Source organism: Pipistrellus hanaki, assembly GCF_964339955.1.
Source record: "Pipistrellus hanaki genome assembly, chromosome: 3".
In the NCBI taxonomy this organism is placed as follows: domain Eukaryota; kingdom Metazoa; phylum Chordata; class Mammalia; order Chiroptera; family Vespertilionidae; genus Pipistrellus; species Pipistrellus hanaki.
This window is the reverse complement of record NC_140505.1, coordinates 173,870,778-173,942,866: the sequence shown is the minus strand read 5'-3', so window position 1 is coordinate 173,942,866 and position 72,089 is coordinate 173,870,778.

Genomic DNA, 72,089 nt, shown 5'->3' with positions numbered 1-72,089 from the left:
AGCCTTGGATTCAGGGGTTCTTGAGGTGACTAATATAAAGAGGGTAAATCTCATGCTGAGCTAATGACAGGGAAGACAGGGGCTGTAAGACCATGAATGCTGAGTAGGGGAGAGGGAAGTGTAGTTAGAGCACACAGAGTCCTGTGGCCCCTGTTTACTCCTGCCAATAGTGGTGTGCGGTGGGGACAGGAGCAGAGTCATCGGGAGCATATAGAGCTTCCTCCTGACTCCAGCTGCTCCAGGTAGTGGGGGTAGAGGAGGGCAGACATTCTTGGCTATTAGGGACACAGAAGTGTCATGAGTCAGTTTCTACAAACTTCCTTTCAACATAATATTCCAGGAACCCTTTATCTTTTCTTCTTTACCCTTCATCCATCCTTGTGGAACAGAGATCTGATGGCAGGATTTCTGGCAGCCACCTTCTATCATGAGGACAGAACCATCCTCTAAGGAGTGGCAGCAACTTGATTCCTGAGGACTTTAAAGAGTAGAGTCACCGTGCTGGCCCTGGATGACTCACTTCATTTACTTGAGAAAGGCACAAGTTCTCCTCTTGTTTTGGAGTTTATATTACTTTTTAGCTACTTTCAAATTATAGTATGGAGGTACAAGACCTACCCTTTTTCCTGGAATGTTTTATTTGGTTTGATGATATAGTAAGTTGGACACTCCATTCGGAATCTCATTTTCCTTATTTATAAAATGAGGATAATCCGACTCAATATTTCTGGTAGAGAAAAGAGCACACACAAACATGCAGAGATGAGAGTGAGCATGTCCAGTTTGCAAAGTTGGAAGTTGCTCACTATATCTGCAGCGTAGCCACTCAAACAGTCAACCAGTATTTATTGAGTTGATGCCCCACTAGTGTGCCAGGGCATCCTAGCTAAGAACTACTGACCCACAGCTCAGCTCCATGGCATGGCACATGACTTCTCCAGGTTCTGGAGGCCAACACCTGTTTCCAGCCTTGTCTTTCACTGCTCTTCTTCACTCCCATTACCCCCCAGACAAACCGAGCTGCTTGCTGTTGTTTTATACTCATTCATTATGTCTTTATACTTTAATTCGTGCTAGTCCCTCTGCCCAGAATGACAACCCACAGTCCAAATTTGCCTATATAACTCCTATATTATCCACACATCTTTTCAAATTCAATTCGAGTGTTGCCTCCTCTAAGTAGGTGTTTTTTTTTTTGTTTTTTTTTTTGTTTTTTTTTTTTGTTTTTTTTTTTTGTTTTTATAACACCCATAGTATTGACCTGTAGTACCTGTAGAGGGTTGAATAATGCCCCCCATCCTGGAACTTGTGAATGTGACCTTATTTGAAAAAAGGCTATTTGCAGAGAATCTTGAGATAAGATCATCCTGGTGTACCTGCATGGTCACTAAATTTCAGGACAAGTGTCCCTAGAAGAGATGCACAGAGGAGAGACAGATGGAGAAGAGGAGAAGATGGCATGAAGATGGGGGCAGAGATTAGTGCTCTGCAGCCACCAGCCAAGGAATGTGCTGAGCTCCCAGACACAGGAAGAGGCAAGGAGGCAGTCTCCCTTAGAGACTTTGGAAGAAGCGTGTCCCTGCTGACACCTTGATTTCCAACTTCTAACCTCCAGAACCAGAACTGTGAGAAAATAAAATTTCTGTTGTTTTAAAACAGCAGGTGTGTGGTGATTTGTTACAGCAGCCGTAGGAAATGCGGCCTTTAGAATTACATATAAAAATTGTCTTTCGATTCAATTATTTGTCCGTGGCTGTCTCTCCATGTAATACAGAGTCAAGCTCCTTGGGAAGAGGCAGCGTGTCTTCGTCACCTGTTTCATCCTGTACCTGGCCCAGCCAAGACACATGGTTTTCATTTGTTAAGTAAATGAAAAAAATGGATAAATAAATAAGAACTCAATGTTTCCATGTCTTGACCAAAAAGTGTTGAAAAACAAAATGTGTTTGTCTGAAAGATGCTTGTTTATAAACGCTAGGTTCTCCTGCCCTCACTGTGCATGTGGTCCCGAGCGCTCTGGGTGTCTTGCTGGGTTTTATTTAGCATCAGACCCAATCAAAGGAAATTAGATGCTCATACTTTTCCTTGCTTCCTGGAGTTTCACCTTCCTTTTGTATAAATCCCTCCCACTCTCACAGCAAGGCAGTGCCTGCATGTGCCCTGAAAGTGTTGAATTCAGCACCATGCGGGAGCCAGGTCCAGACAGCTATTCTGTACCTTCTTTCTTTCTTGAATGCTAATGTTTAGCTCTGGCATGGACTCGATGTGGAGATGGATGCATACGCACTCGAATGTGTTTTTCCAAATGTGTGACATTTTCACTGCATGATAAAAGAGACCTCGAACCACACCCTGAGTGCCCCCAGCCAGGGTTCATAATTAGGTTTCTCACCTGTCGACTCTAATTGGCTCAGGCTGACTCACTCACTATGGTATCAGCTTGAGTTTGATGTTTTCTGGAACTTCATTTTCATCGATTTGAAGAGTCAGACTGAAAGACTAGGGGACAACTGGACACAACTCATATGTAAAGGAAATATACTCAGTGTTCACCAGAGGGGCAGCAGCTTACAGGCAGGGGTGGTGAAGAGAGCATAGCATTCTCATTTAGCTGTGCCTGTGGTTTCCATTTCACTGGGGCTATGTTTATATCGCCTCTCTGTTTTCTAGATTATCTCTGCAACTCAGACACTCAGCTATTTATTGAGCATCTACTACATAACCAGGCCCTAGCCCAGGTGCTGGGGACACAGCCATGCATGAAATGAGAAATAATTCCTGCTCTTATGGAGTTTACATTCTAGTGCACTTCGTAAATTGTAAAAATATAAAAGTACAAATAAATTTAGTTCAGGTATGGCTCACCCACTAAGGCTTTCTTGTTAATATTAAAACGGATTCACCAGTGATTCATAAGAAGCCCTAAGGGACAGAAGGAGAGACACTAAAATCAAGTATGTATCTGATTGTCTCCTTTAATGATTTCATTTGGGCTTGCTGGACATGTTGTTTCTAACAGCAAGCTGTGTTTGGCATCTGTGGTTTCTTTCCATGGTTGAGTGCCTGTAAGAAGGACTGTCATTGACTCCTGTTTTGTCAGAGCATAATACATTTGAAAGTCAGCATTGGAAGAGTCATTGGGAGGTTTTTGTTGTTGATCTTGTTGTTGTTGTTTTTTCACTCCCTACTGTGGTCAACTTAGTTAAAATTAGTAGGCATTAATTTTTGAAAGCTTCTTTTTTATTGATGATAAGAAAAAAATGGGGATAAAGAACATAGGTTCAATTCTCCCATCTCACACATTAAAGGAAAATGATTTTGACTAAAAGATTAATTTGGGGATTAATATTTGAGGGAATACTGGCCAGACATGCGACAGGACCAGAAACATCAAGGAAAGCAAAGTGGTAGGTACAATTCATAAATCAAAAACAAAACAAACAGCCCCAACCCCAAACTGAAAAAAAAATGCATGTAAGTTCATGGTAATTTGTATCATATATATCATATAAAAGGAGGCAGCATGATGGACTAGAAATAGTTGGCCTGTGGAATCAGATAAAGGTTAGCATTGTAATTTCCTCATCTGAAAAATAAAATAGTAATTACCACACGTGACACTTTTCTCAGATTTCACACTCATTCTCTTGGTTTAAACTCACATCCCTACATAAGGAACTTACAATGCAGAAGATTAATTTTATGTTTAAATAAAAAATGTACAGAAAGCTTCCTTGAAAACACATAATGAGTTTTGTTAAAATATTACCATTGTTTTTTATACAATTCTGGTTAAACCTAAGCTTGCCACTTCTCTGCTATGTGAATTTTTGGACCCAAACCTAATCTTTGTAGGCTTTAATTATATCTCTATCATAGGATTTTCAACATACTGAATAATTTAACACATGTAAAGAACCTAGAATTATTTCTGGGGCATAGAAGATGATTAATAGAAGTTATTTCCCCAATAGCAATCTAAGCATGGTGGGCTAGAATGCATTTATTTATCCATACTCCCAAGATTGATCTACAGCAATGCTATCCAATCCTATATAATAAAAGGCCAATATGCAAATTGACTGAATGGCAGAACAACTGGTGGCTATGATGCACACTGACCACCAGGGGGCAGACACTCAACGCAGGAGCTGCCCCCTGGTGGTCAGTGTGCTCCCACAAGGGGAGCACTGCTCAGCCAGAAGCTGGGCTCATCGCTGGTGAGTGCAGTGGTGGTGGTGGGAGTCTCTCTAGCCTCTGCAGCAGCACTAAGGATTTCCATCAGTCATACATCCCCTAAGGGCTCCCGGACTGCAAGAGGCTGCAGGTCAGACTGAGGGCCCCCTCCACTCCTGAGTGCATGAATTTTATGCACTGGGCCTCTAGTAGAAATATAATATGAGACACAAATGTGATTTTCAAATTTTAGTGGTCAAATTAAAAAAGTGAAATTAATTTGAATAAGATATTTTATTTAACCTAATTTATTCAAAATGTTATTTCAAAATATTATTTCAAAATATGATTTCATGAAATCAAAATGAAATATTAATCAGATATTATTTATTTTTCATTATTAAATTCTTGAAATCTGGAATATATTCTACCCTTACAGCATATCTCAATTTAGACACTAAATTTTTATTGAAAATACTTGGTCTTATTTAGATTCCATGAAATTAGTAGACAATGTTTAATCACATACCCACATTATTCCTTAAAAGGTTTCCAGTAAGTGAATCGAGTATCAGTTTCTAAATTTAACTGATTTGATTTTTAAATTAAATGTGTTGGGGTGACATTGATGAATAAAATTATATAGGTTTCCAGTGTAAATTTCTGTGATATATCATCTTTACATTGCATTGTGCGCCCACCACCCAAAGTCAAATCTCCTTCAAGTTAAAATTAAAATTTCAGTTCCCCTGTCACACAAGGCGTATTTCAAGTGCTTGATAACCACATGTGACCAGTGGTAACTCCATTAGGAAGGGTGGATCTACATCTTTCTACATAATCAAACGAGAGTGGAAATGCAATAAGAACTTGAACCTTTGGATTAGGCCTCTCAGTGTGGGTGAAGAGCTTAGGTGTCACTGGAACTCCTATGTACAATGAAACATAAAATGATGCCCATTTTTGTGAGGTTTTGAGGTTAGGGCTGATGTTGGGAGCAGTCCTGGATCCTACTGGTCAGTGCTGGAAAGAATGCTCCAGCCAGGCTAGATGAGGCCTGACTAAAATTTAAGAGAACCAGATGGACTCAGGTACTCATATGTAGAAGGCTGAAGTGCATTTGGAAGGCTGTTTCCCAAACATTTAGTTGGTAAGAAATAAGGAAATGGCTAAAATGGATAATAAAAAAGGAGAAATAAACTGTAAGGTTTTTCTTTTTTAGGTTTTATTATCATAGAGAAAAAAAAAAATCCTAGAAAACTTTGGAGGCATCTGGGTAAGCAGTGAATTTGGGAAAAGCAGATTCATTCTTTGGGACAGTGGTGAGATGTTACTTGATATACTACACTGTCTTTAGCCCTTCTTACACTAATTGGTGGTGGAATTCAAAGATAAAGATAGTTAAGTGTAAGAATTTTCAACTTGGGGTAAAGAAAAAGACTTGCAGGATGGAATAAAAGAGCCTGAAGAGGTCATAGTAGTCCAGGGCAAGCATGCCATGGGTGTAATCATACAGCATCAATGCAAATAGTTGATATCAAAGAGGAATCATGATTTAGAGTAATAATAACATTACTGCTTTTGTTGACTCAAAAATGGCCTAATATTAATATAACTTTACAGTAAGTAATGAGACTTAGTGGACAAAGGGAGCAATGGTAGTTTCATGGTATGGTAACTTTAAAATGAAAAAGGACAGGTAGATAGATACCTACTCTACTTGTAATAGAATAGAGTCACAGTCCACTGCACATAGATACCACCAGGGGGTTCAAATTAGAATTTTTCCAATTTTTAAAAATGGGTTGTTAAAATGTGTATCAATATTTTTTTCTAAAAATAGGGTCAAATCCAAAATTACAATCAGAACAGACTTGAAAATTTTCCAGTGTTTACAGAAAATTTATTATAAATGCATACTCCCAAGTTATTTTGAATATATATACTAGAAACATGATTGAAATTTAAAAGTCCTCATTTATTACCATTAATACATAATAACTTTATAATCTTTTTAATTAGAGCAGCATGGTGTAGTAAAAAGAGATAGAACTCTGCCAGTTATTAATTGGGCAATCTCTCTGAAACTTTCTCACATTTCAATTTTTAATTAATTCATGCACACCATTAACAGATATTTACTGAACCCAAACTCTGCCCTGTCTTTGTGGTAGATATAAGATGTATAAAGTTGAAGTCAGAGTTGCTCCCCTTATAAAGCTCATTATCCTGAGAAAATCCAGACATATGAACCAACATCTCCAGGCCAATGCTATAATAACTATTATGAGAAAATACCAAAGATCATGGAAATGAAGGAAGGAGATTAAGACACTGTGGCCAAAACAGATGATACTTGGTTGGGGAGGCATGTCCCAGGAGAGAAATGCTAAGCTGAAATTTGAAGTTAGAGTAAGAGTTTGGTGTATGACTAGGAGGGACATTCTTACAGAAAGAGCAGCAAGCACAAAACACAGAGCCATGAGACATCAAGGAATATTAGGAAATTATGACATTTGGTTAGGGGGAGTTGTGAAGTTCAAGGTGAAAAGTGGCAGGAGATAAGGCTGGACAGATGGAAGTGAGATAATGAGGAATCTCATATTTATACTGAAAAGTTTATATTTTATCTTGAAGGCAATAAACAATCATTGTAGGATTCTTAGTAGAGGAGGTTAGTTTTGTATATTCTGAAGTATTAGGGGTCTGAATTTCCAACAAGCCTTTTGGGAGGGACACAATTCAATCCTTAATAGGTGGTTCCAAAGATAGAGAATGCAGAGAGGGAGTTGATTGGTTAAGCCTGGTGGTAGGGAAAAGAAGGACGTGTTTGCTTTTAAACATATTAAAAGTAAGTTGCCTGTGGAGTACATAGGAAACATTGTTATCACATACTTGGTTAAATGAAAATGGAGTTCAGGAGTGGGCCTGAATTGCAGACAAATATGTGGGCGTTATGAGCATCGAGGTAGTAATTGACAATGTGAACGTTGATTTGGAAGATAATGTAAGGAAGAAAATGGAAGGGGCAAGAACAGAGTGAGAGATACTTAATGTTTAAGGGAGAATAGAAAAAAGGGAGAACAGAAAAGTCTTGAGGAGAAACCAGAGATGGAAAAAATGTCAGGAAACTTTTTCTGATGGAAGTGACTCAAAAGTTGCTCTAGTTGGTTTAAGCAACTAAAAGGAATATTCTAGAAGATTACACAATCCAAAAGTCCAGAGGTAGAATTCAGCCTAGGCTAAATTCAGACATAACTAATCACAATATAGTCTTTCTTCTTTCATTTCTTCTTCCTCCTCTGCTTTGGCTTTGTTTAGAGATTCTAGACAGTTTCAAAATGCTGTCAACTTCTATGACTTTTGGATCTCTCAGGTGTCCCAATAGAATTCATGGGAGTGCATGCCATTTGTTCTGATTGGACAATTTGTCCCTGGACCAATCACTGTGGCCAAGACACATAATATCTGATTGGTTAGGCCTAAGTTGCATACCTAGTTCAGTCACTGGAGGTACATTCAGTAACACTGAAGGTGAAGAAGAGAGGAGTATCTCTCTAAGAGCAAAGCCAAGTGCCATTACCAGAATACAGTTCTGGGTGACAAAACAACAACTTTGTCCATTACAAAATGCAAGGGAAGAGGGAGTTAGAAGAATAAAAGATTCATCAACAGTGTGGAATACTCCTGAGAAGTCCAGTAAGGATAGGATTTTGACAATGGGGATGTCATTGTTGATTTTTGCAAAAACTATGGTAGAAGGGTGGCTACAGGTAGCAACAGGTTAAGATTTTAAGATTTGAAAAATAAAGATGTCTTTTTTCCCAAAAAATTTTTAAAACACTAAGTTTGTAATAATTTATTATAGCAGCCATAGGAAACTATTACAGCCGTAGAAGTGAATCTCTTGTGTTTCACTAAGAGATTTGAACATTTTGTTCTTCCTAATTTCACAAATTTAAATAAAATTCCAGTACTCTGCTAGAACACTGTAGAAATGAGCAGACATGTCTTTTTATGCCAGGACCCTGTAAGAATAGTTCAACATTTTTGAAGTCAAATTTAAAATCAACCTGGTGAGGTAAGCATGACTCCCATATTTAAAACTCTGTATAAGATCACCAAGGTTCAGGAAAAGCTGATTGATTTGATCTTATTACTGGTACCCATGGAGGTACTTCTATTATGAGAACATCCTTTTATGTAACAGAAACAAGATTGTCCTGTTGCCTCTTTTAATCTCAGAGCTTAGATAGCCCTGTATCATTTTCTTGTTTTGAGGGTCACTTTTCAAGACAAGAGCACAGCTGTATGAGAGGCTTCCTTCTTTGGAAACATAAAAATAGCACAACTTTTTATGATATCTCAGTTTCATTACAGGGCAATTTTAGGTTGACCCAGGCTGTGTGATTGAGTAATGTCTAATCATCATGTGCAGAGCTAAGAGCCTGACTCTCCTTCAACTGGAAAATTTGCAGACAAATATTTATTTTATGAGGATGCTTCCTCTTCCCCATTGAGCTAATAGCATATAGCGAATGCCAGCTAAATTGCAGTACCAAAGGCAATATCCAGGAACCACTTACATTTCCTGATTTTTATTATTTACTGTGGATACTTGCATTGCCTTATTTACTTGCACCCACATTTCATAGATAATTGCCCAACTGTAAATTCCTAAGCCACCAAATAGCTGTACATCTAAACTGTGCAACCCTCCTTCCTGAAGAAAATGTTGTGGAAGTGTTCACCTTTAGAGACAGCAGGCTTAAAAATAGCCTGGAAAGACTCTCTGACAAGTGTCATCTTCAATCCATATGAGGAACTGCTACATTACCATTATTGCACCTATAATACACATGTCCTGCTATTGGGGCTTTATGTGCTTACTGCCTAGCTTTACAGTTTTTGTTTAGGACTCATACTCCCTCTAAACTCATAATCTAAATCTTCTTCTACACCTACCCCCCAATAATAATGACTGGCATTGTCTCCAATTCATAATAATCCATGGCTTCCGTGTTTTGAATGCTTCTTTGTGTTAAGATCTGTTCACAGGTTATCTCTTTGTTAGCCTCATCACAGTATGAGGTGGATATTAGCAAACCCATTTTACAGGTAATTAAATGGAGGCTCATAGAAGGGCAATATTTTGCAGATGTTCATAAAACTAATAAGGCACTAAGACATTATCAGTCAGAACTCTTCACCTTGACTCTACATCACCTTCCTCAGTATTAGTAGCATAGAATAAATAAGGAATGGATGGCTAAGTTCTTAAAATCCACAGATACAACATTTAAAATAGAAATATATGTTGCATTTAAAATATAAAAGAATGACTTCATGTTAGAGAGTTGAGTCCATTAGCATTTTCCTAACATGCAATAATATAGATAGTCCAGAGTTAAGGGTTGTCTTGTTGAAGGCCCAATTCAATTTTTGCCAAATTTCCACAGCAATCTAATGCAGTGTCTTTTCTGGAGAAGAAGGTTGAGGAAAGCTGGCAGGAGCTGGCAGAAGGGCTCTAGATTTGCAACTCTGGATTTGATTTTTACTAACCTTCTTAAAATGGAGACTCATAGGCCTTTCCCTCCAACGAGCAATTGAGATGAAAGGATGGCAGGACTTGCCTCATTGGTGTGTGACCAGTACAGTGGCATAGGCCCCCACACTCAGATGGGAGCTACACTCTTGGCATTTAATGCCCTGGTGGTTACCATCTTAAAATTCTTAATAATTTTATTTTTTAATTTGTGTTTTATAAGTGGAGTTTGGTAACAATGAAGCAGGAGCTGGGGATTGGAGTCCTGGCTCACAAACAGGCTTATTTACCCTAGGTCTTGACTGCTGATGCTTCCTCGCCTGGGGTGAGGTTGGTGGGCTTCAGTGCAGATAGAAGAGTCAGGGTCCAGAGTGGACCACATGTGCTGAATTATGGGTGGCCGTGGGTGCTGGTGAATACCCTTGCATGTGAGTATCTCCATGACAGAGACTGAGAGGTTAAATAACAAATTAAGAAAATACTGTGATAGCTCGAGAGAGACTACAGAAGGATGGCAAAAGCTTTTTACCTGGTTTTGATTGAATGGGCCTTACATTTTCTTTTCTTACTGCAACTGACAAATTATGTAGCTATCTATCTCTGAAGGAGCATTCAGATCTTTTGAAGGGAAAATATAGCTGCCAAAGCTTACTGAATGGTATGTACTTTAACTTGTCAGTCCTTTTTTTGGTAGAGATTGTCTAGATGACTATCAATCCCCCTTTCTTTACTGGACACTTTTTACAGGAAGTTATTGTATTTCCTGGCCTCTTTTCTAGTTAGTTCTGGCACATGAACTGTGGAGTGAGGTGTGGCCTGGCCATGAGAAGTCCCACATGATCCTTCTCATCTTCTCTTTTCATTCAATGACTGGCTGGTTGCAAAGGGCCCAGCAAGGGAGTCCAAGGATCCTTAGAAGATGTATTGCCACAGATGAAAGGAGATAGGATCCTGATATAACCACTGGCAGGCTGTGTGTTAGAAATACAAGCTGATTGTATAAGCCATTGAGAATTTGGGGTTGTCAGTTAAGGAAACAGCGTAATGTACCAATTAATATTTTTAGCAGAAGGCATATATATAGCTTACAAGATATAGCCCTTAAGCCAAATTGGGCCACCCCTTTTTTTGTAAATAAAGTTTTATTAGAAACACAGCCCTGTCCATTTGCTTATTAATATTGTCTATGGCTATTTTTACTTTATAGTGGTGGTGTTGAGTAGTGTGACAAAAACAGTATGTCCTATAAATCCTAAGATATTTACTACCTGGCCCTTTAAAAAACAAAACAAAACACAACCTTTGCAAACTGCTGGCCCTCTGGGGTGGCTGTACTGACTTTCTCTCTATGATGACTTGACTGAGGCATTTTTAGATAAATAATGATATGTTCTGGGAAATATGATTTTGGTTCTTTCTGTTTCTCATTTCTACCAACTCAAGTAAGTTGTTTTGAAAAGAGTTGTGAGACTAAATCTAAGAAAATTCTTGCTATTGTGCAGTTGATCATGATAGTGATAAGAATAATGCTAATAGTTAAAATTACAACTGCTAAAACATTCATTGAGCTATATAGCCAATGTGTTAAATGTCATATGTGTGTTATTTGATTTAATTCTCACAACACCCTGTGAGATAGGAATGATAATTTTATTGAAAAAGAAAATGAAGCTCAGAAAGGTTAATGACTTACCCAATTATCATTCTTAAATCTACCTTTCCATCTAGAACAGCCTCTGGCACAGAGTAGAAGCCCAGTAGATATATGTTGAATGGATAAGTGACTGATTAAATGTAATTGTTTTATAAACTCTGAAGTGCAAAAAACTTAGGTGTTGGATATATAGTCATTAAAAAGATAATAACTTAGATTTGTATTTATTAATAGAACCAGTTTGGGTTATAGAATAGCATGTAGTGTATGATTTCTAACATTTCTTTTTAATTTGTAGAAATTATTACAATGTTCAAAATTATACTTGAAATGCTGGGGGGAAAATCTAGGGGCTTATGGAATATTTATTAGTAAAACTATAATCTTACAAAAATGGAAATTTTGTGCACATTTAAAATCAAGTTTTCTGCTGAACTGTGTAACCATACAAATGGAAATGTTATGTTTTCTTCTAAAATGACTCACCCACAAAAATAGTGGTATGGTGAGATATGAAATAATTTTATGGGTAGCAGTAAATCTCTGTGGAATCAGATCCTAATCTTTTTATGAAAACATGGGACATGCGTCTAGATGCTGATTAGGTATATGCAGAAACTACAGAGAATAGTAAGTATTTTAGTCATCTGTTCTAATTAAAATTTAAATTGAAATCTGGGTTCTAATGAAGAGAAGCTTAGTGCTGGTCCTTTGGGATCTCTTCAGAGGGTAAGAGGAAAAATGCGCAAAGGCAAATAAAGATTTCACGCAGACATTTTCTCCTCCTGTGTTTTATTTGAACATAAAATTTCTATTTTATATAGGAAGATGTTTTTCCTTGATGGAAGCCAAACACTGTTCTTTTGACATGGACATTCTTAAAGTTATGTCATATCCCAATAGCACAGACCCAACTGTGTCATTGTGGACACTTTGGCATTATCCCTCTGACACCATGTCTCAGGGAAATTAGGTGACAGTTCAGTTCTACCCGAGGATTGAATTCATAACTACCAATTTGGGGCATGTGATTTGGCTCAGACAAGTCTCAATGTCAAAGGTTACTGCTGTGTTGAAGGAAAAGAAATGTTGATTTGCTAAAGGTATAACAAAGAAAGAATAAAACTTAAAACTGCATACAAATTTTATTAGGCAACTTTAAAAGTTAATTCTGCATGTCCAATTATTTTGCAATGTCTCTTTAAGAGGTCTATGTTCACCACCACACACAAGCATACACCCAGAGAATGCATTCAACGAGGTAATTTATTCAAAACATTGATAAGAAATAAAATGAACAAAATAAAGACATTTCAAAGGAAAGGTGCAAAAATGATTTCTAACTAAATGTGCTATTGTCATAAACACAACATAAATGTAGGAAATTGAGAAATTGAAAAATCAATTTTAGTGTTTTAAAAGAGTCATATTCATGTCGCTTCAAAAACAAGGCATTTGAATCAAATTCCACTGTGGTTTTTTTAAAATTTGAGCTGCATTTGTTGCTTAAACATGACACTGAGCATGTCATTCCTCTGTCTTAGAAAGTTCTTTCTGCCATATTTCTCCCCACTTATTCTCTTGAGTTAATTGGGGAAGTGAAATTAATTCTCTATTCAGGATGCCTTCTCCGACAAGAACAAAGGCATTTCACCTAAAGCGAAAAACCTGAAGGCAGAAGTGGTTCTAGAAAGGTAATAAACACTGCACTAGGGCATCTTTCTCTGGCTGTGAGCATTCCACAGATGAAAGTTAGCAACTGTCTGTCAGACGCTGGGAGTGGGAGCCTGCATGCCTGGGAGGGAGCTCACAGCTAATCTATGGTGAACAATATGCAGCGTTTCCTCCTGTACCTCCTTCCCTTACTTTGCAGAGAGGGGGCTGGGAGAGGACCATGGCCCTAGCAGCACTTAAAGGAAGCACATGCGGGACAAAAAAAAAATCCAGCACAAAATAACAAGGGCAGATTTGACTGGGATAACCAGCGGAGTTTGATTAAAATGTACCAAAATTGTAATTTTTCCTTCCCTGTGTAACGGTGAGACATAGTCAATGTTGCTTAATGTCAATGCTGTTAATGAAGTTGTCAGGCATGTCACTTTCATTGAATACCAACTTTACGAAGAAACTGATACTACAATTACCTCCAGCTCTATACGATTAAATTCATCAAAGCGTGCCCAGGCTTCAGACTGTGCCAAATCTTTGAAGAAATTCCCCGTGGCTATGGAGTCTGCCCCATCAGAACAACTCAACACACCTGGTGAAAGACCAAACTTGAAACAGTCACAGCAAATAAAAATGTATTTAGGATTTTCTCCTCCAAAAATGAGCCAACTGGAAATTAGAGAATTCCATTCCCCAAGAAGAGAATCAGCCTCCTTCACAGGCTTTATGGCATTTTTTGAGGGACTCCAGGACTCTGCATCAGTACTGTGTGTCTTCTTGCCACAGGTGAAATAAAATTCCACCATTTTCCTTTCTTCGTTGATTCCTGTATTCTCTCATTCAAGAAATATTAACTTGTGTAATATTAAGAAATTAATTAATATAAATTAATAAGTTAAGATGAAGAAAGACATACTATTTTTGTATTAATATTGCACTAAGCATTGTACAATATTTAGAAGAGCAGATCTTCAAGAACTGGAAATTCTAATAGGGTGGGAAGACATGTGCTTTAATAGCTAACATCCAAGGTATGAAGTGATAAACACTGCAAGGAAGATAAAGTATTCAAGTGGGAAGATAAGGGAAGGTTTGAGGCTGAGGTTGCATCTGAACTAGGCTTGTAAGGATGGATAATATTTGAATATCAGGAGTACTTGCTGAGCTCTCTCCCTGGAACTCTCTGATCTTCACATGGCTGGCTTCTTCTTGATATTTACTTTGAGATTGAATGTTATCTACTCAGAAATACCGTTTCCTGAACATCCAGTGAAAGGACACCTCCCCCACATGTACTCACTTTTTACCCCATCACCCTGTTTTATTATGTTCATAGCACTTGCCACTCTCTGAAATTCTTGTGTTTATTTGTTTACTGTTTTCACTTATTAGAATAAAAGTTCCATGAGAGTAGATACCATGTATCACTGTATTTCCAGGGCCTGGAATAGTGGTGACTGATCAGTAGCAAAGGCTCAAACGATGTAAATGAATGAACTAAATGAGGGGATGAAGGAGAGAAGACTCCAGGTGCAGGGATGAATATAGAAAATGGTGAGGAGGCTAGAGTACATGCATGTGCATGGGAAACAGTAATATAGGTGTAAAGTCCTGGTGGAAAATTCATTCCAAAAGGTAGACTGAGGCATATGTTGAGGGTGTCAAATGCCAGTTTATCAAATTTGGACTTATTTCTATTATAAATGGGCAGCCACAGATTTTGGAATAAGAAACTGTCAAAAAGCAGTATTGACAAAGCTTAGCCTGTCAGCTGTGTCCAAAGTAAAAAGGCAGATAGTGAAGTCTGGAAGGATAATTACAGAACTATTTAATAGTTTAACTGGGAAGAAATAGAATTAATTTCTTTAGAGAAAAACCATGGAATGATGATTACCCCTCCATACCTGTGTGGGTGAATTAGAGTCTCCAATCTCTCTCCCAGGAATTCAATAAATATTATTCAAAGGATATATATATATATATATATATATATATATATATATATATATATCCATCGCAACAAAAATGGATGACCAAACATGGGGCAACTAGGCCAGCAAGGGGGGTCAGTGAGGGATGACCAAATGACTGAGCAGCAGGCTGCATGGGGTGACCAGGCTGGCAGGGGAGGCAGTTAGAGGTGACCAGGCTGGTGAGGAGGCAGATAGGGATGAGCATTCTGGCATGGAGGGCAGTTGTGGGTGACCAGGCTGACAGGTGGGGAAGTTAGGGGAAACCAGGCAGGCAGGCAAGTGAATAGTTTAGAAGCCAATGTTCCTGGATTGTGAGAGGAATGTCCGACCTAAACTAGCAGTTGGACATTCCCGGAGGGGTCCTGGATTGGAGAGGTTGCAGGCTGGGCTGAGGGGACCCTCCCACCCCCATGCCTGAATTTCATGCACTGGGCCTCTTGTTAAATAATAAAAAAATGTGGGATGAGGATAAGGAGAAAGGGAAGAAGAAAGGGTAATCCTGGGAACTTTATGTCCAAAAGTCCAGAGCTAGTTGGTAAGGTGTTGCTTGGGCTGAGAAACATGTAGGCCCTAGGGTCTTCAGGGAGGAGGAGGTGATCTTTAAAACACTTTCACATTTTTTTTAGATCTGGCCCTGTATTTAAGCTGAGAAAACCTAATTTTGGTTCTGGTATATTTTCCTATGTCTTGTTTATTCTTTAGGACAAAGAAAATACCATTCCATAGCACACAAGCCACCTTCTGTCTACCATAAGAGCATGCACTCTAAATTCTGGTTCTCATATTCTGGTGTCTCTTTAAGAAGATCTGAATATGTAGCCAACTGTGGGTCCTAAAGCCAGATCAGCAGGGTTCAAATTCTAGATCCACTCAGTTGCCTGCCCTTGGACAAGTTATCTAAATATTCTATGCCTCAGTTTCCTTATTTGTAAAATTATATATATTCTAGTGTGCTATTTTAATTTATAAAGTAAAAATGCCACCTGAGGATATAATTGAAAGTAATATTGTAAAGTAAAAACTTGATTGTCAGAAAAGATGGATAGTTTGGCATGCTTTTCATCTTCACATATCACAAATAGGTTGTTTTGTTCTCCTAGGGCCCAAATTGGAAGAATCTTGCTCTAATATGTAAGACAACTTCAGAAAACAGAAAACATGTTCTAAATTATTTCTTTAACCATTTTATAATAGTATCAGGATCCTATATAATAAAGAAGTAATATGCAAATGGACCCTCACGCCCTCACATCATAAGATGGCCACCACAAAATAGCTGCCCCCATGTCATCACAAGATGGCCATCCACACATCATCACAAGATGACCACCACAAAATAGCCACCCTCATGTTGTCACAAGATGACCACCCCCACATTGTCATAAGATGGCTGGCAGAGGAGGGCAGTTGGGGGTGACCTGGCATGCAGGGGAGGGAAGATGGGGGTGACCAGGCCTGCAGGGGAGGGCAGGTGTCGATCATGCTGGCAGGGGAGTGGTTAAGGGGCTATCAGACTGGCAGCAGAGTGGTTAGGGCCAATCAGGCAGTTAGGCAGGCAAGTGGTTAGGAGCCAGCAGTCCTGGATTGTGAGAGGGATGTCTGATTGCCAGTGTAGGATTGGGCCTAAACCAGCAGTTGGATATCCCCCGAGGCATCCCAGATTGGAGAGGGTGCAGGCTGGGCTGAGGGACAGCCCCCCACCCCCCCACCCCCCGCCGCAGTGTACGAATTTTGTGCCCGGGGACTCTAGTTTATTACAACTACTTGGGAGGTATTTATAGTTTTTTAGAGAATTTTAAAAAATTAGGTAAGCAAAACCAAAGCCAAGGCTCTTATAATCCCAATAACCAATAGCCAAAACTTTGTCAGTATTTGGGTTTTGGCTTTTCAGTAGATTCTATTTAGCATTATCTCATGAAGATGTTTTTACATAGCCTCTTCTATAACATAATGATTACATAATATTGCTCTGATTGTGCTGGTGTAAAATTTTGACAAGAACCCAAATGAGAATCATTAGGAACTGTTTCTCCTTCTATTCAAAAGCTCTTAATTGAATGACTTCTTAATCAAGATCTTGTTCTGTTTCTCCAGATGCCTTGGTGGGTCTCCATTTGGGGCTACCATAAACTCAACCTACCTCAAAGAAAGCTCATCATCTTTACTTACTTTCCATTTCTTATTTCCATCCATTATAGTAATCAGTATCTGAGGCAATTATTGCAACATTTCCCATTTTGTTTAAGTACTTTGTGTGTGTCCTATATCCCTAAGTAGACTTCTGGGTTCTGGAGAAATGATGTCTTTATAGCCTCAGTACATGGCACAGCATTACATATGGCTTATAACTTAAATACTCTTTTACCACCAGAGTGAATAAGTAATTGTATGATCTATTTAACTGTAGCTCTTCATTATTGACAGGCAAGGAGTATGACTTGAATTAATTGACCATTTGAAAAATATAAAATGAGTGTCTATTGGGAATGCCAGAAATGGTATTAAGTATTAGGAAGTCACTGGTGGGCAAGACTGCCTTGATGCCTGCCCTCCCGGGGCATATAGTCTGTGATATGATAAATGTGCCATCCAGAGAGACATGTGATCTTAAGGGAATGCCTGGTGCTAAGCAGAATCCAACACAGCCTAGGAGTTCTGGAAAAGCCTCCCAGAGGCAGTGACATTTAAAATATGTCCTGAATGATAAAATAAATCATCAAAGTAAAGATAAAATGGGAGATGTCAGAGTAAATAGCAAGCACAAAGAATAGTGGGAAAATGAGCATACTTCATGTGAGGAACTAGAAAAATTCTAGTGTGGCTTGAACATAGATGAGGGGAATGAAAGATGGAGCTGAGGAGGTAGTTGAGAGTGAGATCATGTTAAAAATTTTGGACTTGGCCCTATGGGTGCTAGAAGCCTTATAAGTTTTTTTTTATGGATGTATAAGCAGATATGTATTTAGAATATTTGCTAGGAAAAGTGGAGAATGAAATAAATGAGAATAAGAAAGGAGTCAAGGAGATTCGTTAAAAGGAGGAAGCTGGTGATAGCCTAAAGTAGACTACTGTGGATGAAATTGAAGTGGGAATTAGAAAACTATGTAGGAGAAATAATAGAGAGAAAACAGTATTGGACTACAAAATTCACAAAATTAGTACCTCTACTTGGAAAACATAAGGATATTAGAATCAGGCATACATGGTTCAAATTTTGGCTTTTGTTTTATGAGTGACTTGAGCAAAGTTATTTAGCCCTTTTAATACTAGATTTCTTGTCTACAAAATGGTAATTGTAGCTTGGGAGAAGGTGGCTTCAGTAATAGAATAGATAATCCAAGTAACACAGTGTTTCCTGTATAGGAGGTACTCAGGAATTGTTAGTCATTTTCCTTTCATTCCTCCACCTATGAGCAAACATTGTCAAGTACAGGAATCATTTCTCTAGCAAAATCATACCTTGATATTTTTTTATTGGGAATATTTTTAGAGAATAGAAATATTGCATGATGATAGAGGTGTATGTGCTATTAAGGAGGCCGAGTGCTATTGACAGACACATTGACATAAGATAGGAAAGAAGAATGGAAGAGAAAGGGAAAGCACAGAAAGGGGAGATGAAAAAATAGGGAAATGAAAAGAAAAAGTATGAACCTAAATGGTGTGTAAAATGTATCACTTAGTTGTTTTCTTAAATTCCATCATCACTTTATGCAAGAAGAGGATTTGCTTTGGGGAAGACTGAAGATTTGCAAGGGTGCAACTTACAAAAACAAATTCTCTTAGTGCAAATGTTTTATGGCCTAACCCATATGGAGCCCATGCTTACAGTTGAAAGGTTATTTCCAGCATTTATTTATCATTCCAGTGAAATGTTAATCCCACATAAATTTTTCAGTTTTAAGTTTCAGATGAGTAATTTAAACCTTGTAGTAAAATAGTGCAATTACCAGTGACCACATTCATTTTTTATTCCAGTAATGAACTGTGGCTTTTCTTTTGGTGAACTTCATTGGACTCTGTCCTTCTTTGCTTGACCTCTGTCTTGTGTAGCTTTGAATTTTCCTGACTATACTGGATCCATGTTGTTCCAGCATTTCTCTCTCTGAGAGATATTTAGAACTTCAGCATTCCATAAAAATCCAGCTTGGCCTATTAAGTTCAGGAATGCACACGATCTAGAATCAGGGTGCTTCCTCTCCCAAAGCTTGCTGAACACTGTGATCCATGTTGGTTCACATAGTCTTCCTTAGGAGCTGGACCAGAACCATAAAAAATAGTTTCTCATTTCAATGGGATTATGAGATGAAAGAACAAGTCCACCAGGAGAAGAGTTTCCTGCTTGAAACTGAAGCCAACAGGGAAGAAAGTAGAGCTGAGCAATAGAGGATAAGATCTGATGCTATATACTGAGCACCTGAATCCAGAGACACCAGAATCCATCAATCCTGCCTATGGATGTACCTGAGAGTAGCTTTATTGCATCCTAGTCCATGGAAATAAATTCTGCCCCTTTCCACTCTAGTGTACTTACTTGCAAATCTCTATCAACTGCATGGAGGCATTATGCATATGAGAAGCAGCATTTGTTTTTGTTTTTATTATCTCTTGGTTGGAGCTCACTCAGGCTTTTCCTGCATACTGGTTTCCACATCCAATATGTAAAATGGAACCTTTCCAAATCACATCCTCTCTCCGCTTTAGTGTGGGTTTGCCTGATGCTCACCCTGCAATTTCTCCTTGGCTTCCCAATACCCTCCCACTGGCCCCTGGTGGAGCATCTCCATGGAACAGTATCCTCTCATTAGTTTAGTGAGCAGCTGGATATCCTAAGCAAACCTCTTGGTGGTGAGCACCTGTGCGAACTCCAGTGACTCACACACTCATAATTACGTGCACACTGGGGTTCTCCATCCTGCATTTGTTGTTTCACCTCCTATTGTGTTTAAGTCATAAAGACGACATTCCCCCGCTTTCTGAACCAAAAGCAACCTGCTTAGGGCAGCCTTTGAGCGTCCCTTTGGCAAGTTTCTGTTTTCCCTGGCCCACCGATACTTCTGGCTTTCAACCAAGGTTTAACCATAAGACTCCCATCAGAGTCCTTAAAGGAAAAAGGTTACCAGCATGAGTACACTATATTAATAAATGAAACCCAACCTTTTAAAAATTACGCTGTCAGAAAAACCCATTAGGCTGTAAAAGAGTTGAAGTAAACATTAGATTTTAATATCTACTGCTGCTTAGATTTTTCTGAACTGAAAAATCCCTGGTGAGCACTTAAAACTTCATTACTCCACTGAAAGGTTGTGAAAGGCTATTTAAAGGTTTTCAATTTTGTTGAAGTCTAGAGGTTATTGCAGCTGGAAAGAATACAAACCCTAATATTACAAGGAATGAAAGGAACGAAATTTATGTTCTCATCTTCCCTGCAGTTTAATCCAGGTCTATTAGATTCATCGGTAAAAATTAGGGCAGGTTGAAAACTTTCCTACAGGTTTGATGAAAAATAATATTTGGACACTATGAAAAATATTGCTGTCTGCATCCCACTCAAGTTAATGCTTTATCTCCCAGTTCTCTGGTTAGAAGTTATTTCAAATCAACCTATGCTTAAAGCCCTTAAACAGTTACAAAACTAAAAAGGAAAAAAAAACTTAGAGCAAAACAAATTCACAAATACAAAAACTCGGTGTTTATGTTTTATTTTCATGATTTTTTTTTAAAAAGGGGGCCTATTTTTCATAATGGAAGAATTTGTGTCTTAATTTTCATTTTTCTCTTTTTGATTTTACATAACCAGGTAGTTTTAGATGCTTTGTACATCTCTCATTCTTATTTTAAAGACCATCGTGACTCTCTTCAGTCAGTCTCCATACAGTGAAATGGCTTTGAGCTTAATATAATGTTACTAGAGGCCTGGTGCACAAATTCGTGCACAGGTGGGGTCCCTTGGCCTGGGTGACATTCGGGGCCAATTGGGGCCATCTCACTTAATCCTGATGAGGCTGATAGGGCTGGTCAGCAGGTGCAGATTGGGGACAGGGGGTGGAGGAGGGATTATGGGAGGTTGACCAGCCACGGGAGGTTGGCTGTGGGAGCACACTGACCACCAGGGAGCAGCTCCTGCATTGTCTGCCCCCTGGTAGTCCAGTCATCTGGTCGTCCTGTTGTAATAGTTGCTTACATCCATTCATCCATCTACCCATCTATTCAACAAGTATGGTTGGCTCTGTGCGGGGTGCTAGGGAGTCATAGAAAGATTGCCAACTATTGTGAGGTGAACAATTTAACAAATTGTTACATAGAATGAAGAATGTTATTCTGGTTGATATTGAAGGTGTGCCCAAGAACCAGTGAGCTCTCAGGGAAAAAAACCTAACTTTACAGGCTGATAGGAAGGTTTATTTGAGGAGGAGATAGTTGAATGGGGGTTTTAAAGGATGAGTTATGGAGCAAATGAGACAAAGAAAACATGGTAAAGGAAATGTTATACCGAGAAAGGCACATTGGAATATGAAAGTACAGTATCGAATTCTGGTTCAGGGTGGTTTGGTGTGGAGGCTCAGTATGAAACGAGTTTGAAAAGTAGTCTGGGATGAATGATGAAAGACCATTGTTGAGAGATATATAGGGTGGGACAAAAGTAGGTTTACAGTTGTGAGTACACAAAACAGTTTATTCTTGTAATATTATTTATTAATTTTTGTATTATTTTTTGTAGGAACAACTGTGATATAAGAATAAACTGTTTTGTGTACTCACAACTGTATACTTACTTTTTCCCCAGCCTGTATTTTATTTGGTTAGGAAATTTTATAATTTCTTAATTGTTAAAGTTATGATATATACTTATTGTAAAAAATTGAAAATTTAGAGAAATATAGAGGGGGGAAAATTGAAAATCATTCATAATTTCATCATGCAGTGAAAATCATTGCTGATATTTTGGTGTATTTCTTTTTAAAAATATATTTTTATTGATTTCAGAGAGTAAGGGAAAGGGAAAGAGGATAGAAACATCAATGATGAGAGAGAATCATTGTTTGGCTGCCTCCTGTACATTCCTTACTGGGGATTGAGCCTGCAACCCCACATGGACCCTGACCAGGAATCAAACTATAGATCTATGCTCAACCACTGAGCCATGTTGAACAAGTAATGTATTTATTTCCAATTGCTTTCTTTAGTGCTTTAAAAATATTTATTTTTGGTGTAGTTGAAATAAAATAATACATACAATGCTATATATTGCTTTATTAAAATAACATGCATATTTCTATATTGTTTTTTCTTCATAATCATGTTAGTGATTATATCATAATATACTACAGTGAATAAAACCATGCCTTAGTTGATGGATTTTAAAAATATTTTACTATAAATAATGCTGTGATGATTATTTTTTCATAAATATTTTTTATAATTTTTGGATTTTTCTATGATTATCAGATAATGTATGTGAGGTGCTTATCATAGTAGTTGGCCTATACATCAGCAATTATTGTCAGAATTGGGACTTGGGTATAAAAGTAAAAATGCTTTTAAGATTCCAGATACACATTTTTTTTCAAAATTATTTTGATGATTTATTTATAAGAGATAATATGAGAGTCTCTCTTTTATTTTATCTTCACCTACAATAAATATCACAAAAACACATTTGCTAATTTGATAGTAAAACATAGCATGCCACTGTTTTAATTCATATTTCTTTGAATACCAATGATGTCAAATATTAATTCATTGTTTATTGACTTTTTATGTTTCCTCTTCTGTATTCATGTTTTTTGACTCTTGTTTGCAAAGGGTTTGAAAAGCCTTGCTAGAAAATTGGGCCATTATCCAATTGGAAATGGAGAGGCAATGAAGCTTTTAAAGTTTTTGCAGTTATACAAAAGTGACTATCTCAGCAAAATCATTAATTGTTCTTTGATTATTAGCTCCATAATAACACTATTCACATATGGTTTTAAAAGGCATTATGATAATAAAAAAATAATAACATGATAATCATAATAGCTTCTAGTTATTACATGGCTAATATGTCCCAGAATTTTCTAGGCATTTTCAATATTATTTTAATTAATTCTCACTACACTATAAAGTAGATATTATAATCTCTGCACCGTATCTTGAAATTTAGAATTACCCATTATTCATATTTCTCCTCTACTCATTCTATCCATTAGAGAGCTAACAAAAAAGATGCCATTATCCTGTAATAAAATGTCTAGACAACTTTAAGAATATATTTGGTATCTGCCATATGACATAGTTAACATATATAACATACACTGAGTGACCAGATTATTATGATCTCTGAATGCATAATAATCTGGCCACTTAGTGTAAATCCTATATAATAAAAAGCGAATATGCAAATTGTCCCCTCGACCAGGAGTTTGATTAGCAGGCAGGCTGGCCAACTGCCCATGTCCCTTCCCCTTGGCCAGGCTGGCCAGACCTCATACATGCACGAATTCATGCACTGGGCCTCTAACACACACACACACACACACACACACACACACTCTGAGTGGCCAGAGTATTATGCGTTCAGAGGTTATAATAATCTGGCCACTTAGTGTATATAAAATATAAACAATTTTCACTCTGTTTATACATAACTGCACAAATTGATTTAAAAATGCTATTACTATTGAACCTATCTTATCAACAGAGATAATTTACAGACTGACAAATCTCAGAGGGAAATGGGCGAAAGGGAGAATAACCAAAGAGCTTATATGCATATATACATAACCTATGGACACAGACAACAGTGCAGTGAAGGCCTTGGAGAGGGCAGTAGTGAGGGTGTCAATGGGGGACAAAGGGACGTCTGTAATACTTTCAACAATAAAGATAATTTTTTTAAATAAAAAGAAAAGTGATTTAATAAATGACCATTTTGTAAATCTTTGTAAATTCATTAGGTAATTAGTCTGTTTTGGTATGGGGAACCTCTACAATTTCTCCAAGAAATTTCTTCTCAATTTTAAGAAAGGTTTTGTAGTATGTGTCCATTTTTAAGAAAGGCTGGACCTTATCCAAATAAAGCAAATGCAAAAAAGGAGAGTGCTTGAAAACAAATCAGTTTCACTAAAAAGAGATGTTGACAGGAAGCCAGGAAGGCTGGTCAAGAACCTTAATTTCTCTAACCACTCACTCTTTAGTTGAGACATTGTTACCTTGTTTGCCCCATGTAAGTTTCTGTCATTTCCTGCCTAAGGGCTACATATAAATTTCTGTTTATGTTGCCTAAGATGTTTTCCCCAAAGCCTTAATAAAAGGGGATGGCAGGGCCAGAGCAGAGAGTAGTTCTCCCACTAGAATTGGAGTGCCGCCTGGCCCCCCATATCGCCAAGTTGAATTTCTTCAAGTCTCAAGTCCTTTCATTTGTGTGCAGCCCTTCTCCAGAACCTGAACCCTGAATTGGAACTCTTTCCAAGCGGGTCATGAGATTCCTATAGGAGAGGGGCTTTCAATGCTGGCTTTGAATTATGGTTCATTCTTCAGCATCTAATATTTTTTTTTATTAAAAATATATATTGGTTCCTGTTAGGGGTTATATATTCATATATTTCTGAAAATTGTCTTCAGAGAGTAGGAGATAAACACACACACACACACACACACACACACACACACACACACACAAAATCCAAAAATGTATTTAGAATTTTAAATTGTAATAAATGTTGTAAGGAAAACTATAAGACCTAAAGGAGGAGTAGTAGAGAAGACAGCTTTGAGGAAGTGGTGTTTAGCCTTAGTTTTGAAGGACAAGTTGGAAATAGCTTGGCACATATGAGGGAGAAGATGTTCTAGGGAGAGGTCCAGAAGCAGAAAAAATGTGAAAGTCAGTGTATTTGGAACCCAAGTTAGTGGGGAATAAAATAGAGAGTTGGAAAGGAAAGAGATCATATGAGCTCCTGTCAGATGTTAACATTTCTGTTTGTCTGGGAAAGTCATGTGAATCAGTCACAGCCAGTGAGACACAAAGTAAAGTCAGCTAGGATCTGTCTGAGGGAGCTTATACTTTTGGTAAAAAGCTGGAGCAGCCAGAGATGCCTTTTTAATTCTTTGCCTCTTTCCTTTCTCTCATGCTCGGCTATAATGTAAGGTTATGGGTTGTAGCTGCAGTGGCCATCCCTCAGCCATATGGAAGCCACTGCTAACAACACTTTGTTGATGGCAGGAAGAAAGGCAGAAAAAGCCTAATTCCTGATAACATCACCAAGATGCTGTATCTGCTAGCTCTTGCTGAGTAACAAACCACCCCCATATTTCACAGCTTAAAACAAGAACCATTTATTTAACTCAGGATTCTATTAGTGGCAATTTGACCTACGCTCAGCTGGGTGGGCCTGTCAGAGTTAGCTGGTCTGACTCATGCATCTGTGATTACCTGCTGGGTCAGTGGAGTTTTGGTTGGTATACAGACATGGGAAGAGTGAGTGTACAGCTGGAATGGTCCATTTCTACTCCACATGGTCTGTTATCCTTCAGTAGGTTAGTCCAAGCCTATTCATGGAGTGGATAATTAGAGTTCAAGAGTAAAGGTAGAAGGGCTCCAAGTCTCTTGAAGCCTACTCTCGAAGCTTGTTCGACATTGCTTCTGCTCTATTCTCTTAGCTCAAGAAAGAGGCAAGGCAGCCAGATGCATGTGATGAAAATAGGCTCAGCCTCTTGATGGGAGGAGCTAACAAGAACTGTGGTCATGCCCTGGCCAGTTGGCTTGGTTGGTTGGAGCATTGTCCCAAACACTAAAAGATTGCAAGTTCAATTCCTGGTCAGAACACATACTTAGATTGCAGACTCAATTACCGGTGGGCACAGCGTGACCAATGTTTCTCTCTCATATCAATGGTCCCGCCTCTCTCTCTTCCTTCCTCTCTTTCTAAAATAAATAAAAACATATCCTTGGGTGAGGATTAAAAAAAAGGAATTGTGGCCATTCCCCCCCTATCCCCCCCATCTTGCTGTGTAACCAATACATATCTTTATGGTTTAAACTACTACTAGGCAGTTTTTATGTTACTTTCCAGACAACAATGCATTCCAACTGATTTGACCTGCCCGTTAGCTGACCCTCAGGCTGAGAAAGCAGCTTTTACTCTCGACAAAATTACAAGTTAAACTCTTTAATTTTCAGGACAAAAACAACCTGCCTCCTACTTGGAGTGCTGGTATGCTGAGAAAATTATCCTCCTTTCAATCAACACCCCAGAAAATCTGCATTTCTGGGGCTTAGGAGTGATTTCCACTTTTAATTGTCTTCCACACAGCTCCTGTCAGCAATGAGCTGAGACAATCGCCACCCCACAGGGATTACCGCTTAAATCTTCTTCCTCTACATTCTCTAAGCTTCGATTTATTCTGCCTTATTTTCCAGGTAGCTATTTGCATGTTGGTCTCCCGTTTATTTTTTATTTATTTTTTATTTTTAAATATCTTTAATTGATTTTTTACAGAGAGGAAGGGAGAGGGATAGAGAGTTAGAAACATACATGAGAGAGGATCATCGATCAGTTACCTCCTACACACCCCCTACTGGGGATGTGCCTGCAACAAGGTACATGCCCTTGACCAGAATTGAACCTGGGACCTTTCAGTTCACAGGCCGACACTCTATCCACTGAGCCAAACCGGTTTCGGCTGGTCTCCCCTTTAGATAGCAAGGGCAGAATGTCCAAAACTGGGTTGCCTTCATTTTCCCTCCGTTATCTTCTTCAATCTCCAGTGCTTACCACTCTGCCTGGCAGCAGCAGGAATGCAGAGTTCTGATGAACTGAACAACAGGATAAATGCTGATAACAACATATTAAATAATCCCACTCCCTAGAGGACCATTTGGCTAACAAGTATATATTCTTAAAAACCAACTATTCTAAGGAAAAGTAAAGCTCTGAGTAATTTATATCTCATCATGAGTGTTTTAACCATGTTATTCTGGATAACCTGACAATATGTTTGAGGACAGTTTCTTGACCATCCCCTCTAGAGAAGTCCTCCACCTTGGGGTATGCTATTTAAGTAAAAACCAATCAATCCAGAGTCCATAACCCCACTCCGCTTCCTTATCAGGCTCTCATACTCTGAGCCACAACCTACCTGCTCTAATCATCCCAGGAGCAGGTACTAGATAACCAGGGACAGTGACTATACTCCCCTCTCTGCCTTGTGTCCTATCCTGATGCTTTTCCATGCGGTTCCCCTACATCATGATGTTGAGCTGTACTCTCTCTCTTGGGATCTGTGACTATAATAAAATACCCTTTCAACGACTGTCATCTCCTGATCTGTGGGCCCTCCATTATCTAAATAATAATAAAACCTATTCAGACAGAGTGGATTGTTACATATCTGGCTAGTGCCCAACCAGAGTCTAAAGTAAAGAAATAAATGTTTTCTTTTTTTCCTTAGGGCAACTGGAAATAGAGAAAGGTTTAAGAAAAATAGAATTGATGAGCTGTTAGAGAAAGAAGGAAAACCAATAGTTGTCAGCAAATTGAGGACCTGGATAAGAGCCGTAGGCACTTGGAGTGAGGGAGTGAAAACACAAAAGGGAGCAGAAAGTGAGAGGGGGAAATATAAAGCAATTTGACCATTTTGCCATTATGTCTTGAAATACTTGCTGAACATAGGAATCGAGGTTGGGAGGACCTTGTTTTCTTCATTTCTCCTTCCTGACTTTAAAAGCTCCCTCAAGCAATTCTCATGTGTGGCTAAGGTTGAGAACCACTGTACTAGAGGCTTCCTATATGAAGTTGGGTCCTTAGACCAACATCCTTGGGACCACTTAGGGGAGACATGGTGTCCCGGGCCAGCTTGCACAAGCTTAAAACGGCCCACTGTGCACATCTCTTTCCAACTCTATATTTATTGACATCCTGTTGATAGTCTGAAGTAGGCCATGGCAGGGTTGATGTTGATGGTAGTGGTAGTGGTGGTATTTACACCATGAGAATTGGCAAACGCACTGCTGACCCCTGGCCCCAGAGCCAATTATGAAATATTTAGTAGCATACCACTTCTTAGAGGTTTATAAGAAATGTAGTCTCTCTGGCTTTACCTCAAATTCACTGAGTCAAAGTCAACACTTAATAAGAAGCCCAAGAGATTCACATGCATATTAAAGTAAGAGGAGCATCAATAAAATCCAAACTCTTGACATAGCATTCAAGGACCTCAAAATTCAGCTTTCTGTCCTCTTCGGTCACATTGTATCCCCTCACTAAAAGCCCCCAAAGAATGAATCCTTGATTCTCATACTGCCCCAGGCTTTTCCCTTAGCTTGGAAAACCAATTTCTACCTTCCTACCTTTCACTGCTAAAATCAAAAGCCATCTCTTCCAACTGTGCAAGCAGAAGTAAATATTCTGCTTTTTTTGCACACCTACTTGTCACATAAAGCTATCTAAAGGTAATTCTTGTATTTCATGGTCATAGTCTATTTACAATCAATCTCCATGGCTTGCAAGGTTCCCCAAAGGTAGGCACCATGAATTCATCTTGGAAACCCTACAAACTAGCATATTGTAGGTGTTTAGCAAATATTTGTTAACTCTAGAAATTGCTTCACTGAGGACATGCAATCCAAATCTGAAAAATCTAGTCAGTTCTGATAAATATGCATCTGGGACAAATGGGAAAACCTCAGGAACAGGCGTGAGTGACGGCTTTTTTTTTTCTTTCTTCCCCTCCCTATGGTTTGTGCCTAAGTACTTAGGAATAGCTGAAAATTAAAGGCTATCGCTGCTTGTTTTGTTGAATAATACATTTGCAAACTGTAAAACTGCATGTCTATTTTATTTACCAGCACAAATGCCCATTTGCTCACACACATTGCTGTTTGCAAGCAAATTTTGTTCCCATGCAAAACAAATGTAAATTTGGCATTAAACAAGTGCCAATTATTTCCTGAATGTGGAAGGGAAAGGCAGGGTGATTTAACACAGAGAGAGAGGCTCTGGACGAGGAAGCAGAGAAGGCAGCCTAGCTCAGCTGTAAGGGGCTTTTTCATAACAACGAGTGAATGTTTAATCTGCTTAATTAGGTGGGCATTCACTGCCTACGAGCAGGGACCCGGGGTTCCATGTCATTTTCTGTCTCTATGAGATGGCTGCCATGACCTTCAGCAGTCTCCTCTGCTTGCTGCTGAAAAGTAGGAAGCTAATTTGGGCTTGTTCTCATGTTTCTTTCATGCGGTGGAGAGAATTCGTTTGATAAGCCCTGTGTGTTTTTATTGTGAGGCCTGATTACTGTGATTAATTTTCATACTACCAGTTACCATTTATGAAGGACCCAATAGGTGCCCAGTGCTAGGCTGCGGAGCTTCAAGCTGCCTGTCTCAGTGGGAGTTTAACCCTCACAACAACCTGGTAGGGGTGAGGTGGTATTGGCCCGATTATGCAGATCAGGAAACTGAGGCTCAGGTTGAAGCCATGTATGGGCAAGTGGCAGAGGCAGAATTGCACACATTGTCTATTTTCCCTAACCACCCCTCCTGCCCATTTTTCTCCCAGGTGTCACACTCTCTCATTTTAATACACACTGCCTAATTAATTCTTTCCACTGGTTGCCTGTAGTAGCAGCTGTTCTAGGGAATTATTTCTTTCTTATAGCTGCCTTAAAGGAAAGAAAGAAAGTCTACTTTCATGCCACCATTACCTGCCTTTAACTTTACCTCTCTTCCCTTCTCAGCCTCACCCTCCTGGGCTCCCACTCTGCTTTCCAGTGCAAGTCTGCAGTCCCTTCTCCTCTGGGCATGTACCACTTCCTCCTTGAGACCCCAGGTTGCACTGAGCTCATATAAAGCACCCTTCCTTCCTCTTGGCCCCTCCAATATTCCAAGTATTGCAGGTAACAAATAGCAAATGTGATTAACTATTTTCTGCTTAGGTTGGAATGAGTTTCAAATGAGTTACTTTCAGTTCTATAAATTTTTATGCATTCAACAAAAATATAATGAGTGCTAATTGGGTGCCAAGTACTTTGTGATAGGCTCTGGGTATTCAGCAGTCAACAACATAGTCCCTACCCTCATGGAGCATACCTTAGTACTTACCATCCACCAGGCAATGTTCTGGGATCCGAAGGTACAAATAGCATTGATACTTGAGTGTCCACAGACAAACAGAAGCTCATAGTTTAACCTCCACAAGTAGAAAATGTTAATAGTGTTCACTGAGCATTTATTATGTATAAAACACTCTCTTAAGTCTTATAGATAACATGCTAACTAAATTTCACAACCTACCCCATAGCATTACACACTAGCATTATCCTAATTTTGTAAAAGAGGAAACGTGACAGAGAGAAGTAAAGTGACTTCGCAGCTACACAGCTAGTGAATGGTAGTGATGAGGTTAAAAATAGGAAATCTGAATTCAGAGCTGAAGTTCCTCATTCCACTATCAATCTCTCTCAAAGATCTTAACGTGGAAAGCTTTTCATGGGTAAAGATGTCATCTGTAGATGTATTTATAAGAACAGGAAGTTGGCGATCTCCTATGTTTAACCATAAGAGAATATTAAGTAGATGCTCATGCACTAAAATTTTAAAGAATCTCAATAATCGCTTGGAAGCTCAGTACCAACTACCTCCTTTTCCCTAGTGCCAGCATCTTCAGATACCTGGCAATACCTCCTTGAGGCAGAGTCCTCCCAGATATCAGATTTCTATTATTCATATCTGCTCCTACTTTTGTTCTCTCTGTAGTTTCAATTTTTTTTATTATTGTTTTTCCCCTCATTAGGTAAACACTCCCATGTATATAGAAACTGTACATAATTTGAGATGTTTAAACACAAAGCTAAACTAATTGATGATATTGTAAATATTGGACTCACAAAGAATGTGCTAAGATGCCAGAACAAGATAGTTTCCCTGACCTTTCTTCCACTTAATTACATAGGTTTCCATGGTAATGAGGAGAAGGGGCAGGAAAGAGACTATAGAAGACTCTAATATTCAGGCTTACAGAGTCTTGAAGAGTTTCTTTAAGTCAGGCTTGAACTGAATATTGCCTTCTATCAATGGCCTAGGATTATTCTGGCCAATCGCTTTTATGTTATCCCATAAATAATGGAGAGCTAGGGGAAAAATTAAGAAAAAGTGAGATCCATGCCAGAAATACCAGCAAATAAAACACAATTGTTATTTTTTGCAATATTTATTAGGACAACAATACCTTAAAAGAGTAAATTTCCATGACATAAATTAAAGTGAAAATAGAGGAATAAAAATTATGTAGGATAAGGCAAAGGCTAGATTTGCATTCATCCTCTGGTAAGTTTATTGGATTTTATAATGTACATTTCGTACTTGTTCTGATTGACAATTTGATCCAAGGGCTCTAACATGTCACTTTTTTTGCCTGCTTTTCTAACTTTCGTGTATATATATATATATGTATTTTAGAGGCCCAGTGCATAAATTTGTGCATGTGCATGGGTGGGTTCCAGCCAGCCTGGTCAGGGGGTGGGGACATGGGTGGTTGGCCTGCCTGCCTGCTGGAAAAACTCCTGGTCGAGGGGACAATTTGCATATTAGCCTTTTATTATATAGAATATATACACATATACACTGAGTGGCCAGCTCATTATGTGTTCAGATGTGTGTATATATATATATATATATATTTTTTTTTTTTTTCCTGAAAATGACTTTAAATCTATTTTAGGAAAAGTAGGGTATAGGTAAATTAACTCAATATTATTTTGGTAGCTCTTACTTTCTCTCTCATCTTATTTAACTCTGTTCTGCACTTTAGTCATTTCCCTCTTCTAAGTAGAAGTTTGGCTTCCTCAGGACTGTAGATTTTTGTTGTTGGCAGAAGTTAAACAAGTAAGAGTTGAAGAAAAGAAAATGCTTACATTGCTTGCCATTTGGTGTCAAGCTCCTGGTAAAGTCTAAGCGGGTGGAGGTGGGGGGTGGAGGAGTGGGGGTGGGGGGAAGGGGAAGAGCAGTATGGGAGAGCTGGTGGCCCAAACCAGGCAAAGGTTGGAAAAATGTGTCTAGTGTCTGTGTTCTAACAGCAGAACCAATTAACCAAAACTGGCTGGGGGCTGGAGTCAGCACTCAGGTTGAAAATTGCAAAATTGAAAGTCAGGTAGCCAAATTAGCTAAGAGTAAACAATAAAGAAAGTGAATTAAATGGCAAGATCCCATGAGTTAGAGAGAAGGTGCTAGAAAGGAAAAGGCAAAGTTTCCTGGGGTTCTTTATGATGGCAACTGTATTGGTTTACAATTTCCTTTCACTATAGTGGCCCCACTTTTCCCATTTCTTGGGGCCTCATGTACATCTGGTAACACTGTACAGCTGGGCTTTAGTTTACTGGACTATGACTTCTCCCTTTTGACTTTCCATGATTTTCATAGATTCCTCCTTAGAAGCATTTTGATTCTTAGCCAGTGGTAGATTCTATTTTGTGGAAGTATTAGAGGCCTGATGCATGAAATTTGTGTAAGGGGCTCAGTCCTAGCAGCCCTGACTTCATCCAAAACATTGTCTGGATAGTTAGTTGTCCAAAAGGTCATCTGACAGACATTCTACTGTTCAGTCTAATTAGCATATTAGCTCTTTATTATATAGGATACTCGTTGTGTACTCCATCTCCTGGAGTCACTAGTATGGACTGATTCTTCCAAATGGGATCTAAGTTAGCTATTTTTCTCTCCTTTGCCCCTGTGGATGGCACATGAAAGAACACATTGAAAAGGAGTACTTTTCATCCCCAAACAGGCCTCAAGCAATTTCTGTGAAATGGTTGCCATTTTATAGAAAATGGGCTCAACATCACTCATAGTATTAATAAAATCATTATGCAAAGCGGTGTCTTTTCAAGTCGACTGATAGTTTTCTCTTTTCTTTTAGACATCAAAAAGAACCAGTTTCTATTACTGATTTTAAAACTTACCACCCACCAGGTCTTCACTGAAATTTTTAAAAGCATATGAATTTGAGTACGTGATGGAAATATCTAGCATCTATGCTTGTTCATTCATTGTTCACTCATTGATTCATACACCGGAGAGACACTCCTTAGTGAGAACTATGTGTTATGGGCTCTGGATCAGCTCCTTCATAATTCATTAAATACTAAAAAACTACTAAGTCAGTCACCACCCTAGGACCCGTAAGTCAAAAGGCCACCCTGTATAAGTTCATAGGGGAAGAACAAATAAGTTGAATTAACATTACAATGGAGAACTAAAGGCAGAAATAGACAGTACTTTCTGGGCTATGAAAGAGACCAGGATTTTGAAAGGATTAGTTGTTAACCTAACTTCGGATAATTTGAAAAAAAGTAACAACAATCAAGATTTTAGACTTTAGCAAGGGAGGACCAAAAAATTAAAGAAAACTTGCCCTTGAGCAACCAAGTTATTATCCCAGCTGAAAAATGAAGTCATTGCCGGAGCAGAAATGCTGTCAGACAAAAGGTACTAGAGGTGATACAATAGGGAGAGATCCTATCTGAAAGTTTGATCAGGGAAGCAGATTTTTCTGAGAAGGGACTCCAGTCACCAAGGAAAAAGTCACTGCCTCCCTACAGCAGGGAACCATTGATTACATTAAGTAGCTAATAGATTAACAGAGTTACCAATGTACTATGGCATCTGGAGGCCATTCTAATACCAGATCATCATTACCTCGATCCAGTTTCTTAGGAAGGCTCCATCACTTTTTTAGTCAGTGAAAAAAAATAATGGTGCCTTCCTTAGGTCGGAAAGTTGGTCATCCTTATAATAGGGTGCTCTTAACATGTTGCCCATATCCAATGACATGGAAAGTACAATAGAGTAGACTAGAGCCTTTTAGGCCAGGTGTATTTTTAAAGTTTTGTTACCTGCAAGATGTGTCTTTGTCTTTTTTACTCTTTGATGAATCCTCCGAAGAGGATAATAATCTCAGAGTCACTCAAAATGTTTTTTGTTAAATTGAATTGAACTGTGGGAAGTAACAGAAGAGCATAAATACACTATATTTGGAGACAGACTAATTAGATTTAAGTCATAGATCTACTGCAAAACAGCCTTTACTTTATCCTCTTTAAAATGGGGACATTTGGGTTGTTGTGAAGATGTGATGATTAAAATATATTGAAACCACTACAGCCAAGGGCTGGCATGAACAATGCTATGCCTGGCCTGTATTTGTGATGATTACTATTGCTCATGTCTCTTAAGCAGTGGCAAGTCCTGAGCCTGTGATTCTGAGACTCAATTTTTATATACACCTGTGGGTCTCAGGGCAAACGGCTGTAGCACAAATTTCCTCAAATACACTTCCTGCTGCACTTCCAATTCTCCAAGCCACTGCAATTGCTTTTCTGACACTGAGCTTATTGAGGTTATTGCAACTTTCTAAACGTCAAATCTAAGGCCTCTTTTCAAACTCCATCCAACTTGACTCTCTGGAGTGTTTAAAACTCTCAACCATATTCTTCTCAAATCATTTTTCTTTAGCATTTAGAAGTATTCCTTTCTTGTTCTCCTTACTTGAAACCTCCTTCTTTTTAACCTTTGCCAGTTCCTCTTTCTATATTACATTTATCAAAATAATCTGTTGGGGGTAGCAACTATTATTATCCCTATCTTGCATATGATGAAACTGAGATTTAAAGAGGTTTATCTCCAAAGGTCACATAGAAAGTGTCTTGGTTTGAGTCTACATTAGTTTGACTTCAGGGTCTGCACTGATAGATTCTCTGTTATATCTTCAATTATATTGAATCAGATAATAAGGGATCTTGGAGACCGTTCTAACAAAGACAACATATATACTTAAACAACCATCTGGCCATCTGACTGTCTGACTGGTAGCTATGATGCACAATGACCTTCAGGGGGTAGGCACTCAAAGCAGACGCTGAGCTGCTGAGCTACAGTGACTTGGCAGCTGCAGTTTTCAGGTGACACAACTGGAACCAGAGAGGAGGGAGCCTGATTCTAGGGTGCATCACCTGAGAACCTCCCTTTCACAATCTGGGACCCCAGGGATATTGGAGAGCCAGTTTTGGCCCCATCCCTGCAGACTAGGCCGAGAGACCCCACCAATGCATGAATCCTTGCACTTGGCCTCTAATAAATTAATATTATAACTAACACATAACACATAGTCCTTACACTGTGCCAGACACAATTCTAAAGCTTCACATAGAATTAACTCTTTAATCTTCAAAGAGTTTGATGAGGTAAATACTATTATCCCATTTTACAAATGAAAAAAATCAGGGTGCAATTTCTTAGGAATGTGAAGCAATTGACCTTTATTCTGTTGGCTTTTAGGAGCTCAAAAATATCTTTAAGAATGGAGTTGACATGACTTTGTTGAATTTCTATAGAAACATAAATACAGAGGATAAATTGAGGGATGACTTTGGACACAGAAGTCTGTTAGTAGGCTGATAAGGACAGTCCAGATTAAAATGATAAAGGCTTGAGTAGAGATTGTGGGAGAGAATGATGGAGGGAATGACTATCTGAAGTCATTCATTAGACATTGTCATCAAAATTTGGTGACTGCCAGATGTAAGTGGTGGGAAGCAAAGGAAAGGTGTTGTTGAGGTTCTTTGCATGAAAGACATTATAAATAGTGTTTGTTTAGCTTCATTTTAAAATTTAGGTATTTTGCCTTTCAAACTGGCCTTGTGCCCTATTAATCTTAATTAACTGGGTTCATCTGGAGAAGCAGTTCCCCTGCCAATAAGCCACACGGCCTCTCCTGCTTTTTCCAGCTGACGCTTGCTGTGCCGCCACCTTTCCCCCACAGTCTCATTCTGGCCCAGGGAAGAACAATTAGGATGCTGGCTCAGTGACCACTCCACTATTGCTATTCAATGACATGGATATTCCCCTTCTACCAGACACCAACTGCTGCCTTGCTGGGGAGATAAGAATTTAAAACTATTCTTGCCTATATCTTCAGCCTCTTTGAAGCATTGAACTCATAGATTTGATACTCAACTCTCCCCTCCCCACCCAACCTGCACTATCTTGACTGATACTACAAGATTGCAACTCAGCTTCTGGTAAACATGCCTTTATAGTGAATTCCTTCTTCTTGCCTTTTGAAATTGGTATCCGATTTTGGAAGTTAACAAATATGTATTGGGTGTCCAATAAGACCATGACAGACTCATGTGAGATACTGTGAATACAAAGATGAGTAAGGTATGTCCTGATCTTAAGGTTCTCCCAGGCTATTAGGGAAGTAAAGGAATAAAGCAATAATTCATATAGAGTATAAGTGCAATAGTGGAAGTACAGGGTGTGCTGGGAGCACAGAGGAAGGATGCACAGTGGTTAGCTGATATTGGTTGAATAGTAGGGGGACTGTTGAGAAAAGCCTCCTCCACAACACTTAGTAACCCAAGATAAGGACATAATGATGAGGAGAAGTTGCTTGGGTAAGAATGTAAGTGGTAGGACAGGATAAATAGAGTAAAGTAACATGGCAGGGTAAAGAAATAGTACTGCTACTTTAAAAACCAACAAACAAAACAAAAATTCCATTGTCCATAATGTAGAGTACAGGAGTCTGAGGATGGGGACAGGTTTGGGGGAATGTTGAACTATGAGGCTGGAGGGAGAAAAGGGTGATAAATAACATTAATAGGCTTGAATATGATGATTTGAAGTTTAGAACTGACCCACATGATAACAGGAAGACCCTCACAGGGTTGTGGTGTGGCCAGATTTGCCTTTTAGAAGCTTTTCTGCTGCAATGTGATTAGATTAAAAAAGTCCAGGTGAGGGCAGTGAAACGTGAAGCTAAGGCAGCCAGCCAATGAAGAGCTCTGGAAAATCATACAGAGGAAAAAGCATTGGGGAGAGCATAAAGGGAGCAGAGGCAAAGGATTTGTACAGAGGTGGATTTGATGAGACTTGATTATGGTATAAAAAACAGGAGAGTAACAGTGTATCTAGCTTATTTCTTGGGCAATGGAGCTTGATCCAATCTGTGACAACTTCCAAGAAATATATTCAACCACACCATCACATTATCTCCTGAAACATGAAAGTTAATTTCTTTTAAAATCATTGCTTTGAAACTTCTTTTTGGACTAATGCCTTCCAATAATATTAATTATATTTTTGAACCAGGAAAGAGGTTATGTCATTGGCAAAAATCAAGCATCCTGATATTTTTTATGGCCACAGGAGCCCTGGTTTCTTACAATTCAGGGAACTGTTCAATGCATAGTGCTTTTCAAAGCACAGCGGTCTCCTTTGGGACTGGATTATACAGGTTTTGACACATCTCTATGATTAGAAGAAATAATACTAAAAGCCTACTAAATCTGCTCTCCAGCAAGACACCTATAAGCTAACTGGATAATCAGTCAGTATCCTTTTCTCACCCAATTGAAATGTCATCTATTCTTCATATGCTACCTAAAGCCCCCCCACATCCACAAAGCCATACCAAACAACAGGAGCTCTGGTTCCTTCTTATCTCTCTCAGTGTCAGTACTATCATTTTGTCCATTTGTTTCATTCAAAGATTTATTGAACCCTATCATATGTCAGGTACTGGTATAGACCTTGGGGATATAGCAGGAAATAGAAAAAAGTGCCTGCATTTGGTGGGAGAAAAAAAAAAAACAATGAGCAAATCAACAAATAAACACATCAGGTAATTTCAGAGACTGGAATGATATGAAAAAAAAAGAGAGAGAAAGTGTTATTGGCATTGGAAAGAACTGGGCAATGTAGACTGGAAGTCTTGAATGATCAGAAATGGAAGTCAGCCATATCATTGCTTAGTTAATGCTTTCTGGACACAAGGCCAGAGGAAGGAACAACTTTGGCTGGTCCAGTGTAGCTGAATGCTCCAGTGTGTCTGGAGCATAATTTTTATCCAGTTGACTTATTTTATTCTCTACTTTTCCATATTTGCACTCTGTGGGTTTCCAGGCTAATTGGATTATTTGCATACATATTGTTTCTTGCCAAAGTCCTACATTCCTCGAGGGCAAGGGTACATCATAGACCTCATCTGTTTTCCCCATAACTTCTAGCATAATGCTGGAAACATTACTAGGTGCTCAATAAATTCATCCTAAATTCAATTGAATTTTAGTAATTGGATGGTTTTTCATAATATAAAGAGTGAACAAAAGAAATGTCTTCTGAACAACACCATGACACTATAGCAAAGGTTCACAAACAGATTATAAATTGCTCCACACAGATTTGAAGAATTCAGTTTCATTTTAGTGATTGCCACCCTCCAATTTGTTAAAGAGCAATCTGAGTTGAGAAAGTCATTTTCCATGACAGCTGTCCACCTCTTTGAGAGAGAGAGAAATTTGCCAAGATATGGCTTGGTAATTACAAATGATTCTGTTTTACGCTGAAAGGCAAGAGCAGGGAAGAAAAGACAATTCATTTTCTGTGTTTAACACGTAACTATCTGGGGCCAAAGTCAGGGAGAAGGGCAGGTCCTAGAACTCTAAGTCCAAGACAGAGCTGATGAGAGAGAGGGAATCTGAACAACAACAAGCAGAAGGAGAGGAGATAATGATGAATGAATGGATCCAGTGAATGGAGGAACTGATAAGTCAAGATAAGCAGGGCAGAGGCACAGTGAAAAATAGCAGGAGAGTGTGAGTATGGTGAGTGTAGTTAGACTTATAGTCCAGGTGCCCAGAGATTGTCTTGGAAGTAGAACTTTAGATGCCCAATTAGAGTCAAAGCATCATTTTTATCTGCATCCTTTGGCAGACTCAAGGATGCACATTCTGTTCAGACAACTCCCAATGTGATGCTTTATTTCATGTCCTTGTCTATGCTGATAACGGACCACATTTCTCTGTTTCAAAGATCTTTATGGCTGTGACCCTGCTACTGTGGTGACACTAAACTGCTCACTCTCTAGAATCATGATCTGGAAGTTTCCCCTTCATTCATTCTCCTCTTCTTTCTTTCAATTTCTTTAGCCCAGCATTTTACCCCTATTGTACCCTTTCATTCATTAGTTCAATGTATATTAGTTCAACAACAACAACAACAACAACTACATATATATATGTATATATGTATAATAATATATATATTAACAGAGAGGAAGGGAGAGGAATAGAGAGTCAAAATCATCGATCAGCTGCCTCCTACACACCTCCCACCAGGGATGTGCCTGCAACCAAGGTACATGCCCTTGACTGGAATCGAACTTGGGACCTTCCAGTCCACAGGGCAACGTTCTATCCATTGAGCCAAACCAGTTAGGGCATAGTTCAACAAATATTTTAATAGCATACTATAGATCAGATACTGTTCTTGGTGCTGAGAATATAATGATCCAATAGACATAGTCCTATCCATAAAGGACAAGAATAAACAGTTCATAGAAAATAACAATGCATATAAATAGGTAAAATCCTTTACATAAGAAAGGAAACTACTTTACTAATAATCAGAGGATGCAAACAAAATACCTCACCGACATATGATTTTCACTTTTCAGATTGGCAAAACATTTACTGTTGGCCAGACTGTGGGAAAACAGCATTTTTATACATGGCTGTTGGAAGTGTAAATTAATATACTCCCTGTGGGAGGCAATTTGGTATTATCTATCAAAATTATAAATATATGTAGCCATTGAACCACCTTGGGAAATTTAGTCTATGTCGATATTTGCATACAGATAAAATAATGTATGTATAAAGTTATTTATTTAATAGTATAATTACAAAGCACCCAAATGTCCAATAAACTATGCTGTAATTATATAATGTAGCTGTAAATCAAACTATACCAATAATCTAAATCTCCAAAATAAGGACTTAATGCGCTGCTGGGGAAGATCTACAATAGGAGAAGAGAAACGGACCCAAGGGTATATTTAACATGTGCCACTTTTGGCAAAAGAAAAAAGAAAAAAAGTTAAGAACATATATATTCATATTTGTATGGGGAAGCTGGAAAGATAACCAAGAATTTAATAAGTGTGGCTTTCTTCTAGAGAGGGTAACTGACTGGATGATGGACTGCCATACTTTTTTAATACATTTTTTATTGTTGATAGTATTACAGATATCTCCCATATTCTCCCATTCCCCCCTCTTTCCAGTGCAATACTTTTAAATGCATATAAAAATGATTTAATTTTTTTAATCATGAAATAATTATTTAATAAAAAATATTACACAGTTTCAGTCCTCTTGGTGCCTTTATAGCATAGTTGGAGAGACAGAAAATAAAGAGATAATTAAGTATATAATGTAATGTCTAATAATGATAGTTAGTAAGAATGAAAAGTAAAGTCCAGTAAAGAGATGAAGAGTGACAAGAACTGCTATGTTAGGTAATTGGTCTGTGAGGGCCACTCTGAGGAGGCAATGCTAAAAGAGGAAACTGAATGAACTGAAAGGGGTCCACATAGATATTATGGGAAAGAGTGATCTGGACAGAAGAAACAGCAGCTGTCAACACCGTGTAGTAGGAGCACATCTGTTAACACTGGTCAAGGTAGAGCTCAGGACTATTGGACAGGAAGCGAGAGACAAGGTTGTGTTGGATCTCATGGATTTGGTGAAGGTGTTGGATTTCGTTCTCTGCCAGTTCTTATAGTCCCTTCTCTGTTCTGGGTTTAATTGTCCTTCCCACCCCATACTGCCAGGGTGCCATGATCAGCAGTAAAAACACTCTATTTCTTTTTGCTGCTCTTCTTGCCAATCTTCATCCTTGAACAAATTCCTTTTCCCTGGTAGCTACAGATGGGCCCTGTGCAATGCTTAGCCCTGCCTCAAATTCATGTTCTTCATGTCCCAAGAACCTTGCATGTCATAGAGGGCCTCATTGGTGCTTAATAAAAGTTCACCAAATGCATTTCCCTCCTATATACTTTCCCAATATTGCAGACAAGCTGTTAGTTTCTTGATTGGGTGCAAGGGGATAAAACTTGTTTTGCAAGTGCATGAAACTGAAATAGATCACAGGGGGTAAAAATGACAACTGCATGGTGAAGTGTGTCTAATGATAACTTTTCAATGGAGTTGTCTTGATAAATGAGGTCCTTCATTTGTGCAGTCACTAGAAAAATGAAAAAAAAAAGAAGGCTTATTTTCTCTCATTCTACTTTCAAAGGCACTGCCTTCTCATTATGAATAATCAAATGCCACTCTGAAAGAAGGGCAAACTTCAAATGACTAACTTTTAGCTTTTAAGGCCGACTATTCAAGTGAAGAATAAAATATTCCTTTTTTAAAACTGCTGTTATGATTGCACTTGGATAATTTAATACTTTGAAAAATGGCAGTGTTCTTGTTCAATCTCTGGTTAACAAATCTGTGTGAGGAGTCTCCTTGCTGAGAATATTCCAAGGGTTTGTTTTTTAATGGTTTCTTTCTTTTTACTTTTTATATTTTTTGAGGGAGTTGATAGAATCAAGTAATTTATTATATATAAGTATATGTACATACATATTTTATAAATATGTTTCCCATTAAATATACAACACAAATTTCAGACAGAAACCACAGCAACCTAGTATAATATTTATTTTGCACTAATAAGTACTCAATTTTTATTAGAGGGAATTAAATTCTAGTGCTCATTGTGCTTATATTGCAAAGATTGAAGTCTTTGGAATTAAATGTGCAGTTTTTTTGTCACAGCTCTAACTACTGCAAAATATATAACCTCAAAGATACCTGCTGATGTTCTGTGGGTATCCCTCCTCCTCCTCCTGAGCCTAGTGAAAAGGGTTTTAACAGGACTAGGAGTATATGAAGAGAAAAATATCACTGCTTTGAGGGTAAAAACAAGAAATAAAAAAATGAGAACTGAAAGGCAACATATTAAAAAAAAACAACCTAAAAATATTAGCATGAAGAAGAGAGTTTAACAGAATAGCTAAATACAACATCAAAGCATAAAAATTAATAGCAGTTTCTACAAAGGCAAAGGCAACAAGCAACCAAAAGATTTAATTGAAATAAAAACCATCCACAACAGCAACAGGTACAAAGAATTTTAACATAAACATGAACACACAAGACTTTTATGGAGAACATCTTAAAACCTGAATAAAAGAGAGAGAAGATGTCCTGAATAAATGAAGAAGCATTTTATGCTCTAGGATGGCTATATCCCTTAAGAAGATGTAAATTCTCCCCACAGATAAATCTATCCATATGCAATCCCAATAAAATCTCAGATGAATGTTTTTAAGAACTGAGTAAACTTAATCTAGAATTCATATGGAAAAATAAATGTTCCCAAATGAGAAAGACATCATTAAAACACCATTGTTAAGAAAGGAGGATTTGGTCGAAACCAGTTTGGCTCAGTGGATAGAGCGTTGGCCTTTTGGACTCAAAGGTTCCAGGTTTGATTCTGGTCAAGGGCATGTACCTTGGTTGCGGGCACATCCCCAGTAAGGGGTGTGCAAGAGGCAGCTGATTGATAATTCTCTCATTGATGTTTCTAACTCTCTGTCCCTCTCTTTTCCTCTCTGTAAGAAATCAATAAAATATATTTAAAAAAAAAAAAAAAAGAAAGAAGAAGAAAGGAGGATTTGGCTTACTGAAATTGAGACATATCACCAAGCCATGGTAAGATGTCAATGCTCCCTGGTTTATTGATGGAGTTTAACTAATCACAATCATGATATAACAGCATTTTTTTAGTTTGTTTCGTTGTATTGTATTGTGTGTGTGAGCTGTGACATGCTGATTCTAAAATCTGTATGGAAGAATCAACATGAATAAGCCAAGAATAGTTACACCTTGCCTGATGAAGAGAAAATATTGGAAGTGTGGCATACACAATGTCAAAATGTATTGTGAAGCTTTAGTCATTAAGGTATTGTGTCATATCACAAGGAACGACAAACTGATCCATGGAGAGGACCATAGAACTCCTCAGACTCCCAGATTTACAGAAACCTAAGAACTGTGGTGGTATAAAACAGTGAGGAAAAGATGGGCTTTGCAACAAATGGTGCTGGGAGAGTCATTCATATGGATAAGAATGACATTGAGCTTTTATATCAGACAACAGGCAAAAATCAATTCCAAGTCAAGAAAGGCAAACCTATACGACTTGTAGGAGACAATATAAATAATTTATTTGCAATCTTGGGATGATGAAGGGTTCTTGAAAAGTATAAAGAAAATTATTGATACATTTGATTTCCTTAAGTTTAAGGACTTTTCTTTATCTAAAATGACCATAAAAAAAATGAAAAGACAGGCTATGCACTGGAAAGAAATAGTAACTGCCAGTGGGTGAGAGAGAGAGGAAGAGAGGGAGAAAAATCTTAAAAAATCAGTAAGATAAAGACAAACAGTAGAAAATATGCAAAAGGCAGGAGGTGATAATAGGGATGAACAATAAGTATATGAAAAGATGTCCAACCTCATGAATAGTCATGAAAATGCAATTTAAAAGCATAATGTCTGTTAAAAGGAAAATGGAAGCATTGTATTAAGTTCATATAATAAAATACTATAGAGAAAATGATTAAACTACAGCTACACAATGTAAGGGTGCATTGGCATAATGAAATTAGAAAGGACACACAGAATGTTCTATTTCTTAAAGTGGATATTGTGTACACAGTGCTCATTGTGCTGCTACTCTTTCCATCTTATACATACCTTATATATATCCTTTTGAATCTAATAAATATTTGTGTTAAAGATACTTTTTAAAAGAAGGCATGAATGTTTCAGGGTTGGAGATCTTCTTAAAATCTTTTCCATAGGACTGCATAGATAGGCAAGGAGGCTTGAATAGGAATGCTCAATATATACCATTAGAGGCCCGGTGCATGAAACTCACGCATGGGGAGTTGTGTGTCCCTCAGCCCAGCCTGCACCCTCTCCAATCTGGGACCCTTTGAGGAATGTCTGACTGCCTTTTGGGGGGACCAGACATCCCTCTCACAATCCAGGACTGCTTGCTCTCAATTGCTCTCCTGCCTACCAGCCTGATCACCCCCTAACCAGACCCCTGCCAGGCTGATCGACATCTAACTGTTCCCCTGCTGGCCTGATTGCCCCTAATTGCCCTCCCCTGCAGGCCTGGTCCCCTACCAGTTGGCCTCCCCTGCAGACCTGGTCCCCCCAACTGTCTTCCCTGCAGGCCTGGTTCCCCACAACTGCCCTCCCCGCAGGCCTGGTCCTGCCCAACTCTCCTCCTCTGCTGTCCTGGTCACCCCTAACTGCTCTCTCCTGCTGACAATCTTGTGGCAGCCATCTTGTGTCCTCATGGGCATGGCCATCTTTGACCACATGGGGGCAGCAATCTTGTGTGTTGGAGTGATGGTCAATTTGCATATTACCTCTTTATTGGATAGGATGGAATTTGGAGGACTCGGCAAGAAATAGCTTTTACCTTAAATATCTATCATAAATTGAATACTAAAATTGAGATTATATTTTGTGGCATAAAGCAAGTTTAGGAGTTGTGCTTCCTTAAGACAGGTCAAGGGAATTATGGGGCCTGACTACACTTCTAGGTGGGGTGGAAAGCACAAATTTGGGAGACCAACAAAAATGCATATGACTATACCCCATAAATCCTGTTCATTCAACCCACTTCTTAGGTGGTTAAGAAAATAAAATGAGATGAATATAAAATAGACCTGCCACATAAGTAAATACAACAAAAATCATTGGCTCATGTGGTTATTATTACCTTATTATAGGATAGAATTACAAAATGATTAATATTTTCTTTGTACCACTATTATGGGAATTTATATGCATATGCACATATACTAAATGTAACTTAGGAGAATTAACTGTGCTAGAATTTTCAGGTATTGAAGTTTTTAACATAGTATTTGCAATGCTCAGACAATTTGTTAAGTTCAGGGCAGCCATCGATGATAGACACCTTACTGAAGAAAAGAATTATAGAAACAAAGGTCAGTGTGTTCAAGTTGCCACTACAAACTGAGAGTTGACCTTTATCCTTCTATGGTTCATTGTTGACAATATTACAGGTGTCCCCATCTCCCTTCCCCCTTCCCTTAAATGCAGTTATCATTTAATTTAACCTTTTCTTCCCATGTCTTTATTTACTTATTTGTTTACTTTTTTAATGAGGAGAGATGAAGGGCTCCTTGGACAATTAGGAATTTGAAACTTTGGTCCTAGGTTTTATCTCTTACTTTGCTAAATTAAGTCTGGCCATGACACAAAGAAGCAAACCAAAATGAAATAGAAATTTGGAGCTAATGCCAGGCCCCCAGTGTGAGCCCAATACTGGATCACTGAGTTGAGTCAGGAAACTGCTGAGAAATATCAAGTAGTAATAATTTTTAAAGTAAATTAAAGCAGAAATTTTGGGTACTACATTGCGTCAGTTTGTCCCTCAAGGATGCCATTGGATCTTTTAGGAAAAGGGCACAAAAAAGAGTTGGGATGATTTGTGTAATAAGTCATTTCAAAAGAAAAAAATAAAGTATTTTAAAATGTGATAGGATAAAACGTATGTATAATCTTCCACCAAATGAGAACTTGGCACTTATTTCTATAGGGAAACACAATCCACGTATCAGGAACTAAATGTAGTCTAAGGTGCTTTTGTTGGTGTCACTGTCTCACCTTGTAACTTTACTTTTATGCCTGATATGTCTTGATTATGCTTATTTTGAATTTTAATATCATTGTGCAGAGGATGGCAAAATAAGGCAAAACTGTGTGTTTGTTGATGACCTGCCTCCACGATGAAAAAGAGAAATGACATTTGTATGTTTTATGTATTTCCTGTAACCCGAAGTGTGATTTTCCCGCTGTTATTGCCCTGTAGAAGAACATATTCCCTAAAGAGCAAATACACTTCCATTTTGTACTCACTGAGATGATCTGTTGATTCTGATCAACCCCAGGTCCCATGTCTGGCAGAAAATTATTCAGATGATTGCTGTGCTTTCAGGCTGTGCCTAACACAGGAAAACTCAACACTACGCTATCTCCCTGCAAATCACTCTTGCCTCTGATTTATTCACCAGCTCACTGATCCTTAATCCACCATTCTATTATATGTCAATGCATAATCAAAGCATATTCTTCTCCGTTACTGCTGTAGAATGTTAATGCTGTAATCTGTTTGTAATTAGAACCACTCCAAAAATCCATCTTTCCTTTATCCCCTTCCCTCGTGAACTTTATAGAAGAATAAACATGCCAGTATTAGTCTCACCCTCAAACAGAAACCAATCTATACCAAATTCCCTGGTGTAATATATATTAGCTTGTCATCAAGGACAAAATTTATATTTACTTAAGATGTGTTGCTCCGCACAAAGCTTCTCAGATCTGCAGTAAATAAAAATGCATGCCTGCTTAGGCATTAAAAAATAGAATCATTCTGAGAAATATAATCCACTTACACATGAAAAGTAATGGGATGAATGTACCGCATGCCAATAGTGATGTGCCTCAAAGAATAATGAGTTCCATTTTGGTGAGCTTGCTTAAAGTTCATTGGCATTATAACCAATGTATTTATTGCTGGCCTGTGAACAAAGCCCTACTCCCAGGTTTTCAAATGATGGTGTAAAAGAAAAAAATGGTAGGAAAATGCTATGTGCCATTAAGTATTATTTTTTAACTGTGGCAAACTGCCTGGCTACTTTTTTTTCTTCTATTTGCTTTGGAATAATTTAAGTTAAAAGGAAGATAAAGACCACATGATCTCATTCATTTGTGGATTATAGTGAACAATATAAACCAATGAACAAAAATAGATCCAGACACAGAGAAGCATCGAACTGACTGTCAAACCTCAGAGGGAAGGCAGGGAAGGAAGAAGGATGGGAAGAGATAAACCTAAGGACTTATATGCATATAAGCATCACCAATGGGGTGTGAGGGCATGTACTGGAGGGTGGGAGTGGCTGGGAAAAGGCCAATGGAGGAAAAAATATAATATTATAATAGCTATGTATGTATGTACGGGTCAGGGGGGTACTTGAAATATCAGGGGGACGACTCTATAAAGTATATGATTGTCTAAACACTATGTTGTGCATCTGAAACTAATACATAATAATATTGAATGTGAATATAATTGAAAAAAGATGGAAAATTGTATGTTTTTCATCATAATAAAAATAAAAAATAAATTATTTTCATAATTAATCCTGACATATCAATTTCAAGACAAGCCAGTCCATTTATAAGAAATCCTTTTATGTGTTTTTCAGATTAGATAAGCTCTCTTATCTAATAAGAAAGAATACCTATTAAAGTAACAGAATATAATAGATGCTATTTTTCTATAGCCATTCATATTATTTTTGCACCATGTATACAATAGGAACAAGATAAATGCATGCTTCTGTGGAAAAAAATATTAAACTCCCAACTTGTTATATTTTCTCTATTATCTCTTTTAGAGTTTACATAGTTTAGTACCTAGATTTTTGGTTTTTAAATTATTGTTTGAGATAACACAAAGCAGAAGTCAGCTCAGGATAACAAAGATCCAAATGAAAAGCTAGATCTAGGATTGGATACAAGAGATTACATATTGTCTACCCTAAGCACTATAAATGTAATTAACTCTTCAGGAAAAAAAAAAATCTCATTACAAACAACAGAAAAACAAAACTAATTAAAAAACAAAAAGATTTTTTAACCACAGGCTTCAAGAAACTAATTATCAAAGGAAAACATATTAATGTTAACAATATCCATTTAACCAAGGTATCTTTTTAAAGTGACGTTTACTACAATTACAGCAATTAAACTAATGTCAGATTTCCTCTTTGAATTAGATTAACGAAAATTTTGTTTTTCTCTGAATATTTCATAAGCCAATTTTCATCAGTCAGTTCTTAGAGAAGAGTGGAACACTGTTTTATCTTGCAGCTCATAATTTGCTTTTGTATTACTGAAACACGCATGAGGACTTAGAAATAGTACTTGACAGAGTGTCTAAAATTCTCTATACAGCCTCCACGTGTTTATCATGCAGAAAACTATTCATTCACTCAATTTTGTTGAAAACTATTCATTCACTCAAAAACTGTGCCAGGGACAGGGTATATGATAATGAATGAGACATACAAGGCCCCTGCTCTTACTGAGCTGAAATTCTAGTGGTATGGGGGAAGTAGCAAACGAGTCAACAAGTGCATAAAAGTATTGCTGGTTGTATTGTGTTTGAGATGGAAATACAAAGGGTGCTTTGGTAAAGAAAAAAAAAAAAGATGGAACCCTAGTTTGATATAGTGTTTAAAGACAAACTCTCTGAGATAGTGGCATTTAAGATGAGATATGAAGGATAGGAACCTGGCCCTTTGACACATGACCCAGGTGGAGGGAGCACCAAGGAAAATGGTCTGGAGGAAGCTAAGAGCTTGTGATGTATCAGCAGAAGACTGCCTGGCAGAAGGTGAAGAGAGGGGGCTGGGCAGAACAAGTGGAGGTTGGAGAGCCAATTGAGGTCCTAACTGTGTAGTGTGAAGGGTTTTATGTGATGACTTTATTCTAAGAGGACTAGGGAGCCATGAGACATTCTGGCAAGAGAGGAGAGGGATATGAATGAATTTAAACTGGAGACAGTTACTCTGACTCCTGAGCATAAAAGCTGAAGAGAGAGATCAGTGAGAAGATAGGTCCTGAGGTCGTCCAGGTGGGAGATTTGGGATTGACTTGGAGTGGAGCCAATGGAAATGAAGAGAAATAATGGACATGTGATATGTTTCAAGCAGCATTGGCAAGACTCACACGGAAGGCTTGAATGTGAATAGCAGAGGCAAGGGTTTCAGACAAAGTATCTTCCTCCCTTGCAAAGGAGAAAGACAAACTTCTCTCTTCTCAGGGGTATGAATTACATGACACTAGTGTTTGGTGAATGGATGTAAGTCAATAAAATGTATGATAATTTCAGAAGACGTATGAGACACTCATGTGTTATACTCTGAAAAACAAAAGAACTATGCATTTTAATAAGTAGGGCATTGGTCCCCAATGCTGGAAGGGAGAGAGATAGAGAGTTTAAAACATCGATGAGAGAGTCATCGATCAGCTGCCTCTTGCATGCCTCCTACTGGGGATGTGCCCGCAACCAAGGTACATGCCCTTGACTGGAATCGAATCGAACTCGGGACCCTTCAGTTCGCAGGCTGATGCTCTAGTCACTGAGACAAACCGGTTTCAGCCAATTCTACTATTTTCTTTGTTACTTGGCAAATGACATGACATCTTTCAGTTAAAGTTTCTTTTTCTGTGACATTATAATAAAAATGTCAAAATCTCCAAACTATTGTGACATTTTCACAATAATATATGGAAAAGTGTAACATGGGGGTACTGGGAGATAAATAAGTTTTACTAAAATATTTCAATATAGTTATGTGCCTTCCCAATATGAGTATTTTTTTCGCAACATATAAAGAACGTTTGCCAAGAACGTTTTTGTAACAATGACTAACAAGTTTTCATATTCAGTGTTTCTACCAGGAGGTAGTCTCTTAATACCTTGCATTATGACAAAAAACACCCATCAAAACCAAAATGATAGTAATTAGCTTCATTATTTTGTGTGGTTAAAATGTCTTGATAAATCCTTTATAAGAACATTAAGTATCCATAGGAATAAAATGTTTTATGTTAAAGTATCTAAATGTGCATTTAAAATTAATATATCATATTTTTTCTAGGAGAAAATTTTCTCATTTGCCTCATTTTAGACACATACTATTTAATGAACAGCTTTACTAATAAACTTTACCCGATTTTCAGTCTATTGACATTTTTCTACTACAAGGTAAAATTAGAAAATAAATAGAAAGCACTCTCTAAAAGCCACAAATAATGATGATTTGAATAAAAAAATAAATTCCTAGGAGAGAGAGAGAGAGAGAGATCCAGGCACAGCAGACTGCACAATTTCAAAAGGGAGATATCTTAAAGGGAACATAATTCTTTGTTTGACCAAATCTTTAAAATGAATATAATCCCATTAACTCATTATACTGTATGTTAAAACAAATTATAGAAATCTATTCTGTGAAATAAAACTTAGTATTGAGACAAAATTTCAACATAATATGAAGAGTTAATTATTAAATATATTATCCATTGTACAAAAACAGAGTGTGGATAATGGTGTTTTTTGCAGGGCTTAGTGTGAATGACAGAAAGCAAATGTCACCATCAGCCCATTTCCCACAGATAAAATCATTTTATTAGATTTTGTATCTGTGGCATAACTTTTTAGTAATAATACATTCTCATTGTCTAAATTGAAAGTATAGAAAAATATTACCAGTGATCTCTGTTCCCATGATCCCATATTAAAATTTTGTGGTATTTTTTCTAGGTACTTTATTTGAACTACTCTTGTATTTTTTAATCTATAAAAATAAAAATATTTTATAATTTATAAAAATATAGGAGCAAAATATCCAGTGCCTATGATTATCTATGCTACTTCCCCCATTCACATGGTATTGAGAAAATTTCTTCATGAAACATATATTTTAATATTATTTCATTTCCTCAGAAGTTCTACTGGAATTTCATTAAATTTATTGATTTACTTGTATAAAATTAATATCTTCATATCACTCATATCCAGGCAGACACCATTTTATTCTTTATTTAAATCTTGTTTTAAATCACAACAGCATCTTTTTTATTTATTGTTATTATTATTTATTATTATTTTTTTGTATAGGCCATGCATATTGCTTGTTCATTCATTGGGTTTTTCCTTGCTATGTGGATAAGAACTGTTATTCTGTTCTAATACTTACTGGTTATTGCTGGTAGAAAGGAAAAGCTATTTATTTTTCTATTTACTTTGTCAGCAGCCAGCTTATTAAGTCTGGTTACTTGTTGACTCTTGTGAGATTTTTAGGTAGGAAATGTATCATAAGCCAATAGTGAGTTAGTTCACTCTTTTCAGGCATTTGTATCTCATATACTTTTCTTGACTTATTACATTAACAACAGTTCCTATAATAATGTTTAATTATGGCTAGAAAAGCAAGTACCCTTAGTATTGAGATTAATGATAACTCTGCTGTTTCATTGTTGGAAATGTTATTGCCTGCAACCTCTACATAGCTATGCTTTAAAAAAAATTATATATATATATATATATATATATATATATATATATATATATATATATATATATTATTGATTTTTTACAGAGAGGAAGAGAGAGGGACAGAGAGTTAGAAATATCGATGAGAGAGAATCATTGATCAGCTGCCTCTTGCACACCCCCTACTGGAGATGTGCCCACAATCAAGGTACATGCCCTTGACCGGAATGGAACCTGGGACCCTTCAGTCCGCAGGCCAACGCTCTATCCACTGAGCCAAACCGGTCTCGGCTAGATAGCTATTCATTTTATTAAATAAGTTTATTTCTACCCTTACTTATATGAATTTACATATTTCAATCAAGAAGAGTTGTTAGGCCGAAACCGGTTTGGCTCAGTGGTAGAGCGTTGGTCTGCGGACTGAAAGGTCCCAGGTTCGATTCCGGTCAAGGGAATGCACATTGGTTTTGGGCACATCTCCGGTAGGGGGTGTGCAGGAGGCAGCTGGTCGATGTTTCTCTCTCATTGACGTTTCTATTGTAGCTCTCTATCTCTCTCCCTTCCTCTCTGTAAAAAAACAATAAAATTATTTAAAAAAAAAGATTTGTTAGATTTTTATCCAAAGATTAGCATTTCTCTAGATATCTTACCTATGATCTATAATAGTAATGTTAAGAATAAACATAACCAAAATATATTCAGTTAATACTTGCCGATACTGAGCTAAGCATTACTTAAAACACAATTTTGTAGCTAGTAAATAATCAAGCAGCAATTTCAACACAGATCACAAGAAAAAGTGAAATCCTGGGCCCCCATGTATGTTGAAACCTTAACTCCCAGTGTGATGAGGGTGAGATTGTCATGATGGGATTAGTGCATTTATAGGAAGAGATAAAACATAGCAGAGGTGGTTCTCTCTCTCTCTCTCTCTCTCTCTCTCTCTCTCTCTCTCTCTCTCTCTCTCTCTCTCTCTCTCTCTCTCTCTCTCTCTCTTTCTCGTTTGTGAAGATACAATGAGAAGGTAGTTGTTCACAAGCCAGAAAGTAAGCTCTCAGCAGGTACTGGATCTGCTGGCATTTTGATCTTGAACTATTTAATAAACAGCCTTACTAATATTCCTAAACCTTACCCAATTTTCAGTCTATTGACATTTTTCTACTACAAGGTAAGACTAAAAAATAAATAGAAAGCACTCTCTAAAAGCCACAAATAAAGATATTTTGAATAAAAAAATAAATTCCTAGGTGAGAGAGAGAGAGAGATCAGGCAAAGTTCCTCCCAAACTGTGAGAAATAAATGTTTGTTATTGAAGTATCCAATAACAAACAGTTTTCAGTATTCTGTTAGAGTAGCCTAAACTGACATGCAGAAAGAAAAATACACATAATAGTGCATACCAAGATCACTGTAGTATGGAATGTGGAGCTTCTGTTTTTGCTTATGGATCTGTAGAAATTATTTACATATTTTAGATACTAGTTCTTAGTTGGTTTTATGAATTGCAAATGTGTTTTCCCACTCTGGACTTTCCTTTTTACTTTTTTAAATGATGTCCTTTGGTGAACATAAGTTTGAAATTTTAGTACAAATTTTAGTACAAATAGGTATTTTAGTACAAATAGGTATTAGTACAAATTTTAGTACAAATAGGTATTTTTTATACTAAGTTTGTGTGTATTGTGTGTTTGTGTGTGTATGTGTGTGTGTGTGTGTGTGTGTGTGAGAGAGAGAGAGAGAGAGAGAGAGAGAGAGAGAGAGAGAGAGAGAGGGAAAGCAAGAGAGAGAGAGAGAGAGAAAACAGCGAGAGAAAGAGAGAGAGATTATTTACTTTTGCCTATTTCAAGTCATAACAATGTTTTTCTCTAAAAGCTTATTTCTTATCAAATTTTTATCTGTAACCCATCATAACTGTTTTTGTGGGAATGTTTTGAAGTAGGAATAAAGTTTAATTTTTTCCAATATGGATATCTAATTGATCCAGCATTAATAACCAAAAATATCATCTTTTCTCTACTACATTATAGTTAACTGTCATAAACCAAGTGACTGTATATTTGTAAATCTGTTCCTGGATTCTCTATTTTTTTCCTTTCACCAATACCACACTATGTTAATAACTAACTTTATGTGAAGGTATAATTTCACATAATGTAAATCCTTCTGCTCTGTTTTTCTTCTTTAAGATTGTTTTGGCTATTCTTGATCTTTGCATTTCTATATACACATTACAATCAGCTTTCCAATTTTCACACACATAGATAAACATTTTCCATTTTACCTGGGATTAAACTGATATCACAGATCAGAGTAAAATTAATACCTTTATAATATTGAATAGGGTATAGTCCTCTATTTCTTATGTTTTTTTTAAAAAATGATTTTTTTTTAGAGGGGGAGAGAGAAACATCAATTTCTTGTTCCACTTATTTATGCATTCACTGGTTGATTCTAGTATGTGCTGTGACTGAAGATTGAAACTGCAACCTTAACATAGGGGGATCACTAACTAACTGAGCTGCCCAGGCAGGGCTTAGGTCTTTTTACATTTCTCTCACCACCGATTTGTCATTTTCAGTGTAGAGGTCTTGCATTTCTTTGTTTTAAATTGGCCTTGTACCTAGTGACCTTGCTAAGTTTACTTTTTAATTCTAATAGTTTATCAATTATTAAGATTTTTTCTCCATATAATTATTTCTATTGAAAGAATTATAGTTTTCTTTCTCCTTCCAAGTCTTATACACATTGTTTCTTTTTCTTGCCTTATTGTACTAGTTAAGATATCCAACACAATATTTTATCTTTTATCTTTTATCTGTTCTCAGGGGAAAACTTTTAATAATTCATTATTAAGTATCACATTTACTAATGATATATTATTGCTACTTTGGTAAGGCTTGATTAATGTTGAATTATTTGGAATGCTTTTTCTGTCTATTGATATATAATCATATATAGTGTATTTTTCTTTTTTTCTGTTATTGTGGTCAGTTATACTAAGTTTTGAATTTTCAACAACTCCTGCATACCTAAAACAATCCCCACTTAGTCATGATTCAGTATCCTTTTCATTTATCACTAGATTCAATTGGAAAATATTTGTTCAGCATTTTTTCACTAATGTTCATGAGATATATTGGGCTGCTATTATTCTTTTCTTTCCTTTATCAGGATTATCCCTCCCTCATTAAATGACTTGGAAAGTGTCTCTTTTTTTTCTATTTTCTAGATGGGAGAGTTTTTTTGTTTTTGTTTTTTTAATAAGATTGGTTCATGTTCCCTTAACTGTTCAAAAGAATTAATTGGTGGCGCCATCTGGGACAGTTCTTTGTTTGGTTTACTTATGTGCAAAAGTTTTTAATGAAGGATTCAGTTTATTCAATAGACATTGGACTATTTAAAACTTCTGTTTTGTCAGTTTAGGTGAGTTTTATTTTCTAAAGAATTTTTATATCTCATCTAAAATTTCAAATTTATTATCTTAAAGATGTTCTTAATGTTTCTTATTTTCTTTTTAAATATGCATTTCTGGAATGATGCCCCTATTTATTGTTGACATCTTATGTTTCTTAGCTTCCCTCTTAAATAGTCTTGTTAGAGGCTTATTAATTTCATTGATATTTTCCAAGTACCAACTTTGAGCTTTATTGTATGATGTGCTTTACTGTTTGGTTCTGTTAAAAATTATCTTTTTTGTTTGCTTCGTTTTCATCACAAATTTTTGCATCAGACTCTCCCATGTCTTCTCATCTTATTTGTACAGATACAAATTTCATTAATATTTAAACCTAAATATCAAAGACACAGAATTTCAAACACAAAGCCTTTGATGTGGGGTATCTTTATGGATGGCTCTCTGCTTGCCAGATTCTTTATCAGCACTTTCATTTGACAGAACCATCATTGAGACTAGAAATCATCTATTGGAATTCAATGTAGTCCTCTAGAAGCTCATGTGATACAAACATGGAGTACAACTGGGAGGCCAACCATTCTAAAGAGAGACTTGAAAATAGCTTGAGTCCAAACTGTGAATAGTTTTGATTCCAAGTGCTTTTTAGAAGTGAAGAGAACAAATTGAATGAACCCTATAGGCAAGTATTCTAGGATCAGTTTCAGGAAAATGAGGAGGTAGTAGACAGGGGCAGAGATTAGGTTGAGGGTGAAATCCCAGAGTCCAATAAAAGTGGACAAGATCAAATGACTTAGTAAGTTTACAATTGGTCAGATTCCCTCTGATGCTCTTTTCCAATGGCCTAGAATGTGGAAATCCCTGCTCTCAATGTGGAGTATTGCAGTAAACAGAATTCACACAAACTGTCTTTGTGGAATAAATTCATTAGTGGGAAAGATGGACATCAAATAATTATAAGCTACTGTGATAAGAATGAAAGAAAGAATTGGGGGTGGGAGAGAGGAAAAAAGGAAGAAAAAAATACAGGAAAGAAACAAAGAAAGGAGAGAGAAAAAGAAAGAATGAAATCTATAAGAAAGAAAGAAAGAAAGAAAGAAAGAAAGAAAGAAAGAAAGAAAGAAAGAAAGAAAGAAAGAAAGAAAGAAAGAAAGGAGGGAAGGAAGGAAGGAAGGAAGGAAGGAAGGAAGGAAGGAAGAAAGAAAGAAAGAAAGAAAGAAAGAAAGAAAGAAAGAAAGAAAGAAAGAAAGAAAAAGAAAGAAAGAAGGGAAGAAAGGAAAGAAAGGGTGATATGAAAACAAAATAGATCATTGACCCTTGGCTGCAGGGTCAGAGAAAGTATCTCTAGAAAAGTATTGTTTAAACTGAGATCTGAAGTGCAGTTAAGTATGTAAAGTAAATATAGTATTTAAATTAAATTAATTAACATTACAGGTATTTCAGAAAAGTGAGGAATGGACATTCCAGGAATAGAATGTTCTAACATTCCCTGCCTAGATAGGTAAAGTTGGAACAGTCTCATAGATATGTAGGCAGTCCATTGACCTTTGTCATGTTGTGCTTTGTGTGTCTTGCCTGACAAAGAGTGAAAAAGAAGGACTATGTCTTAGTCATTACTGAATCTTCAGTAATTAGAGGAATATATGCATAGAGTAGACCTTTAATAAATGTTAAGTGACTATATAAAATACTAGAGGCTTGGTGCATAAAAATTTGTGCACTCAGGGGGGTCCCTTAGCCCCACCTCTGCCCTCTTGCAGGCTGGGACCCCGAAGGGGAGCAGGCCTAAGCCACCTTCTGACATCCTTAGCACTGCCACCGAGGCAGGAGAGGCTCCCACCACCGCCACTGGACTCACAGCCATCAGCCTGGCTTGTGGCTGAGTGGAAGTCCCCCTGTGGGAGCACACTGACCACCAGAGGGCAGATCCTGCATTGAGCGTCTGCCTCCTGGTGGTCAGTGCACATCATTGTGACTGGTTATTCTGGTTTGTCCGCCAGTAGGGTGAATTTGCATATTACCCTTTTATTATATAGGATTTCTGTTGTTTGAGATAGCTTTGAGAATATTCATTTTATCTGTGGTACTATCTAAACTTTGGGTAGATGTCCATTTAGTAAACAATGCCTCAACTTTGTTTTCATTATCCATGTTATTGGGTTACCCATATGTGGTTAAAAGAAAGACACATTACAGAGCATAATTTCTCTTCATTTATTAATTTTCTGTTACCGATTAGACCTCTAATACACTATCTATGAATAAAACATATTATTTAAAATAAATTAATTGACATTTTGTAGTGTTTTGTACATGTCAGAGGAATATCTATCTATCTATCTATCTATCTATCTATCTATCTATCTATATAAAAGCCTAAGCAACTGTTCAACCAGTAGCTATGACGTGCACCAGGGGACAGATGCTCCAATTGGTAAATTAGCTTGCTGCTGTGGTCTGGCCAATTGGAACCGGGTGGGATGGCCGGGGCAAGAAGACCAGATATGTCCTGGAACCCTCCAGTGGTCCCTCCCTGGCCTCAATCATGCACTAGTGCAAGGGACCCCACCAGTGCATGAATCCATGCACTTTGCCTCTAATTTTAAAATATAAAACAATATAAAACCTATTAAAAATAAGTACTTTTTTATTGGTCATTGTCTCAACATTCCCTTAATTTAATTTAGATTTACATATTCATTTAGAGGAATCTTTTGATAGTGGTATGAATTATGTCTTAATGCTAAAAGTCCAAAAGTCTTTGGGAAAAATATATTCACATATTTGTGCATAGCCTTACACATACATGTGAATATATCTTTCTAGTATTTTGGGGGTTTTAGAGATATATGGAATAAAAAAAATTTTAAAGAAATTTTCTCTCTAGCAGCAAGAACCTAATTACTTTCATACTTATAAAAAATAGATTGTTTTTTAATAACAGTTCTTTGAGTATTTGACTATATAAATTTCTCTTATCTAAAATAGAGAAATGACAATATGTATAGTATGAATCACGGTTCAAATATAGACCTCATGATAGTCTTTGTTTTTTCAAGTATAGTTTTATTGGCTGGTTTTAATATATGTATCCTGGTGCACAAAATTCATGCACTAGAGGGGGGTCCCCTCAGCCTGGCCTGTGCCCTCTTGCAGTATGGGAGCCCTTGGGGGATGTCTGACTGCCAAGGAGCCGCTTCACTTGCCAGGGCTTCTGGCTGAATAGTACTCCCCCTGTAGGAGTGCACTGACTACCATGGGACAGCTCCTGCATTGAGCATTTACCCCCTGGTGGCCAGTGTGTATCATAGACTAGTCATTCTGCCATTCAGTCAATTTGCATATTAGCCTTTTATTATTTGAGATGTCCTCAAACTTTCTCCTATTTTTACCTTCATCCAGAAATATATTTAGATCCAATATGGAAAGATTTTTGAATGGACTTCCAAATGACAGTTTTCAGAAATCATCTTTGCTTTTTTATTTTGAAATCTGCATTTCAAGAGGTTCTGTTTTTTTTTTTTTGTTTGTTTGTTTTTTGATTTTTTTTTTTTTTTTTTTACAGAGAGGAGGAGAGAGGGATAGAGAGCTAGAAACATGGATGAGAGAGAAACATCGACCAGCTGCCTCTTGCACACCCCCTACCAGGGATGTGCCCGCAACCAATGTACATGCCCTTGACCGGAATCGAACCTGGGACCCTTCAGTCCACAGACCGACGCTCTACCACTCAGCCAAACCGGTTTCGGCCAAGAGGTTCTGTTTTTAAGATAGTATGTACTTTAGTGTGCAAAGGTTACTTTGCAGGTAAAGTAAGCTATACTTGAAAATAGTTTCTAATTAAATTTGTCTAAGTGCTAATTAATTTGCATAAGTTTTTGTCTGGCCTTGGGTCTTACACTATATCTAACACATAGTTGATGTTCAGTAAATATTTGCTAAATCAGTAAAAGTATGGATTGTGGATACAAAAATTCTTTAAAATGCCTACACAATTGGGCTTTCATGTAGTTCAATTATAATGCTATCTGAGATTCTCAGATAAGGGGTTCTAGGAAGACATATCATCAATAATAGTAACAAGCCTTATTATTTGGGAGTGCCAACATATCTGCTGTTCCTTTAATGACTCATATGCCACAGTACATAATGTTTCTGTTTCATAATGAAACATTGCATCTTCTAGACAGTATGCCAGATGTGATGATTTAAGTGGCTGAATTTAAAAATAACTTTCAAGCCGCCTCACTAAATGAACATGCTGTACAATGAGGACGCAGTGAAATGTTTGATTTTCAGGTTGAAATTATTGGTAGCAAGGCTAGCCTACTTTTATTGTGTGTAAAGCATTTATATGCTTATAATTTCACGCAATGCTTTAAAACAAAGATTTTATTATGCTAAAGTACAGGATAAACGCCTCTTCCTTATTTGTGTTCCTTATGTACTATTAATTCTGTGGCTAGAATGGATAAAAAAGTGTCTATGTTGGACAGGCAAAAAAAAAATTGGGTTTAAAAAAAACCAGCAAATACTATACTCAATGCCTCTTCAGGTGAGTAGCACTATGACAATATTACTAGACCTAGGCGTATTGTAACAAGGGAGGGGTAGGGAAGGAAACTCACATTTCTTGAACTCCCATTATCTAGTGGCTTAATCTCATTGTTTTAGTCTGTTCAGGCTGCTGTAACAAAAATAACATGAACTGGGTGGCTTATAAACAGCATACATGTTATTTCTCACAGTTCTGGGGGCTGTAAGTCCCAGAGCATGGCTGCAGTAGATTCAGTGTCTGGCAAGAGCCTTGTTTCTGGTGTAGACTTCATAGTCGGTCTTCTCACTGTGTCCTCATGTGACCAAAGGGGCAAGAGAAAGAAGCCTATTTTAAAAGGGTGATAATCCCATTCATGATAAGCTAAGCATCTTTCAAAAGCCACACACTTCCTAACACCATCACTTTGGGGATGAGGATTGCAGCATACAAGTTGGGGGGCGGGAGGGAGCACAAACATTTAGACAGTAGTCTTCACAAAACCAAAAGCTGGAGCCACAGATGTCTAAGGGCCTCCTAGGGAGAGTGATGCGTGTGTGTATGAGTATATGTGTGTATATGTGTGTTTTTTTTCACTTCTGGAGACTATCAGCTGAGTGGAGGCACCCTGTTGGCCCCCCACCCTGAGCTAGGGCCAACGTGCACCAATATGCAGCTAGTATAGACTCCTGGAAGCCATAGCACATCTTTCAGTTTCTAAGCCCACACCATCACAGTCCTGCCTGGACATACTAATAAGATTCACCCTTCCTCTTTCTTGGGTCTTGGTATATATGTGTGTATCTGGCACCTCACTGGCCAAAGTGAGGGCTGATGGTTATTTCCAAGTAGCAATATCTCTCTGTTAGAATCTTTCAAAGATATTACCTTACAAGGATTTCAAGTGAGCTGAGACACTTTGGAAATGTCTGCTAAAGTAGCACCTGCAGGTAAAGCCTACCCACACTCCTACCATCTTATGAAGAGAGTAGTCATGTTATTATTTGGTAGAAAAGGAACATGAAGTACCCAGCCTGTGTGTCTCATTGGTTGAGCATCAACCTATGGAGGTCATGGTTCATGGGCTCAGTCCCCAGTATGGGGCATTCAGGAGGAAGCCAATCAATGATATTCTCTCATCATTGATGTTTCCATTTCTCTCTCCCTCTTATTTCCTCTCTTAAATTAACAAAAAAAGAACAAAAGGAGAACCTGAAGTTATGAAAGTTCAAGTAGCCTGTCTCTGTTCACACAGCTGGGAAGCAGAAAGGCCAAAATGGAAGCCTGAAGAGTGTCCTTTCTCTGGGACAGCATCCTGTCCACTCCATCAGTCATTTCAGTCATTTGGGGAGCCTTCATTCATTACAAAACAGTTGCATGAAAATATGTGGGTGACTCCTTCCTTAGCTAAAGCCACATCAACTTGAAAAACTCCACTTTCAACCATACTGAGGGTTAAGGCACCCTTCATTGCTATGTGAAATCTTGATAAAGAAGGTGGGATCAAGAACCATCCTATTGCCAAGACAGTGTGGTCTACCTATGAGAAGAACATAATGATTTGAGTACTGCTGAATCAATCAGATTCAGGACTGTCTTGTCCTTGCCTCATCACAAGCAGCACAGAACAAAGTGTCCAAGCATCTGCACACAAGTATTGTCTCCGGGCACACAGACATTGTGTGCACTCTCTGCTATGATCTCATGGAGGTGCTGCCAGGCAAATAAAACTCAGCTCCACCAAAATGTAAATTAGGAAGAATGGTCTGCATTAAATGGCAAATGGGCTTTTATTGCACACTGACTGGAAAAAGACTTATTCTGGTTCTATGTTATGCTTCTGAGCTTAATTGGCCACTGCTGGTATATCCAAAAGCCAAAGGGCATGCAAACACCCAGATTCTTCTTACAACAAAATAGCTATCTTGCAGCTAGATCACTTTTCATCATTTACAAAGAATGGCTGTATACTTTGAAGGGTAGCACAGCCCAGGCTGTAAGCTATGCTGCAAAATGCACTTATGTTTCTTCCTTGCCATTCCTCTTATTCCACAGAATTTCAGATGTGAAATTATCCTCTTATTCTATCCTCCAAAGAGCTTGTGATAACTGTGAAGAGACGGAGCCACTGGACCAGAGAAAAGGAAACAGAGACAATTCCCTGTTTGAAAAATACCCAAAAAATATATATTTTCTCAGAAAGAAGGAGAAAAGAAAAAAAATCCTAATGAAAAAGCAGATATGATATTCAGCACACATTTTTTTTTATCCTTCACTTCCTGAAATTATTCTCCATTTCTCCCTCCATTTCATCACTTCCTCTAACACACAACAGGTTTTGTATTTCATTATCCAAAAGAATGTCAAGTTACCTCTAGGCACCTTGATGTTAAGGAGATACAAACTTAATGGTCAAGGCAGAACTATAGTTGGCATACAAGTGTTCATTTTTGCTTTTGTTTGCATGTTCAGAGTGGTGGGAGTTTTATGGTGCTGAACAATGAAGTCTTTGTCTTCTTTAGCTTGGCCCTCAGCCAGATGAATAAATATGTCTGCTGAGCACACATCACAGTAGAGAACACACAAGACAGAGGGGATAAGACACACCAATTTTGGTTTAACAAATAATGACTACAGGCACCTTGGGAAACATATTGGAGAGTGTCAAAGTCCCTGTCAATGGATAAAGGCCACTTAGAGTGCACTTTATACCATGTTCACAGACACTGAGAATTCATTTGCAAAAAGAAATAAGGACAAATACAAAGATACTACCGACCTCAGCACAGATTATCACACACACACACACACACACACACACACACACACAATCAAGAGTCTGAATAAAGAATCCTTAATAATACTTTTCTTTTGACCTAATTGGTAAAGGGCTCTTGTCATTAGTTTCCCAGTGAGGACAAATTGGTAGTTTATCTCAGACCCTCAGAACATTGAATTTATCATCTGCTATCTATCTATCTATCTATCTATCTATCTATCTATCTATCTATCTATCTATATCTATCAGCTTAAGCAACCAGCTGACTGGCAGACCATCCAACCATCCGGTAGCTATGATGCACACTGACTACTAGGGGGAAGATGTTCAATGCAGGAGCAGAAACCACGGGCATGAAAACATGGAACAGACTGATGAATCTTAGAGGGGAAGGGGAGAGGGGAGGGCTGAAAGAGATTAACCAAAGATCTTATATGCATATTAGAGGCCAGGTGCATGGATTCCTTCACTGGTTGGGTCCCTCAGCCTGGCTTGTGGGGATCAGGCCAAAACCAGCACTCTGACATCCCCTGAGGGGTCCTGGATTGCAAGAGGGCACAGGCCAGGCTGAGTGATCTCAGCAGTGCATGAATCTAAACACCAGCCTCAGTGTCCTCAACAGTAATGTTAATGTTCTAGCCCAGTGTAGTGTATACTCATATCATTCTGAACCATTTCTATTGTCTTCATGAAGTCTCCAGTTAAATCTCCTACTGATAGTATTTATATGATTCCTTTAGAATAGACCCTCAAAGACTGTTTGAGTTAAACTTCAGAAATCCTAGGTGAGTGGGTAAAGCAAGTAAGCAGCCCCTCTTTCAGAATGTTGCCTTCATAGGGCTTAATCTTCTGGGTGTGTTACCTGTGCATTATGGCACTGGAACATTTAAACTTTTTATGAATCTGCTCTTGCTTAGTATAACAGTTAGAAGTAAAATGATTGCTTAGAGGCACAGTAGATTGTCTGGAAAATGAAAAACTGAGATCAGAAGTCTTTCCCCTTAGGGCTAATTCTTGATTGCACTTCCTTCCTGATCGAATATACCTGAATCAAATCATCTCTCATCCTTGTCTTAACAACATCTACTTATGTAAGCTTTGAAAATTCAAAATCCTGACAAGAAAAGGACAGAGCATTTATAGTTGTGACCCACACGATTTAAAGTTAGCTGGGAGGCTGGCAAAACACAGTGTCATGCTGAAGTTATTTCCAGAACAGCAGGCGTCTCTTCAAGCAAACCAACTAAAAGGATGTCAAACTTGCTAACCTATTTTCCCCCCAATGCAGTTCTTTTAAGATTGAATGAATAGTAGAAAATGTCATCTTCCCATATATTCAAATTAATTAACCAGGAGTTATGATTCAGACTATCAAACAGAGGTTTCAGCAGCAGCATGCAGTCTGGAGTTGGATTGTATGGGTTTGAAACCTGGCTCCACCACTTACTGGCTGGGCAGCCTTAGGAAAGTTACCTATGCCTCAGTGTCCTCATCAGTAACATGTTAGTAATAATAGCTCCTGCCTCATAGGGCTGTAATAAGGATAAAATGAGTGAATACATGCATGTGGCTCATAAATACTAGCTTTTGTTATCATACCCAAACACCTAGCTCAAAGTCTGGCACGTTGAAATCTTTTACTAATATGAGCTGCACCCTTGAACTCTTAGGAAGTTTTTATTCTAGCTGGGAGATAAGATATACCTATGTCAAGAGTAGCCAAAAAGTTTGAAAAAAATACATGCAAAGGTATGTTTACTATGCAATGTCAGATTAGGAGGGCTGTTATTGGTGCAAAGCATCTATGGAAAGTTCCATGGGAGCAGCAGTGCTCCCGGATCAGTCAAAGTGTCTGAGTGGAGGATTATTCATTCAACGAATATTTATGAATCATCTTCAATGTTTTAGACATTTGTGTATAAATTTGACTCCCTTGACATCAGGATTAGTTTAACACTTTTAATGAGGATATGGAGAGAGAATGGCCATGAATTATCAGTTTCAAATGTCAAGGGAAAGAATCTGGTTGGTCCTCCTGAATCCATGTTTATATGGTGAGGCTTGGAGAAAAATCTGTTGGAACTTCTCAGAGATTATAGTTAGGGCAGTGAGGTGGTCTGTGCATGAGGACATTTAATTTTTACTAATGTGGTGTTTAAAATTTTATAACAGTTAAAAATAATTAAAACTAAACAGAACATAACAAAGGATGTGATGATGAGTTTTAAGGATTCTTCAATTCCTTGTATAATACCTTATGTAGCAAATGGTGGGCACTCAATATATTTTTGTTGGATAAATGAGGCAATCAAATAACCTTTAAATAAATAAGAGAAATAGTAATGCAAAATCTTTTTACCCAAAATTTTAGGGGAGCAATGATCTCACAGAAAACAAAAATTGACTTAAATTGAACTCATTTATTCATTGAACAAATATATGTTGATTGAGTGCCATACTAGGGACTAGGTATACAAGAGTCCCTTCCTGGCCAGTGCTGGTTGGACCAAGGGTTGATACTGAAAATATTCCCAAACTTGAGCAGAATTAATTGAATTATCTCTATTGAAAGATGGACAGACTAAGGTCATGTTGAGCCCTGCGTAAGAAAAGACAATTTGCAGAGAGAGTTCCTTTAGTCTTGGCACTCAATGTTCCCAGAGTCAGCCAGTATAAAGCATAGCTCAGCCTCTCACCAATGAGTTCCATGAACTTTTTCTGTATTCCTAATTAATTTAGCAAAGGTTTTGTTCTTTGCAGTCCTTCCAGTGGCAGCCTATGTAAGAAGCTATCTATATTTTCTTCCTGCTATGGGAGAGCCACAGCTAATTAAAAATGAAGCTAAATGATATCTTGAAGATAACCTACAAAGATAAGGGATAGGTCACTGTATTTGTGCCAACTTTGCCCCCATTTCCACTTACATTGTGGCCTAATTACCCATTGAGAGGGTGGATAATTGCTAGGAATAACCAAGGAGCACCCTCTAAAATCACAATACTCATAATCAAGGGTGCTAGTGATTCTAGAGACTGTTTCACTCTCTCTACATGGAAACCTCCCAGTAGTCCAGGAAAAATGAATCCAAAATGAGACAAACTCATTTTTCCTCCAACATTCACTCATAACCCTAGCATTTGACCTGTACATTTGTATTGAAGAAACTATACAGCAAGTCTTACTCTTCTTTTTTTGGTGGTGGTGGTGGGGGGGTGTTACTCCTCAGGCCAAATTTAACATTTGCCATATGCCAAGGCCCTAAGAATTCTTGATGTGTATTTTATCTTTATGAGCAAAAATGCCTCATGCTTTAGGGAATAATGGGAACCCTCTCCACTTTAAAAGTATGGTACACTTTACAATAGCACTGATTTTGAACTTTTACAGAGTGGGGAAAATAAGTTTAGTGTCTGAAAATGGGACTCCACACTGGCAGTTCAATGGAAAAAACTTGTCAGATGATTCTCAACTGCATGATTTCACTGCACTAAAAGCTCTCCAAATTGGGTCCGTTTCTGAATAAAGAGTGCAACTACTCTCCCAAAACATGTCCGCTCTGCTGGAGATGCAGTCCTTAATACACTTTAGGGTCTTTTTTAGATTCCTATCACGTTCTCTTCACAAATTTCTTTTCTTTCACGAAGGTCCAGTGATAAAAGTAGGTAGCAAATATAACCATGAGTTTCAGCCATGGGAATGCGTGCTAGAGAACAGGTGTCTTCAGGACAGCTTCAGCAACCTTTCTCTAAAGCTCTTTTCCTCCTGGGATACTAAAGAGAATGTAGCATCAATTATGAAAACGAAAAGGTGGGAGCAAATGGAAAATTGGGAGGTACTGGTAGGGCATTTTAATTATAATTTCTGAGCAATAGGGAATTTTCTGTTAGTAAAGCTGCCCTAAGTCAATCTGTTGATTTGTCCGGTTTACTGGCTATATTTGCAAGTGGGTCAGTGGAGTGTTGCTCTCTGTCCTGGGACCAGAAAGAGGAGGCCCCAAAACAAGAGAGCAGACATTCCTAACAGAATGAGCTTACCGAAGAGGGGTTGTGTGGGTGGGGGGAGCAGTATTCATAAGGAAGTACAATAGAATTACCAGGATATCATGATGGCTAACATCAGAGTATAGCACTTGTGTTTATAAAAATCCAACCTGGGATTGTAAGTGTTGTTAAATCAAGGATGGTTTTGGATATCAGCAAACAGTAACTAAAATAATGTTCACATATACAAATAGCAAACCATTATGTTGTATACCTGAAACTAATATAATGCTATATGCCAATTAAACCTCATAAAAAAGGTTAAAATAAGCTGACTTGAAATAATTTTAAGAGAAATTTCATGTTGACCATTTTCTAATAAGGGAAATGCTTATTTTAGTCGACTGAAGATAATGTTATGCATTGTTCAGGTTGTAATATATACTGGTGAGGATTGAATAGCCTGGGATGTTATAGCTGGGTGTCAGTTCTGATAGAAGTAATGTCAAGAAATGAATTAAAAATAAAGGAACAAAACAAAAACAAGCTCATAGATCCAGAGAACAAATTAATGGTTGCCAGATGGGAGGGGAGTTGGGGGGCTAAGTGAAAAAGGTGAAGGGATTAAGAAGTACAAATTAACAATCACAAAATAATCATGGGGATGTAAAGTACAGCAAAAGGAGCATAGTCAATAATATTATATTTAATAACTACGTGTAGTGCCAGGTGGGTATAAGACTTATTGGGGGATCACTTTGTGAGATATTTAGATGTCTAACCATTATGCTATACACTTACATCTAATATATATTGAATGCCAATTATAATTGAAAAGTTTTTTTGTTTTCTTTTTTCTATTAAGTTTATTTATTTTATTTATTTTTAATTTATTTTTAATTTATTTTTTATTTTTTCATTTTATTATTATTTAGTTATTTTTATTGATATTGTCTCACATAATTGTCCTTATTCCCCCATTCCCATCCCAAACTCCTCCCTAGATATGCCTCCCCCCCCCCCCCCCAACCCCCGTTGCCCATGGCCACTGGCTAGGCCCATATGTATGCACACAAGTACTTTGGTTGATCTCTTCCCCTTACCCCCATCCTCCCTTACTTTCCCTATGAGGTTTGAGAGTCTGATCACTGGTCCTCTTTATGTTGTTCATTATTTCCTCTAGATGTGTGAGATCATGTGATCCAAGAAATACCCTTGTAAGAACCTAAACTGCAACAAGCCATAATGGTTTGAGAGGCAAATGAATCAGTTTGTAGTGAGTTCCTTTCTGGGCCAACAGTTCTTTTGAGTCCCAATTTCAATGCCACATAGTTCCTTATGCCAATATATTTCAGATCTGGTTGGTGGACAAATGGTGGTAATGCAGGTCCGCCCGCCTCTGGTTTGGTCTTGGGCATCCTTCAGCAACCCGCAGCTGCTGTCTGCTGATATGCTGAGGCGTCGTCAGCATCTTCCATCTCTGAATTGTGTCTCTTCTGTCTTCATGGCTGGAGCTCTTCTGTCTATTCCTCTCTGTTACAGGATTCCAGATGGTCTCAGAGTTGTTTTATGAAAATATACAAACTTATTCTCGACCAAAAGTTAGTAAAGGGATATTTTCTTTAAATTTGATTTGGGATTCTTTTCCATTCCCGCTTCCCCGCCCCCCCCCCCCCCCAAATAATTGAAAAGTTTCAAAAAGTGAATTCAGTGGGGCAACCAAAGTTAGAAGTACAAAGTCAGCTACAGATAAGGAAGTGGTTAGGTCTCTGGAGCCTTCATACTTGAAAGGAATGCCATCCTGGTCCTTGAATTGGTGCCCTGTTACTGGCTATCTGATATTACCTGAAATTCTTCCCCGATGCCAACCACTTGCCTGGCTTTTATCTATAAATATCACACCTTGTTCTGGTTCACTGAAAGGTTACAACTCTTCAGTAGTGCTCTCAGGGATAGCAGCCTCTGGGGCTCCGAGATACAAAGATAAAGGAAATATGGTAGAAAGTCAGTCACTAAAGTGGGCCTCACAGACTAAACTACAGGTGCATTGAGGAAGACACAGTAGAAAGTCCGGAAAGAGGTACTAGATTCATTCACATCCCTCCTGTACTAGATCTGAACTGGTCCCGGTAACAAGGATGTCTCCATTTGTAAGAAGAGACAGAAAAAGATAGGAAACCAAAAAGTACTTGACATCGTGGGCAGTCCCAGATTCTGTTTTGCCCAAGAGTACCAGATGCCAATATTTTGAGAAAGTCTTTCTGGACTTAAGAAAGGGAAATGCTTGCCAGTCTTCTCATTTGACTTTTAAATGATCCCCTGGAGAGAGGTTATCTTGGAAATATTCAGCAGAAGGAAATCTTTTTAAGGCCAAATTAAAGCAAGAATTTTGCCTTGCCAATAACCTTAGAAATTAGTGTATGAGCTAGGATATTTCAAGTCCAAAAAGATTGTGTGCCCAAAAATGCCAAAATCATTGTGCAATACTACAAGTGATATGAGAACCCTGGCTTTCAAATAATTTTTGGAAGTGAATGAAAATGAGTAAGGAGCGTAATAATTTCCTGGTAGGTGGTTTATATTAAAAGACATTTAAAAAGCAAAACTTGAGGACACAAATTCTAAGAAACAACCTCCCAGAAAACTAAAAAAATCTATTTTCCTAATGGTCACGGGAAAAAGACTGAACAATTTCAATGTCATAATTCTTGGCTTTTTGATCAATGAAAAGGAATAACATGTAGAAGAGATACTATGAGCTGGAAAAAAAAAAAGAAAGAAAAACAAAAACAAAAACAAAAACAAAAACCTTTGAGCTGAACAAAGCTTTTTTTTTTTGTTTTGTTTTGTTTTTTTTTTTAGAAGAAGAAAATGAAATACTTGCCCAAAGTTGAACAGTGAATCAGTTTCAATAACATCCCTAGTTCTGGGATCTGATAATTTCAAAATTTCTGCTATCTGGAACTAGAACATCAAAGTCTAAACTATATCATAAAGTCACCTCCTCCAGAGTTTCTAAGAAAGTCCTCCAGCTCTAGCCAATTTGGATCAGTGGTTGGAGTGTCAGTCTGTGGCCTGAAGAGTCATGGCTGAATTCTAGTCAAGACAAGGCCACATATGGTTTCTGGCACAGGTCAAGTTGTGCACCCAACTTATGTGTCTCTCTCACATTGGCTTCTCTCTCTGTTTTCCCCCTCCCTTCCATTCTCTCAAAAAAAAAAAAAAAAATCAACGGAAAAAATATCCTGGGGTGAAGATTAACAACAATAAAAAATAAAATAAAGAACACTCCATTTTTCTTTCCTTATAATTAGACTCATTAACATATGATTTGAGAAAACATTAACTTACTCTTTTACACTGGAACCAATATTTGGCTCCTCCCAACCTCTCCTTGTGCATAGCAAGTAAGGTTCGGTCTTACACTTTCTGTTCCAGGCATCCAAAGGTCCCAGGGACCCATAAGAGTTCAAGTTCTCAACTTGCTGCCAGGAAATGATTTAGCACCAGGCGACTCTGTATTATTAGTTATCTGCAGAATGAACATAACTCCTGCTGTAAGGAAAAAACACAGGAGGGAAAGAAGTACTATTTTGTTTACCATACAAATTAAGCCCATTCTAGAATTTGCTTGATGTTCAAACAACTCCAATCCTTTTGAAACCCTGATGATCCCTATTTTTGATTCAGCTTTGACTGCTCTAAGATTTAGCATAATTAAGGGAGAAAAGTAACTTAACTGTCCGAGATTACGATGTTGAGTTGAAGATAAGTGTTTCTCACGGAAGGAGGCAGTCTGGTTGTGATTAAAACACCTCCTCCTCCGAGTCCTACTCTTATCTTGAGCAGCAGTCAGCGTCTGTGACCTATATCTGATTCTCTTTTCGCATTATGCACTTTTGATCATGAAACTGCTGGGAAAAGGTTCCAGCCTAAACCACAAAACAAAGCAAGTTTGTTTCTTATTTGCTTGAATATACCGGAAGCAATTTTCTTCCCCATCCAAGGAATCGAAAGGTCAGGTGTTAGGAAGGGATTATGGAGAGTTTATGAGGCAAACAGCCGGCTCCACCATCAGCCTTATCAGGAACAAGCCCAGCTTTCTTTCCTAAGCCTCTGGTGGGTGTCTCGGGCTCAGAGCCACCGGAGCTGGCGTTTCGGGGTGCACATTGCATAGTTTATCAACAAGCAGCATCTTTGAAATGCCAAACTTTATTTATTGATTTTACAATTCTATGTTATCTCCAACAAGCCACGGGAAAAGTAATACATTTTTTTTTTGTATGGATTAATCCTTGTAATTCTGCACAATGTACACCCAGCGATAACTCAAACTCGCTTTGTATTCTCATTATCTAAACAGACATGTCTTTTTTAAGTCATCAACAGAGGTCATCTCCCAAATGCCCTTGTGGAATATTCATTAATCAAATAACTAATTTGAAATGGACCTTCTGAGCATTATTCATTTCCCCATCATTCTCCCAACATCAGTTTAAATGCTTTGTGGGTATAATGATTAGGCTGATGGTTAATTAATTGTGAAATTGTGAATTAAAGCTAAGTTAAAAGATAAATCATTCTTCAGTGCACAAGAAAGAGAGAGAGACAGAGAGAAAGAGAGAGAGAGAAAGAGAGAGAGCTAGAAAGGGCAAATCAGCTTGATTGGTGGCTTTAGTTGAGGATTCTAAGCAAAAGTCCCTTTACTTACAGTAAAATGACAGAGTTCACTTTTAAGGTTAACCTTTGTGAAGCAAAACTTATCTTTTCATTTTTTCTTCAAGGCTTTCAGATTCAGCACCAATTTTTGAGAAGATGCTATAGGCCACTGAACAGATATGCAGCTCCAGGTATAACTTGCTAATTCTGACCAAGTTTTATTGTGGAAAAGTAAAAGAAAACAACTATCGAAAACTCAGGTATGGAAATCATAGCCATCACTTTGTTTACTGTGTAGGATGACCGGAATGCTATGTTTTTAATCCTAGGAAGTAAAGATGTAATTTCAAGCTGAGGCCTTCCCTCCTCATTCCTCTCTTCGTGCTCACACTGCACCCTAACAGTCATCAGGTGAATCACAATGTCAATCAACTTATATTGTTTATATTTTTAAACCCGTCCATTTCCTCCTATTTGTCTAGTAACTTTTTGGGAGCAGGGTCCAATGGTTCTTCATACACTCAGCATAACATGTAAAGCCGGTGTTCTCAACCTGAACAAACCCGTTTGTGTTTGCCCTTCTCTCCAGAAGCTCTCTCTCTCTCTCCATAGGTTCATATGGCTCACGCTTCTCTTCCTGCTCAGATGTCACTTCCTTGATAAGACCTTCCTTAAGCTCATTCTTAGTCAGTTTGAGCTGCTATAACAAAGTATCACAGACTGGTGAGCTTGGAAAAAGCAGAAAATTCTTTCGCATAGTTTTAAAGGCTGAAAACAAAGATCATGGTGCTAGCATTTTTGTGGTCTGGGTTATGGATGCCCACTACTCCTTGTATCCTCACATTTAGTGGAAAGGGTGAGAGAGTTCTCTGTGGCCTCTTTTATAAGGGCACTAATCCCATTCATGAAGGCCCTACTCTCAACACCTAATTGCCTTCCAAGTGCATCACACTGGGGACTGGGATTTCAGCATTTGAATTGTGGGGGACATATTCAACGTGTATATATATATATATATATATATATATATATATATATATATATGCCTAAGTGACCAGAACCACCAGAAGGACAGGTTGCTATGATGCACACTGACCACTAGGGGGCAAACGCTCAGCCCAAGAGCTACTCCCTGGTGGTCAGTGCACTCCCATAGCCAACCTCCCCCAGCTGGCCAACATCCTGCGGTCTCTCCCCCTGGCCAGTAGTCCCTGATTGCCCAATGGGGGCCAGGCCCTGAGCTGAGACAGGGAACCGGGGATGGGTGACAGTGGATGTGGCCACTTTCCCAGGCGGCCAAGGGCCGGCTCCCTCCTTGGGGCTGATGGCCAACCTCCTATGCTCTGTTCCTTCCCTCAGCTGGCAGGCCCTGATTGGCCTGCCACCCGCCCACTGTGGTGGCAGCATGGCAGCAAGGGAAAGAGGAGTGGGGGAGGCAGGGAACTACACAGTGATGGGGCACCGACAATGGCAGCATCAGCATCCCTGGACCAGCCCTTATAGGCCCTGATCACTGGCCAGGCCCAGGGACCCCACCCATGCATGAATTTTGTGCACTGGGCCTCTAGTTAGATATACTAGTAAAGTCCATGAGGAAGGAAACTTACTTATTCTTCATTGTCTGTACTAAATAAATATTTAATGTAATCTTATATAATAAAAGTCT